Here is a 72,089-nt window from a genome sequence, read left to right on the forward strand (position 1 = left end):
GGTTCAAGGGATAGAGCACCATCCTTGAGCAAAAAAGCTAAGGGATAGTGCCCAGGCCCTGAGTTCAAGCATAGTACCATGCATACACATGCACTAAGTGCCTCCGCCCACGCATACACATGAATAAAGATAAAGTTGAAGTGATCATTATTAGTTATTACAAACAAAAAAAATACACATTCACATGCAGATCAAAATATTCACTAAAGAAACAGAAATGTGGGACTGAGTCAAATATTTGAATACTGGGACACACAATTTGTTCAAAAAGGATGGATACCTTTATCAATTAGTTGCCCAATGAGAATTTATTTTGATGTGTTCATATATGCATACAATATACCTTGATCAGATCCACCACCTCCATTACTCTTATTTCCCCTCCCCACTTCCAAACCAATTTCAACAACCTTCATTATTTTTATGGACTTGTGTTTAATGGTGTTGGGGCTTGACCTCAGGGCCTTGGTGCTATCCCTAAGCCTAAGCCTTTTTTTTTTTTTTTTTGCTCAAGGCTGGATCTCTACCACTTGAGCCACAACTCCACTCTGGTTCTATGGTAGTTAACTGGAGATAAGAGTCTCACAGCCTCTCTGGGGTGAACTGCAATCTTTATATCATACTTCCTGAGTAGCTAAAATTATAAGTATGAGCCACAGGTGCCAGCAGGTTAATAAAGTTTTAAGGTTAACATGGAGCAAATATGAAGCATAAGCTGTATATATGTCATAATTCTGAAATTCAGTATGAAACTTCCAAAAAGTGAAGTACTAGGCTAGGGATAAAGCTCAGTGGTACAGACTTAGCCTGATATAGGCCCTGGATTATACCACCAGCGCTTCAAAACCAGCAAGCAGGCAAACAAACAAAACACTACAAGGGTTAGTCCATTTATTATCACTATGTCAATTTAACATGACTCCTCTAGAGGGAATAGAATGATCTATATAATACAACTACTTCAACTCATGAAAAATAAGACAAATTATTTTTCATGGTATTAAGGTTTGAATTTAGTCTTGTACTTGCTAGACCAGAGCTTTAAGTTTAATATTTAGCCAGTGCCCAGCAACACATTGGCTAGCAAGCATGAGACCTTGAGTTTAAACCCCAGTAACTAAAGAAAAGCAACATAGGTCTATTTCTCAGTTTGTTAAGGAATTTCCATACCCATCTTGGTCATATATATGAAGAACCATAAGTCAATACAGAAAAAGATGCCTACATACCATTTATTGTACTTCTGTTCACAATAGAAAGGCTGTGGGTATAATGAAAAATGAAATTATGTCATTTATAGGAAAATGAATTGATGAAGCCAAGTATATGTTTTCTCCCATTTATGGAAGCTAGACCTAATCATTACATATGCAAAGATCTATACATAACACACACACACACACACACACACACACACACACACACACACACACACACACACACACACACACACACACACACCATGATTTTAATTGTGGGTCTGTGTAGGAGGAACAAGGGAAAATTAGAGAGGAAAAATTTCAAAGAATATGAATAATACCAAAATACAACTTGTAGCTAGACATTGGTGACTCATACCTGTAATCCTAGCAAATCAGGCAGTTGAGATCTGAATATATAGCTAGGATGCCAGCCTAGGCAGGAAAATACATGAGACTTTTATCTCCAATTCATCAGTAAAAGGAAGTAGAGACATGGCTCAAGTGGTAGAGTACCTGCCATGTGCAGAAAAAGTGGCAAAAGCTCACTGAAATTAGAACAATAGGGGGGAGAGGGGATTAAAAAAAGATAGCAATAGAGGGGGAAATTTGCTTAAAATCAAATCTATGCTCATTTGATTTTCATGAAATGCCATGGCAAAATCCCTTTGTACAATTTAACATGCACTAAAAAATAGAATGGAGAAAAATTAAACAGGTTCTGGTGGTAATGGGAACTGTGGATATGGGGAAGGAAAATGGAGAAGGTGCATGACGGACAGCATAATTTATATGCAGATATGAGAACAGAACAATGAAACCGGTTGAAATTATTTTTAACATGTAGGTAGAGGAGGGAGAATAGAGAAGATGGATATGATTGTGGTACATGATTGCATGGAAATGTCACAATGAAATCCTCTTGTACAACCAATATAAGCTAATAAAAATGCCCCCCAAAATGGTTGGAAATGACTCAAGAAGCAGAGTGCCTGCTTAGCAATTGTAAGTCCCTGTGCTCCAATCCCAGTACAAAGAAAGAAAAAAAGAAGAGGGAGAGAGAGAGAGAGAGAGAGAGAGAGAGAGAGAGAGAGAGAGAGAGAGAGAGAGAGAGAGAGAGAGAGAAAGGAAAGAAAGAAAGAAGGAAGGAAGGAAAGAAAGAAAGAAAGAAAGAAAGAAAGAAAGAAAGAAAGAAAGAAAGAAAGAAAGAAAGAAAGAAAGAAAGAAAGGAAGGAAGGAAGGAAGGAAGGAAGGAAAGGAAAGGAAAGGAAAGGAAAGGAAAGGAAAGGAAAGAAAAGAAAAGAAAAAGAAAAGGAAAGGAAAAAGAAAGAAATGGGAGGAGGGAAGAAGGAGATACTCTATCACTTGAGCCACACCTCCAGTTCTAGCTTTTTGCTGGTTAATTAAAAATAAGAGTCTCTTAGATTGTTGACTCCAGTTGGCTTCAAATCGGAATTCTCAGATCTCAGCCTTCTCAGTAGCAGGATTATAGGCAGAAATCACTAATGGTTGGCGTAGGTATTCCTTGAATCAGTGTGAACACACGAGTATCTTACAAATGCTACAACTTCGGAGATGTAAACTCCTAAGGCACAATAGGCCTTCCTTCAACTTTCTCCTGAATGGCTTTGATTGAAGCACTGACTTTCATTCTAATATTTTGTCAATTTGTCAGAAGCAACTCTTTAATGTCCCTCTACATGGAAAATATATCCTCATTAGAATTACTGTCAAGTAAATAACTGTAATGTCTGTTCAGCAGCATTGGAAAGACATTTAGCATTAACAAATAGGAGTCACTTAAAAATAAAGATTACTTGCTTCCTTTCTTCCAGTGAAAATTTATAGTGGCAATTACTTCAATTTGAAATTTTATACACTCTGTGTGTGTGTGTGTGTGTGTGTGTGTGTGTGTCTGTGTGTCTGTGTGTTTGTGTGTGTGCAGGTCCTGGGACTTGAGTGCTAATCCTGATGTTCTTTGCTCAAGTCTAGCCACTTGAGCAATAGCTCCACTTGTGTCATTTTTTGGTAGATAATTGGAGATAACAGTCTCATGGACTTTCGTGCTTGGGTGGCTTTGAACCATGAGCATCAGATCTGTTTGAATAGTAAGGCATGAGCCACTGTTGTTGGGTCTTAAAATTTTATATGTATGCTTCATATTTTTAGTATTTTAAATGTACAAAATCCAGCTAATGACAAAAAATGTTTACCTAACAATCTCAAAGGCAAGGTTTAATTTCTTCATGAGGAAACATTTCCAAAGGTTATTTTTTAACATGTCTAACTGGAAGACGTATTTCGAGGGAATAATGTTGTGCCACTTTATGTAAAATAGAAAAGTACTCCATTTACAAAGTACTCTAAAGGCACAAAAGTAATGTAGCCAGTGAGCCTTCTGAATAAATTTGACTAGAAGATAAAGACAAAGAATAGCTTAATGGCATATGTGTGCTCATGTTTGCTCATACCCACTGTCTAAGTTAGGACAAAAAGAGCACACTGGCTCTCAGTCTTTGTTCAGAGTTTGACCTCTATTACAGTGTAACTACCATCAGATATAGCAACTTAAAATTGGGTTGGATTCAGCTTGTACATTACTGGCAGGCTACCAATAGCGACATTAATTCTCACACCATGTGTTATTTATGTAGTTTAAACAAGGTCAATTTTAGAAAATTCAGTCTATTCAGTTCCCCATCCTCAAGATAAACAAAAACATACAAAATAACTAAAGTGAAAAGGCAAAAATCAGATACTAAAACCATATAGATCACTTCCTTTGTGACAAAACCTGGAATACAAATTATCCAATCTAATTTTTTCCTAACATTTCATAGTATGCAAAGTAAAAATGTTTCCTGATGAAATGAGAGTTTGTATTCCACATGCCAGGTCTGGACATTCACCATATAGGCCAAATAAAGAGACATGATGAAAGGCAGAGAAAGGAAGATTTATTACATGTCACTTGACTTAGTATATATCTTCAGCTGTCTTTGGGATATAGACATGAGGTTCACACTTTAAGAGGGAACTCGGGATAAAAGAAAAGAGATACAAATAATATTACACTGTCCTAGTAAAAATATGGTGTAGTTGATAATTATTTCAGTCTATATGTGGGAAGGATTCTGGAGAAACTATAATGACTGTCATCATTGGTCAGGTTAAATAAGTCATCACTCTCCAATTTGTAGTTTGTCCTGAGAAAGTCTATTGTACCTTTGAGGTAGTTTAGGTCTCCATAAACTTGTCATTGATCAGCCCTGATCTTCCCAGATTCTAAGGTAGTTGCTGTAAGGTCTGTCCCGGGCCACACAGGCCCAATGAAGACACCTCCCTCCCTCTTGGCTAAGTTTCCACCCAGTATCTGTTACCTACGTAACTGGCAGACCTGGAAGCAGTCACCTCCCCCTCCTGCTAGGTCACATCCTGGGCCACCTCTGGTCTCATGCCTCCCATCTGACCTTAGGAGGGTCTCAGACCCTGATGTCACATCCAGATCCAGGGTGGCCATACCTTTCCCCCACCTGGCCACACCTCTTCCCATCCTTGGCCTAGATAAGTCCTGGCCCACAGTCGGTCGTCCCTTTTCGGCCATGCCTCTCCACCATGTATGGTGGGGGCAGCAGTTCAGTAAATAAACTTCTTTTCCTGCCTGAAAACTGCGTGGTGTTCTCTTCATCGGCTACCTAATGAAACCTATTTAATATGCCTTACAATTGCAAAATGACTAAACAAGAATGACCTACACCAGAGCTCTTCTCCTGTTTTTAGTTACTTTGTGGGAACAAGTACAGACTCTATTTCTCAGCATACAGCAGTTTTTAAGTACCTCTTACCTTTACTTCTGTTAGCATGCCCTCCATCTCAGGTCCTGAGCCCCTCCACTTCACTTTCCAGAGCACCTGAAATCCACCCTATCTCTCCCGGGGCTCCCACCAGTTTTTCTGGGCTAGGTCAGCATTCACACTCTCCACCCAGACCTAGCTGCACACGGAGAGTACCTCCCACCTCTAGCCCCCAATATTATTCCCCTGGATAGGGGCAGATGCCATATTGCTCCCTCTCCCAGGAGGAAGATAGCCTTGTCAGCCCCTCTGATAAACCTCATTATAAACCTTCTCCTTTATGTGACTGTGCCCATGTGGTCTTCTGGGATGTCTGCTTTCCTTTGGTGCCAAACTCAGATCAAGGATCCCCCAGTGAGTTTGCTCTTCCCCTCTGGGAATATGAGCTGCTTAGGGACCTTGTGCCAGTCCCGGGCCCACCCAGAGTACCACCGAGGTAACTTTCTCCTGACTTTTTCCTCGGTGGATACTTACAGTGCTCTCTTTTCCAAACAGGTATGACATTCTTATAAACGCATCTGAATTTTATGTCTTGAACTGACTGAGACAGCTATTCTAATATATTTTGTATTTGGATTATTTTGGAATTCAAATAGGAACAAGGATAAACAAATAAGACTGTATCAAGATAAAAAGATTTTGCATAACAAAGACATAACCATTAGGCTCAAAACACAGTCTACAGAATGGGAGGAAATCCTCTGCCGGTTATATATCTAAAGAGGGTTAATAAACAATATAAAGGTAGCTCAAAAACTAAACTCGCAATTAATAAATGGGCAAATGAACTGAGCAGATACTTCTCACAAGAAGTACAAATGGCCAACAAATATATGAAGAGATGCTCAACATCTCAGGCCATAAAGAAATGCAAATCAAAATGGCCATCATTAAGAATATGAATAACAAATGCTGGATAGAATGATGACAAAGGGAAAAGGGAACAATTAGGACACTGTCGGTAGGAATGAAAACCAGTGAAGCTACTGTGGAAATCAGTATGAGTTTCCTCAAAACAAACAAACAAACAAACCTAAAGATAAACCTACCATACAGTCTGTTGAGACCACTCTTGGACATTTATCTAAAGGAATGTATGCCACCATACAATAGAGGCACCTGCACACCTATGTTCATTGCAGCCAAGTCCAGATGCCCTCAAACTTAGGTAATTCAAAATATTGCTATCTTTGGCTTGACTAGTCTGAGTTGAGCAGTTCTCATTCAGATTCTCTCCTGGAGAGAATTTTTCCCCTCCCTCTCTCCCTTCCTTCCTCCCCCAACTCCCCTCCCATTTCAAGCTCATTTTCTTCAAAGAACATGTATAAGCAAGCACTTCTTCCCAACACATATCAGCACAACCCGTTGTTTACAGGAGATCCCTGAATGTCAGGGCAGGGATCCTGGGCCCCTTTGTTTCTCGTTACATGCCAGAGGAAGAAGGAAAGCATTCAAGCCAGGTAAAAACCAAACCAAGGCTATCCAGAGACCTTCTGGTTTTCTGCACACCAGTTGTTGTAACAAGACTCTATAAGGGTCTATCCAAATACGAAACCAATCATTATGGGGGGCAAAAGGGATATGCATGGCAGTAGACCAAAGGAGACCACTGCTACCTGACTCACCAGCAAGCTCATCACACAACAACTAGAATAGGAACCCAAGCCTGGATCTGATTTCCATGGCCAGCGTTGATGCTCAAGAGCAACTTTGCCCAGCCAGAGTCCCTCACCTCACCAGGAGAGCAGCTATGGAGTCACCAGCCATTCTCTTCATTGAGCATGTCTTGATCTCTCTCCTGAGTACTCAGGGTTCTCTCTAGTGCTTCCCCCACCCCAATTAAGCTCCCCTTGTTGAGCACCGGTTAAGTAAAAGCTTGCTTACCTGACAGGAAATCCTGAGGACCAATGGGAAGAAAGCACTAAGTTCTCACAGAAGTGACAGGGACTCCGGAGGCAAATCTGTACTGTGTCAAAAGCAGAAAGGTGACCTCACCCTGGGGCTATGGAGTTTCAAAAGAGTGTTGAGTGCTCTCACTGAGCCAACTCTGCTTGGGCAGTGATGCCCCCATCCAAACCACGCAGCTGGTGCCCACACATGCTCGGTCTCAAGAAGGTGGATGGCTGGAACCTGACTCGCTCTGTTGTTTTCAGAGATTACCAGGTATGAATGCACCAATTGTCTGGACTGGCAGCAAAGAGAGGAGTACCACACACCTCGTCCCTTGAGTTATAGCATCTCCAAGAGGCCCACTCTGAAAACATCCCTCTAGGGCAGGGAGAAGGTATTTAGACTTCTGATCGACAGCAAAGTTTCAAAAGATGGCAAAGAGGGAGAGGCAGCAAAGCTATTCCAGTTGGGAGGAAGAGCTGTCAGAAGCTGTGAAACATTTTCGGAACTGGTGAATTTGTAAATGCACGAAGGTGGCAGATGGGTGACTGTTGGGATTTTGAAAAGGGAAAAATACTCATTTAAGAAGAGGAGTGAGTGATTTTTTGGAAAGAAAGCATGACAAACTCACCAACTAAAGGAGATTGATTTTTTTTAAATTTTATATTCTTTTGTTGGTCATGGGGCTTGAACTTGGGGCATGGGCACTGCCCTGAGCTTCTTTTACTCAAGCCAAGCATTCTACTACTTGAGCTACAACTCCACTTCTGGATTTTTTGAGTAGTTTGTTAGAGATAAGAGTCTCATGGAGTTTCCTGCCTGGGCTGGCTTCAAACTGCGATCCTCTGATCTCAGCCTCCTTGGTAGCTAGGATTACAGGCGTGAGCCACGGGTGCCTAGCATAATGTGCCTACTTTTGACCAGGAAAGCTTTAGAAAAGAGACATCTCCATAAGGATTTTTTTCTATATGTTAAAGGTTGAGGATACACCAGTAGGATTTCTAACCTGAGATTCAAGGCCATGCAAACAACTCAGTGGGCCAGGTCCCTCCACCAAGGTGTTTTTTGGTCAGTCATGGGTCTTGAACTCTGGGCCTGGGCACTGTCCCACTGTCCCTCAGCTCTTCAGCTCAAGGCTAGCGCTCTACCACTTGAGCCACAGCGCCACTTCCGGCTTTTTCTGCTTATGTGGTGCTCAGGAATCGAACCCAGGGCCTCATGCATGCAAGGCAAGCACTCTACCACTGAGCCACCTTCCCAGCCCCAGACGCCAAGTCTTTAGACTGAACTTAGAAAAAGATTTTTAGCTTGGTCTTGAGCAAAAAAGCTCAGAGAAAGTGCCCACACTCTTAGTTCAAGACCCAGGATGGGCACACAAATAAAGGATTTCAGTCTGGGAAAGAAATAGCAATGCAGTAGAACACAGGACTCATTCTCAGAGCCAGCTGCCCTTTCTCCCATACTTCTACTTCAGGAGTCTATAGGTGATTTTAGGTCATTGAACATGTATTAAATTTCTTGCTGAGCTATTTTGAGCTTCTGAGATCTTCTTGTGTCAAGATTCATTCCAGAAAGAACATGACAATAAAGTATCTCTATTCAGATAGCAGAAATCAGACACAACATTAGAAAGGGTGTTTTGCACTTGAGCATTTAAGAAATGTCAAAATGGCCAACAGAAAGAAAATTGCAAGACTTCTGTTGAGTGATTAAAACAGCAGAGGGAAGAACAATGTCCTCAAATGTGAAGTCTATGTAGGCAGAAGTCACTTTTATACAATTCACCACGGTATTCCCCATGCCTAAGGAAGTGAGAGCCCCACGGGCAGAGGGCAAGTGTGTCAAGACAGTCCATTTCCCTCTAGTTTCAAGAATAGATATGCAGACAATATGTGAAATCACCATCTTGTCGACCCCCTTTTTGTGGGAATGCTGTTTTAATTCTTGGTTTGAGAATTTTAAAAGACCACTTTTGACCAGAGTAGCTTTATGGAAATGTACCATTGCTGACCAGGTGTCTTGACTCTCTGGTGTGGAACCCGGGTGAATTGGGCATAACCTTCTCTGGCCACCCTACCTCTGCCTGCCCAGGGGAGCTGGCAGGCTCTAAACACACAGCATGGTTCATGACAACACTGTGCAATAAGTCCTCAGGGAGATTGTGAAACACCCATACTTACTGCCATCTCGGGGACAATTTACTTAGAACTTCTTGATGAGAAGGCTTGAGCAATAGTAAGATGTTTTTTTTTTAATGGATACCCAAATAATCATTAGGATATGCTCCCAGGTGATTAGAAGGGTAAGATTTGAGATCCATTCATGTGGGTCTCAAGTAAAGTTGAAATTCACCTTCCTGCTTCTCCTGAAGCAGCCTAGAGGAAAGTGCTCTGAGTTTATGTTAAATATGCTAAGGTTTGATCCCTGCTTTATGGCTATGACATTTGGTAAGGTGCTCAACATTTCTGATCTTCCATTGAATAACCATAAAAGTAACAAAACTCTAGAAGCTACCAATGAGATACCACATGGAAAGCAGTGGACACACAGTATAACCCTCATAAAAATCAGAGCCCTTCCCTCTCTGCTCCTCCCTACATTGCAATAACAGCCATGGGAAATCTGGCCTGGTTCTGACCTGCTTCTTTTGATTGACAGTGGCCACAGTATCAGCCTGGATTTGCAGTCCTCATTCCTGGGTCAGCTTCTGAATTTGATCTGGCTCTTCTTTCTGGACCTCGTTTCCATCACCGGTTTCTGTTGCTCAGAACTATGGCCCAAGGAGATGGTTTTCTAAAAGTAGCTGGCTCCCATGCTGTTACTGCTCCAGCTGAGTTTCAGCACAGGGAAAGAGAATTACTAAGTTTACATTTGTCTAGGACTTACATCTGATTCAAGGCAAGGCCAGGCAAGCCCAACCTACCTTCCCAGTCTCTTGGAACTGGACTTTGCAGAAGGTTGGGAGTTATTGATTCAGAGTTGTGTGTCTACATCATACCAACCTCCTTATATGGAAGTTATTATTATTATTATTATTATTGCCAGTCCTGAGCTTAAACTCTGAGTCTGGGCTTCTTTTTTGCTCAAGGAAAGTGCTCTATCACTTGAGTCACAGTACCACTTCCAGTAGCTTATTGGAGATAAGAGTCTCACTGACTTTCCTGTCAAGGTTGGCTTCGAACTGTGATCCTGAGATCTCAGCCTCCTGGGTAGCTAGGATTATAGGCACGCATCACTGACACTTGGCCTTATATGGAATTTCAGTGCATAAAATCATTTACTTTGTTGGGTACCAGTGGCTTAGGCCTATATTCCTATCTACCCCAGAGGCTGAGATCTGAGAATCTCAGTTTAGAGCCAGCCCCACAGACAAGTCCAAAGGACTTTTATCACCCAAAACCAGCAAAAAAACTGGAAGTGGAGACATGGTTCTAGTGGTATAGCATCAGCTGTAAGGGAAAAGGCCAAGTGAGAGCTTGAGGCCCTGAGTTCAAGCTTCAGTACCAGGAAAACAAAATTGCTCCAAGGTCTGCTCAGATTTGAGCCCCCAGTGCTGTGCTGAGTGAGAGTAATGACAGAGGGCCTAGAGAAAATGCACTGGGATATGAGAAAGGTGTGGGAACACATGGGGCTGCTTATAAAAATCAAGAGTGGCTCTGAAGCGTCTTGAGGTGGTTTATGTTTACAGCACTTCTAGAAGAGCTGACCTGCTTCCTCCAAGTCTAGGTAGAGGGAATATGCAAAGGGAGAGCGTAACTTGCCCAGCCAACAGCAAATAATTTGATTAGATTGATGTGTGAAGGTCTACATGCAGAGAGACAGAAACAGATGGGCCTCTGACGGGCACTGAGGCGATCCTCAAGCCCTGCTCCACTACTGCAGCAGGGCATTTTTGTCACACCTCTAGAACCATTTCATTCTGCTTTTTTTAGAAACATGGGTAATCTCCTTTGATGATCCCATTGTCAGGTGTACAGATTTTAATGAATAAACTGATTCATAAAGAGGCTAACATTGCAATACAGGTTGCATATGATAATGGTCTGATTTGATAAACTTTGGAAAAGGAACAGATAGGAAAGATAACTGAGATTACATGTAATACGTGGCAAATGAATGAAAGGTAGAGTAGAGTGAAGAATAACTCTTAGGTTTCAATTGGACTAATTTCCTCATGACAAATAATTAATCTTCCTTCCAGAATGCAAACTTCTTAGGTGAAGCAATTCAGAACGACAAGAACATCTTGAATACCTTCTACAGGTCAGGCGCACTAATTCCTCACAAAAACTAAAGAAGTCTTTTCCCTTCCCTTCTTCCTTCCCCTCCCCCTTTCCTTTTCAGCCATACTTCTCCACCATGCATGGCAGGGGGCAGCAGTTCAGTAAATAAACTTTTCCTGCCTTGAAACACACACACACACACACAAAACTAAAGAAGTGGCCAGGCTCTAGTGGCTCATGCCTATAATCCTAGCTTCTCAGGATGCTGACAGCTGAGGATCATGGTTCAAAGCCAGCCAGGGCAGGAAAGTCTGTGAGACTCTTATCTACAATTAACTACCAGAAAACCTGAAGTGGTGCTGTGGCTCAAACTGGTAGAGCACTAGCCTTGAGCAAAAGTGCTCAGAGACAGCGCCCAGGCCCTGAGTTTATACCCTATGACCAACAACAAAACAACAACAACAACAAAACACACACACACACACACACACACACACACACACACACACAAATACACACACACACAAACACACACACACACACACACACATACACAAGGAATGAGTACATTTAGTGAATGAATCCCACAACTAGCAAATGGATAAATAATGGATAACTCACAAATGGTAATGGGTAATTTGAGTACAGTGTATACAGTTCAGCTTCTTTAGGAAATCGCTTGGATTTCAACAGAAAGCCATGTTTGAATTGGCTTTCAAACTTACTCAAGAATGGTAGGGCTCATAAAGATGCTCTCACAAGGGGCTGGGAAGGTGGCTCAGTGGTAGAGCTCTTGCCTTGCATGCATGAGGCCCTGGGTTCGATTCCTCAGCACCACATAAGCAAAAAGAAAAAAGCCGGAAGTGGCGCTGTGGCTCAAGTGGTAGAGGGCTAGCCTTGAGCTGAAGAGCTGAGGGACAGCGCCCAGGCCCAGAGTTCAGGCCCCATGACCGGACCCAAAAAAAAAAAAAAAAAAAGATGCTCTCACAAGCTATGGCATTGATATTTCTGGGTCCCCTTTTACTGAGTGCTTACATACATGCTTCCGTGGTTAAGGTGGGCCTTGCTCTGGGAGGAAGGGGCTATTTAGCTTCTTCCCCTTTGATCCACGTTCTATAAAGTTGAGAAACGTGCTTTTCTAGCCAGATAGGACTTCTTCTGAGCCATCAGACTTATGCCAAGAACCAATTAATGTCAGCAGGAAGGCAGATATTCGTTCAAAGGTAAACCAGATATCTGATTTAACATTTCTATTTGATGTTATCTGAATGGGGTAAGGAAATCTTTAAAGTGAAGGTTCCATTCCATCTCCATTCCATCAGGCATTCTATATTGTATTCTTCCTTGGGAGTAAAGCAACCCACTTCACTCTACAGCTGAAATGTCTGTCTTTTTTAATTAAAGTTATTATTATTATTATTTTATGTTAATTCTGAGGAATCAAACCCAGGGCCTCATGCATGCTAGGCAAGCACTCTACCACTAAGCCACATTCCCAGCCTGTCAGGGACATTTTTATCAGCACATACTCTATACTCTTGTGGGTTAATTCCTGAAAACTGTATTGTTACCTTCCCTGTGTCACATGGCCCAAACTAGCAAACCAATGTATTAATACGAGGGAAGTATTAACATTCCTTTATTTTATAGAAGATGAAACTAAAATGGAGGAATGAAGATAGTGGCTATTCCAAGGCCACAGCTGATTTCTCCAGAGCCTTTCATTATGCACAAAACAGGTCATACTGATGGCACCTCAAGCCCAGGGACCAGACAATGAGTGGAGTGATACTCAGAGGACTTCAAGGAGTTGCATATATGGGAAAGAGCTTGGGGTGAGAGACAGTGTGTGTGGGGGGGGGAGCAGGAGTATATATTTGGAAAGGAAGAATTCTGGGTCTCCCTCCTTTTGATGCCTGGGGCTCATTTTAAGAGATGTCTAAGGCCTTGTTGAGTCTGTCTGCACACAAATACTTCCATCTCTTCTGGGAGGTAGAGGGACAAAAATCTTTGCCTGCAGCTGCCAGAACAGGTCTGGATACCTCTCAGTTAACCTGAAAGAGGAATGCCAGTTACCTTTCAATACCAGGATGGCAGGCCTCTCTTCAAAACAGCCTCTGGAAATAGGTGCCTCCCCAGAAAGGACACCTCCTTGTTCTCCATATTGAGGTGAAGCAGAATCTAATTCAAGTAGGTAAACTGAAGCCAGCTCTCCCTTTCAGATTATGATTGTTCCCCTCCCCTGATCACAAAGCATTTGTACTAAATGTTATGAGTATTTGTATTTGCTGTACATCCTTTTGAAAAATGCACAGTTCTACCTCTCAGCTCCATGTCCTGGGCCCCCAAAGTTCGTTGCAGGATCTACATTACTATCAAAGCTAACTGTCATTATCTTGGATTAAGCTCCACACCCCGAAGATCGTCACTTTGTGTTCCTACCTCCCAAATGAAAAAAAAAAAGGCAGGAAGGTAAGGAAGGAGTGAAGGAACAAAGGCTCCTTGTCATATATTACCTTGGTCTACAAAGGATAGGAGTACGGTTTCAAGTTAGAAAAACTGGGAATTGAAGCCAGTTGTGTGCTCATGAACAAGTATTTCCACCTTGGTTTAGCTTGCTTTTCTGAGCTATGGAACAGGGGTGTTAACACCTGTCCTGAGTGAATCATCAAGACGTTGTGAAGATCACAGGTGAAGCCAAGCAAAGTACCTAGTGTAAGCCTGGGACAGCTTTGCAGCTGGAACTTACCCTGTCAGAAGCACAAGTCAGGATGGTGGCACTACCAGTCCAGATTTTGACATGGGCATTGGGAGTGCAGAAATGAAGCAGTGGGCTGGTGGTCTTCAGTTCCAAAAGACAGGCAGATGTGGGGCTTCATGATACCAGAAGGACTTGCTTAGAAATGTGTCTCCCACATTTTTAGCTGTTCTCAAATTCTTTTTTTTCCTATTATTTTTTTCATTGTAAAGATTCTGTAGAGAGGAGTTACAGTTACATGAGTAATGAGTCCATTTCCTATCGAGCATTGTTACCTCCTCCTTTGATTTTTCCCTATCACTTCCCTCCCCACCTCCCCAAACTCCTCCTTTCCCCCAACATTGTAAAGTTCGATTTCAGAAGTGTTCTGTACATCTCATCGTCACAATGGGTCAACCTGCATCCCCATTTAAGCATTCTGCTACACTCCTTCCCCTCCCCAAATTACCAAAATATATATATACAAGATGCAGAACACCAGAATCAAATATGGTGAAAACAGCGGTTATACCATGGAGGAAGAACTTACAAAAAATGTACATATGACCATATGAGATAATGTTAAGCAAAATGTACCCCAAGATAGGGACACAAGGGTTTTTTTTCTTGCTTGCTATTTAACGTACTTATACTGTTCTCAAATTCTTGAGATGTCAGATATGCAGTCTTGGTGGGCTACACAGCACTTCTGAGAAGAGAAACTTTTCAATGCTGGGCTACGTGGAAACTGAACCCCATGCTGTGAGGTCCCACATGAACCCAGTCTCCATATCCCCAGGCTCCATATCAGCTACTGGTAGGGAGGGAAATTTTGATCCGTGGGTAGATTTACAAAAGGTAGAATTCTTTAGAGAACAGACCACTTCACAGAGGCAAAGAGTACAGTGAGGGGAGCTTCGGGAGGACAAGTTTAGTAGCTACAGAATGCAGTAAGGACCCTGGGTCCCAAATCAGGAAGTAGGAGAGAAGGAACAGAAAACTGTCCACTTATTCAGTGGTTTATTCTGATAGCTCTTTCACACAAAATGCCAAACTGATCAGATGTACACAGGCTTGTCCATAGGCAGTTCTAGTCTGCCCCCTGGTGGGTGAAGAGCGTAAGGAGCCATTATCTTAGGCATTATCAATCAGTATGTAGTCTTACACAAGTCAAAATGTAGTCTTATACAAGAGGTCTGATTAGGTAGTCTTGCTCTACTTGACCCTGTGCTTTGAAGGAAGAAAATAGCAACAGAAGAATAAACACATAAGAACATAAGAAGAGCTGGGAGCACTGGTGGCTCATGCCTGTAATCCTCCTCAGGAGGCTGAGATCTGAAGATCAAGCTTTGAAGTCAGCCCTGGCAAGAAAGTCCATGAAACTCCTTTCTCTATTTAATAAGCTACTCAGAAAAAGCTGGAAGTGGAGCTGTGGCTCAAGAGGTGGAATGCGAGCCTTGAGCTCAGAGAAAAAACCAAACCCAAACAAAACAAACCATGAAAACAAAGACAACAACTTGTATCAGTACAGTACCTTGGTTTCAAAGGCATGGTATATAAGTGCCCTTCCTTAAGAAGAGCTCTGGGAGAAAAACTTAAACTCTTGCAGGTATTTTTTAAATAAGGTAGCAGAGTCCTGTGGCTTATTGTACAGGTTTTGCTGTCAAACAAAAACAAACATGAGGACAAATTACCACTCTAAGCATTGTTAATCTCATCATCACCTTTGAATTGTATGACATCTTTTATTTTTGTCAGTTGTTGGGCTTGAACTCTGGGCCTGGGCACTGTCCCTGAGCTCTTCAGCTCAAGGCGAGCGCTCTACCGCTTGAGCCACAGGGCCACTTCCGGTTTTCTGGTGGTTGATTAGAGATAAGAGTCTTACGGACTTTCCTGCCAGGGCTGGCTTTGAATCATAATCCTCAGATCTCAGCCTCCTGAGTAGCTAGGATTACAGGTGTGAGCCACCAGAGCCCAGCTCTTTGTGATATTTCTATGCATGTCTATAATGTGTTTAATCTTCTTCACTTGAAAACAATGTGTCAGTGCAATGTAGAATGACTGCTACACTAGTGCCTCTGGCTACTGGCTATGACTTGTCCCATAAAGAGAACGTGCCATTCTCCTAATTGGGGCCTTCCATGTCACCTTTCTTCTTGCAAGCAGAATTTGATATCAGAAATTTCCCTTCATGAAAATATCTTCTGCATATAGACATGCTCTCATCATCAGGTGTGGAAGGGTTAAGAAGAAAATATGCTAACAAGGGAGAGTAAGACTAACTGACCCAGCTAGGAGATCACATTATCCCAGAGGCGAGGTGAAGCCTGCCTCTGATGACATGGGAAACACTGACCACTGACTGTCAAACTTAGCAAAGTGGAGGTTATTGGTGCCTTGGCCAACACCATGTTGACCCAGTGATGTGGTGAAATTTTGATAGCAACTGGATGTATCAGGTACAGATTATTCTTTTTACACGTTTCTATAAAGAATAGCAAAGACATGGAGTGGTAACTAGACATATAAATGGTTTATTGTTTATACTTAAATGGGCATAATTTTATTTTTTATTGTAAAGATGAGGTACAGAGAGGTTACAGTTACATGAGTAAGGCAATGAGTACATTTCTTGGTTTATGTTTTAAGATGGAAGAAATAATTATAATAACAGTGGAAAGGGATTGTTAAGGGGAAAATGGCAATGCAAAAAAGAGAGGAAAGAATCAGAACAAAGAATCATGTACAACACCCAGAATGGCTGATATTAACTGAAATAAAGGTACATCACAAGAGAAGGTGGGTTGGGTTTTGCTAAAACTAGATAGTGAGGGGTTCACTTAAATGCCAACTTAAAATTCCAGTAACAAGCTGGGTGCTCATGGCTCACACCTGTAATCCTAGCTACTCAGGAGGCTGAGATCTGAGGATCGAGGTTCAAAGACAGCCTGGGCACAAAAGTCCATGAGACTCTTATCTCCAATAAACCACTAGAAAACCAGAAGTGGTGCTGTGGCTCAAGTTGTAGAGTGCTTGCCTTGAGCTGAAGAGCTGAGGGACAGTGCCCAGGCCCAGAGTTCAAGCCCTTATGACTGACAAAAAATCCAGTAACAATAAACATATGTGATGTTCTAAATTTCCTTACTTTCAAATAATTATTTAAACTATTTCAAAAGATGGTCTATAATATTATTTAAGAATGCCTCTGGGTCTGGGAACCCAGCTCAAGTGGCAGATCACTTGCCTTGCAAGCATAGGCCCAGGTTCAGAGAGGGAAATCAGACCTCACTCACCTACCATCACCCATGCACACAACAGGCAATATTTAAGTTGGTGAGATTATTTTACGTGATGGGATATTTTAATTGCATGCTACATTAAGAATTTACTCCAAGCATGCCAGGCACCTGTGGCTCACACCTGAAATCCTAGCTACTCAGGAGGCTAAGCTCTGAGGATCACAGTTTAAAGCCAGCCCGGACAAGGAAAGTCTGTGAGACTCTTATCTCCAGCAAACCACTAGAAAACCAGAAGTGGTGCTGTGGCCCAAGTGGTAGAGCGCTCGCCTTGAGCTAAAGAGCTGAGGGATAGCGCCCAAGCCCAGAGTTCAAGTCCCACAACTGACCAAAAAAAAAAAAAAAAAGAATTTACTCCAAACATAAAACTTAAAATATTGTAGAGTGTGTGAGTGTGTGTGTGTGTGTGTGTGTGTGTGTGTGTGTGTGTGTGTGTGTGTGTGTATGTGTGCTGGTCCTGTATCAGGGCCTGGGCACTGTCCCTGAGCTTTCTACCACTTGAGTCACATATGTACTTCTGGCTTTTTGGTGGTTAGAGAAAAAGAATTTTAAGGACTTTCCTCCTGGAACTGACTTCAAACTACAATCCTCAGATCTCAGCCTCTTGGGTAGCCAGGATTACAGGTATGAGCCCACAGCTTGTTTGTCTTTATAACTTTTTCAAACTAAGGCATTTGTAGTTTTTTTCCCCTCAGTTAAGTAAAAAAAGTAAGTTTGAGCCTTCCCCACCTCCACCCGCCCCCCCGCCCCGCCCCATGAGCTTTTGGCAGATTTGTATGAAGCATTTCAACTATCAACTACTTGCTGCATTTTCATGAAATGATGCTAATGACGAAGTCATCAGATGTAGAAGAGACAATCAGCCAGGCCCAAGCTTGGCTCCTTGTGGATGCTTTCTGCCACCAGAAAGGTCAGCTTGTGTGCGTACTGGCATGGTGCTGGGACACTGATCAGACCCTGAGGAAGGAAAAGCAAGATGATCATCAAGAAATAACCTTGTTATTTGAAGCACTTGTCTTCTTTCCTAGTTTTGTCCAGTTAGATGGGATTCTTGAGCACCATCAGTAAATAGTCTTACTTACCTGCCGGTTGTAGTACAGATGGCAGAGTTTGAATGTCAGTCTCTGAATGTGGTCAGGGTTCAAGCCATTGTCATCATAGATGATATTATAGTAGGTGGGGTTAATGGTTCCATTATGGGCAGTCTGACTGACCAAATAAAAGTCATACCTGAAGATCATAAAATGAAATTAAATAGAGTAAGTCCAAACCTAAAGAACACATAATGAATGATCACTAATTTTTTTTCCAAGATCTCTTACCACTCAGGATGTGTTGCTTCTGAATCCACGACAGTGCCCAGAATAGGGTTCTTAAGGGTGTAACCCACTTTTGTCAAGAACCAGGTCATGCACCTCTTCCTGACCACGACCATGGACAGCCTGTAGGCAGGTCAGAAACAGAAAAGCAATCCAAGTAGTTTTGTAATTTTAAATATTAAATAAATAAAATTCACTAGAAAACACCACAAAATAAAGAGTTCCTTCCTTAGAGAAATATACAACTCTCCAAATAGATTGCTCTCAGTAGTTGTAAAAAGTATTATGGCAAATCATTTGCTAATTTATACTGTTTAAAGGGCAGGAAGAATGGTCAGTAGAACAATGAACTTCCATTGCAAGTGTGCACATGCACACACATGCTAGCCAGTACCATGGCTTGAACTTGAGGCCTTGTGTTTTCTGGGTTTGCTTGCTCATGGCCAGGTCTCTGACACTTGAGTCACGCCTCCATTCCAGCATTTTGCTTCTAGCTGTCTTTGAACCACAATTCTCTGATCTCAGACTTATGAATAGCTAGGATTCTAGGCATGAGCCACCAGTACATGGCTTTGATTGAATTTTGAGGAAAATATTTTCCAGAATTATTCATGGAGACATTTTGTCCCATTAGCAGGAGTCACCTTATTTTTCCCTTTACTCTTCCTCTTGAGTGTATTTCTGAGTAGCAAGAAAGAATCATGAGTTCCTGTTACTCCTAAAATCCTCTCTTATGGATCATACAAAACCAACATTCCTCAGGTGAATGGATTTGACCAACGTATGTGTGGGTAAATGCTGATTGCCAAGTGCTAAAATACTTCATAAAGTCAAGGACAAATCTCAGTATTCACCATCATATAAGGACTTCTGAGATGCAGGAATCAATGTGAAGTTTCAGCTTGAACGTTGTAATTAATTTGAAATTAATTCTGAATGTTTTCTCTCTCTCTTTCTGTGTGTGTGTGTGTGTGTGTGTGTGTGTGTGTGTGTGTGTGTGTAGGTCCTAGGGCTTGAACTCAGAGCCTGAGCCCAAGGCTAATGCTCTATCACTTGAGCCACAGCTGAAGCCACTTTGGCTTTTTGCTAGTTCATCAGAGAATGTCTCATGGACATTACTTCCTGGGCTATAGCATTGAACCACGATCCTCCTATCTCAGCCTCCTGAGTAGCTCAGATTACAGGTGTGAGTCACAATTGTCCCACTTGAATGTTTTCAATATTGATGTTTTTAATAGTTGATGTCACAGGTCAAGAAAAGTAATGTCTAACTCCTTCAGTTGCAGAACTTACTTCTGCCTCTTTTAATTGCATATTGAAGTTCTTATTTTTAATCATTCATTTGAGATACATTCACCTGAAATCAGGGGGAGAAATCTGGGTGTAGCTTCAGTGACCTTGCACAGGGAGTAGTTAGGATTTTCCTAACAATAACTGGCTGAGGTCAAGATGCAAGTCTTGTGTGACTTTGGTTGATGGCAGTTACAGAGTACAGTGTATCACTGAACCCGAGATTATTGTCCTTCCTAATTTTGCTTTTTCTTTGTTAAAGTCTTGGGGCTTGAACTCCGGGTCCCTGAGCAATTTTGCGCAATGCTAGCTCTCTACCACTTTGAGCCATGGCACCACTTCCAGTTTTCTGGTGGTTATTTTTGGAGATAATATTCTCGCAGACTTTTCTGCCTGAGCTGGCTTCAAACTGCGATCCTCATTTCTCAGCTTCCTGAGTAGCTAGGATTACAAGCATGAGCCACTGGCACCCAGACCTAATTTTGCATTTTTTTTGGTCGATCGTGGGGCTTGAACTCTGGGCTTGGGCACTGTCCCTCAGCTCTTCAGCTCAAGGCGAGTGCTCTACCGCTTGAGCCAAAGCGCCACTTCCAGTTTTCTAGTGGTTTTTATTGGAGATAAGAGTCTCCAGACTTTCCTTGCCTGGGCTGGCTTTGAACTATGATCCTCAGATCTCAGCCTCCTCAGCAGCTAGGATTACAGGCTTAATCTTGCATTGTTATATCTAATTTTGCGTTGTTATATCTTTCTTGCCTTTGACACGACATTCTCACCAAGAAAAAAATCTGTACTGAAATGCTGAATGTACAAATGCAACAAGGGAGCCAGTGCTTTGTGTTCAAGATGGTCTGATTTGCACCCACCGCTTGGATTTCTTTCATGGTTCCCACACCTTCCAGCACTTTTCAGCACCATAACTAACTCAGCACACTAGAGTCTACAATTTATTCTCGTGTGTTACTTGTGCCTTCAATCTGAAATCGCAGGTTGTTTTCTAGGCACATTAATATACGTTCTCATACATATTAAAATAAGCAAAATAATCATCTTTATTTGCCAGCAGCCCTGAAGACTTTCTGTGAGTCTGTGTCAGCTGCCTCCAAAGTATCTGTCTTTCTCTAGGTGACCCACCTTGGGCCCCCAGAGTTTCTGTTTGCAGTCTATGTGAGGCCATCTTGACTACCCTTGGAACATCCATACAGCCATACTGAAATGGTGCAGAAGCACATTGCATAGAAAGTCATGTTTGTACACTTTGCGTTTAATAGTAGCAGGTGAACATGCTATCATTGGGAGTGGTAGAGAAAGAGCAATAAATACCTGGAACTTGGACTGGATTCTCTGATGCTGCTCAGCAGTTGCGGGACTTCACATTCAAGAATTGTTTTTAGCTGGCCATCCTCGACACCATCTCGATACACGATTATCCATGCTGGCAAATAGTGGTTGTACTTGAACCATTTTTTCAGTGCTCCTGCAATAGTTGGTATAAGAACGATGCCAGCCAAAAAGAGTATTCCCACATCATATTTCAGTGTTTTAAAAACAAACAGGGCAATATCTAATTTGATTTAATATCTAATTTGGGTAATTCAGAATAGAGATATATCTAGTTTGTGTTATAGTGCAGTAAGAGTGAAAGATTTTAGGAGCATCTTTCATCTCTACTTGATGATCTCTATGACATGTTATATTCTTAAATTTAGTATATGTCTTTAGCCCAATTTTAATATTTAAGCAACAAATTCAAATTTCAACTTATTTGACAGACAAGTGCCTAAAACCAGATTATTACTAATTTGCCTTTTTCTTCTAGCCTTTAACTTCTCTCAGTAGATATAGACTATGATATATTTGTACCACTTTCTTCCCCAATGAAAATATAAAAACATATGAAAATGACTTTTCCACCTACTCTCTGTAGAAACTGCCTAGGAGCAGGAATTGTATGATAACTTCTACACAGAGAAACTTTCAATAACAATTGCTAAAAGAAATATTTACCAAGTTTTGAAATGAGGGGCAAAGTAATAGAGTGCAATAATTCCTTTCATGCACATATTATACATTTTATTTTAGAAGAGTTTATTTTAAAAATTTCATTTCAGTTTGAAAGAAGATAATCATACATCCTGGATGATCAACATGCTCACCAAGTTCATTTGAAAAAATTATCACCCCCGTTTACAGATTGGAAAATACAGACTGGAAGAGTGATCTGCACGCAGTTGGAAGCCATGCACTGTGAATTAGGGTCTCCTTTCTACTCTGCCATCTCTCTATCATTTCCCATTTTGCCACAGTTTTCCTTTAAGCATGGCTATCTTAGAGCCAGAGACTTGTCTCCTGTGTCTAGACTTACACAGCTCTGTCATAAGCTTACTTTCTTTTGGCAGTTTTCTTTTGGCCTTCAGACTGCTTTCCAGAGGCCACCAGCAATCACAAACTTTTGTCCCTTTTGGATTTTTGTTTATCACACAAAGATAAGTGCCACACAGTCCTACTTTTTAGCCTGTAGAGTCGGCACAGAAATTTGGGATACCCAACTAGGTGACAGTTGGCAGGTTTAGTGAGTTTGTTTCTGCCTAGCTTGTCTGTTTATAAACACATAAAATTTGGGTCTATTGGACAGTCCTTGGAGCCCACCCTCTGACTGCTGTAATTTTAGTACCAGTCATGAAGATTTTTAAACAGTCCGCAATATTGGTGTTTGTTTTCTGGAGGATGCAGCGGGAAAACCACCTAAAGCAAGCAAAAGACAAGAGTAAAATTCAACTTCAATATTCCCACTCTAAAAATGTAGTAATACTAAATTAAGAAAAAGACATAAAATCGATGTTCATAATTTGGTATGTGCTATGTGATAACATTTTAAAAAGTACCTCATCCAAGAATCAATTTATTGTTATTTGAAACCATAGTGTTGGCATTGGGGTGCAAGTCCTGGCTACTCACTAGTTATATGGCTTGGCTATGTGAACTTCATCTTAATTTCTCCAACTGTACCAAAGAGATTGCCAAGATAGTAAAGTACTTACTACCTTCTAGGTTTAAGATAAACATTTAAGGGGCTGGGAAGGTGGCTCAGTGGTAGAGCGCTTGCCTTGCATGCCTGAGGCCCTGGGTTCTATTCCTCAGCACCACATAAGCAAAAAGAAAAAAGCCGGAAGTGGCGCTGTGTCTCAAGTGGTAGAGTGCTAGCCTTGAGCTGAAGAGCTGAGGGACAGTGCCCAGGCCCAGAGTTCAGGCCCCACGACCAGACCCCCCCCCCAAAAAAAGATAAACATTTAAGGTCAGTGATATATAAAAAATATTTAGGACAGTATTTGGAATATAGTGAACACTAAGAAAGGCTGCTATATAAAATTATTATAATTGGACTCCTATTATGATTATTAGACATATTAGTTTAGCAGTAGCTCTTATGCATGTAAAATCTTCAAGGATTTCTCAGGCATAGCCTTCCATTTGAATTTCACCATCAACCTATCTAAATTTAAAAAGTTCTCATGATAAAGTCATTAATTAAAAGCAACTGTAACCCTAGCTACTCAGGAGGCTGAGATCTGAGGATCTCAGTTCAAAGCTAGCCAAGGCAGGAATGTCCATGAGATTCTATGTCCAATTAACCACCAAAAAACCAGTTCAAGCTCGCCTTGAATTGAAGAGCTGAGAGACAGCTCCCAGACCCAGAGTTCAAGCCCCAAAACCGATGGTTTTTTAAAAAAAAAAAGCACTTGGAAAGTGAATATCATGACAGAATATACTCTATGGTTTGGGTATAAAATGTCCCCTAAAAGGCTTGTGTGTTGAAGAATTATTCCTATTGAAGATGATTGGATTGTGAAAGGACTAACTCTATCAATGAATTAAACCACTGAATTAATAACTGAGTGTGTTAGGAAGTATGGCCTATATTTGAGGAAAGTCACTGGGGGTCACCTTTGCTCTCTGTCTCTCCCGTCTCTCCCCCACTCCCTCATGTACACATACACATATATACACATATACTCACACGTATATACACATATATGCACACACATACACCATACATGTACATACAAACACACACAGATAAAAGCATTCTGAAAACTACCCATGGATCAGAGTGCCTCCATGGAAGTTTAGAATTCTGATGAACAACTTTCAGTGTATTGTTGTAGTAAAAACCAAGGCAACATATATATATATATATATATATATATATATATATATATATATATACACACATATATATACACATATATATATACATATACACACATACACACACACACATATAATACAGATATAATACATACATATGTATATATAGCTTTTTTTCTGTTGGTTGTGGGGTTTGAAATCAGGGCCTGGGCACTGTCCCTGAGCTTTTGGGCTTAAAGCTGGTGCTTTACTACTTGAACCACAGCACCACTTCCATTTTCTGGTAGTTAATTGGAGATTAAACTCTAAAGGACTCTACTGTCCAGGCTGCTTTTGAACGATGATACAAGGCATCATGGTTCATATTGTAGAAAAAAATTGTTGTGCCTGTTCTGAGGTTTGAACTCAGGACACTGTCCTTGAAGTTGCACTCAAGGCTAGCACTCTACCACTTGAGCCACAGCTGCATTGCTAGCTTTTTTGTGGCTAATTGTAGAGAAGAGTCTCACAGATATTCTTATCCAGGCTGGCTTCAAATTGCAATCTACACATCTTAGCCTCCTGAGTAGCAAGGATTACAGGTGTGAGCCACCAGAGCCTAGAGAAAAATAGTTTTATATGTAAGTATTATTTGTAATCATTAAGTGTTAATGTTTAAAATGAGTAAATCATTTGTATTTGTTAGTTGAACTATAATTAAAAGTCTAATTGAAGCCAGGCATGATAACGCATGCCTATAATCCAAGCACTTGGGAGGCTGAGGCAGGAGGATGACAAGTTCAGGCCAGCTTGGGTTACATACTAAATTCAAGGACAGCCTGACATACATAGTGAGATGCTTTCTCAAGCAAAAGAGAACAAAAGGATCTAATTTAAGAATATATTAGAGTAAGTTGCAAAGTACCTGGTGATTCTGGGGTTAACACTGGCCACAAATCCAACCGCCACCACCTCCTTGTTGATGACATCTTTACAGAGATCAATACCAACCACCATCAGGGACTTTAACTGAAAAAGTAAATGTGTCATGAGTTAATTCAAGTATTTACCCAGTGATTAATATGATCAATGTGACTTTATTATGATTAATTTCAATATAATAATGACTTCATTGTGATTAGTGATTAAAATGACTTTATTTTTGTGGCAGTACTAGGGCTTGAACTAAGGGACTTGTGCTTTTGCTTAGCCTTTCTTCTTTTTTTTGGGGGGGGTCCGGTCATGGGGCCTGAACTCTGGGCCTGGGAGCTGTCCCTCAGCTCTTCAGCTCAAGGCTAGTGCTCTACCACTTGAGCCACAGTGCCACTTCCGGCTTTTTTTCTTTTTGCTTATGTGGTGCTGAGGAATGGAACCCAGGGCCTCATGCATGCAAGGCAAGCAATCTACCACTGAGCCACCTTCCCAGCCCCTTAGCCTTTCTTTTTAAGGCTAGCTCTTAAGCCACATCTCCACTTGTGGCTTTTTGCTGGCTAATTGGAGATAATAGGCTCACAGACTTTTTCTGCCCAGGCTAGCTCTGAACTGCAATCCTCAAATGTCAACCTCCAGAGGAGACAGGATTACAGGTATGAGCCATTGCTGCCGGGCTTAATCTGACATTTAAAAAATGTCTCCAGTTACTGAATTTTTTAAGTTAAGGTATGTGTCAAGGAAATCAAGATCCATATTATTAAGCCAGAACCAGGGAATTAAAGGTGGAAAAAAGAGCATGATACATGCTTTGCTTAAGTGACTCACTACGGGCCACTGTAACCATCAGCTTCTGTTGGGCTGAACATGGGGATGCCAGTACCTAGAGTGTTAGGAAAGTGGTGAGTCCATTTTCCCTTACTTCTGGTCTGTGGGAATTGAAGAGAGATTCCATTCTATTCCTTCAGATTACTAGGAATCTTCACGTAGACATGCAACAGCATGTGTATTCACATCTCATATAAGATGGACATGGGGGAAGGGAGGCTGAGGGGACCATATTTGTTCTCATGGTTATGGCAATGTAAGGGAATGGGTAACATTTTTTACTTCTTATTCTTCTAACTTTTTTCCATACCTGCCTCAGTTCAGGAAATAAGAGGCTTTTCTGAATTCCTGCTAGAGTTGAGAGGTATGGGGAGCAGATCATAGGCTCTGCCAATGCTTTAAGAGCTGGGGAACCCCATGCAGGACACAAGGCTACTTGGAAAGTTAGCACTCTGCAGGAAGTAGGTAAAAGTAGAGGCCACGGAATACAGACTTTAAGACAGCAGTCCCCCCACCTCATCCCATCGCCAAGTTGATTAACTAGATTCTTCTGCATGAAAACAAATGTATTTCATTCTTCTTCTATGTTAACAGCTGAATTAAAATTCCTTGAGAAGAGGAGTCACACTTCACCTTCTCTTGGGGTATCTCTACAGTGACTTGTTTTATACCACAACACAGGACCAAGAAAACACAGTTTGTCTTCCATGTCCATAAAGTTGCGTTTACATTGTATTACATATTAGAGGAGATCTAGAGATGATTTAAAGTACGCAAGAGAATGAGTATAGGTTATATGCAAATACCACCTCTGTAAATTTTGGTATCCTCAGGGGGTCCTGGATTCAGTCTCCCAAGGATATTGGGGGACCCGATGCAAAAGGTAACTGCCTGGTTGTTCACTAAAAGGAAACAGGTAATGGAGTCCTTACTGGAATCTCGACGGCCCACAGCTCCCCTCCGAGCTTACAGATCATCTGCATGGCAATCTTGGAGGCAATGCTCATCATTATCTCTGATCTGCTCAAGGTCTCAGCTAGCACACACTGGCTTGGGACTGGGCAGTCACAGCACAGGTATTTTTTAATGTGATCATAATAGTTTTGATTGGAAGGCAGAATGCACATCACCTAAAGGCAAAGAAAGCAACACAAGATGAAATCAGTTTACTTATGTCTGGGAAGAGTTTCTGGGAAAAAGTGAAGCCTCTAAACATCTTTTGCTTCTAAGTTTCCAAGAAGCAAATATTAACATATCTACAGTTGTCTTAAATGGCCTTTAAATGAATCAAGGCAAAGCCCTCCGCCAGCCAGCCCTAGCTATCTCTCTTTGCTTTCCCTTCCTCCTCACTTTTCTCTTGAATGGAATCTGTGTTCTTAAATTCTCTTCCCATTACCTCTTTCTCTTATGGTCAGCTGGTTTTCCATGGCTCTGCAAGACAGTAGTCCCTTTTGCAGGAAATGCACAACAAGTATTCAAGAGTAGCTGCATGTACCCTACCCTCCAATAGTTTAGGAATGGTACTATTAAGCAAATATGGTAATGATAAAGAAATATGGTTACATGTCAGCCAAGATTCTGGGAAAGGTATATGGAAGTTCTTTGTACATTCTCACAATATTTCTGAAATTTTTATTTCATTTAAGTAAAACAAAGAGCACCTCATAGTAAGAATTCTATTCACTTAGTATAACACAGATGTATTTTTTTGTGTGTGTATGACTGAAAGAGAAACAGATGGCTAATACTGTTTTTCATGAGATATGAACAAGCATGTTGTGAGGTGGGCTAAGTGAACTGGGGAGGCTAAAGAGGAAGCAAAATATGAAGTAAAAACAATGTGGTATCCAGTAGGCAGAGGTCTAGTAAGAAGAGTAGAAATATCTAAAATCTCTAAAAACTTGGAGCTTAGGGGTTAGAGGCTTGGCTCAGTTGGTAGTGCACCAGCCAATGGGTGAAAGTGTCAGATACAGAGTTTGAGTTCCAGTTTCAAAAAACAACAAGAGAAAGATGGAGTGTGGTTTAATCACACTTTGGCTCCAGTCTTACACATGCATGTAGTAGGTACAAACACACACATGCTTACACGTACAACTTTGGGAAATGAGGCAACTGCAAGTGTCCAACCTGGTGGTACAGTGCAAGAGGAAATGGCTTTCATAGAAGATGAAACACACAGATGGCAGGGTTTCAGAGGAAGCAGAAACTTGGAGCCACAGGTACCCTAACATTTATGAGAAAAATGGAAGTCAATTTAAGTAAAAGATGACCCTCAACAAGTCAGAAGAAATGCAAGCAACAGAAGTTGACAGAAGGCTAACAAGTATTTTAAACTGTTAGCTAAAACACTGATGAACAATAATACTTTCTTAAGCATTTTAGGGAAATGCACAGTAATTTGCAAGCCTACCATGGAACAAAATGTTCAAAAACATGTAAACTGTACATCAAAAATACAAAAATGTCCTGTACTTACCAATTGAACACTGGGGTCAACATGTAACTGAATAGCTCTAATGAATGCAGCTACATTGTCTTGAACTTTTATGCTATAATAAAGAGATTAAGTTCTTCTTAGAAACACATAATCATATGATATCAAAAGTCACATAAATGAATTTGCAAAAGACTAGTAATTTTAGGGGAAAAGCCATTAGTAAAATATAAAAATCTTTTGAATCTAAAATAGTTTCTCAAGATCTTGTACAAGATATACAATCAACATTTAGTAACCATTTTTATTATCATAAACATTGTTGTGAGGCCAATGACATATTTTCAACTGTACAAAATTCTTTAATGAATATTTATATTCAAAATTGGATTGAAAGTGAACTTTAGAAATTTATCAAATTCTAAAACAAGGCTCACATTAAAGCAGGAATATGATTTCTCTAGTACTGACTCTCTAATACAATTTTAAAATGAAAGTTTCAGAAATCATCAAGTTAGTGAAGCAAAGGTATTCAAGTACATTCCTGCATAAAAGGGGTGGTTTGTTTGGTTTGGTTTGATTTTTTTTTAGCCACAGTGGTAACTTGTTTTGGAGCCTGGTCTAGGCAACCTTAATCAGTCAATTGTGTAACATTATGTTAGGGGCCAAAGGTTACAAAAATAACTTCCATTTAAAGAACTTGTTACCCTTCCAATTAGGAATTTCATACCTTCACAACAAAGAAAAAGAAGTAACCATAGTGTCATAAGCATATCAAGTTCAATATAAAGAGATATCAGCAATGAATGAATTTCTAAAGGAAAACTGCTTAATTTTGAGTATGTGGTCCCTTATTAAGTTAAATGTCTGTGTTTCTTATTCTCAGTCACTACTCATTAAGTGTTCAAAAAATAAGTGGCTTTACCAAAAAAGACCTTTCTAAATAACTAACTTTATGTAACACAATCAACAAAAATTATTTTAGGTAGTGTGTTTGTGTGTGTGTGTGTGTGTGCACGTGCGTGCATGCTTATGTGCACATGCATGCATGCCCTCTTATGGCTTTGTAGTGGTTAATTGGAGATATGAGTCTAAAGGATTTTCCTGCCCAGGTTGGCTTTGAAAACCTTGATTCATGGATCTCAGTCTCCTGAGTAGTTAACATTATAGGTATGAGCCACTAGCACCTAGCTAGATTTGTTTATTTTTAAATAAACTCATTTAAATTTTTATTTATTTTTATTATTATTTATAATTTTTATAATTATATTTAGTTTTAGTTTTTGTCAGTCATGGGGCTTGAATTCGGGGCCTAGGGGCCTAGGCACTGTCCCTGAGCTCTTTTGATCAAGGCTAGTGCTCTGCCACTTTGAGCCACAGCTCCAATTCCAGTTTTCTGGTGGTTAATTGGAGATAGGAGTCTCGTAGACTTTCCTGCCCTGGCTGGCTTCCAACTGTGATCCTCAGATCTCAGCCTCCTGAGTAGCTGGGATTACCAGCATGAACCACCAGTGCCCAGCTTTTATTTGTTCTTGTTAGTATAAAGATGATGTACAGAGAGGTTACTATTTCATAAGTCAGGTAATGAGTACATTTTTTTTGGAGAATGTCGCCTCTTCATGTGCTCTCTCCCAGTTTGGAGTTATTTCTATAATTGAATTTTGAAACATCATAAAAATCTATCAAGTAAATCATGATATATAACATTTAGTTTTTAGTATCCTGTTTGCTGTTAAGGTTCATTAATAACTGATAAGAACAAAAGTATAGATGGCAAAATATGGATAACTAAGGATTTATACACAACTAATCTGTGTGCCAGTAGCTCACTCCTATAAGCCTGGTTATTTAGGAAGCCAAGATCTGAGGATCACTGTTTGAACAGAACCAAGGCAGGAAATTATGATTCAAAGCCAGCTTAGGAAGGCATATCCGTGAGACACATATCTCTAATTAACCACTCAAAAGCCAGAAGTGGAGGTGTGATCCAAGTGGGAGGACACCAGCCTTGAGTGGAAAAGCTAAAGGATAGCTCCTAGGACCTGAGTTCAAGCCCAGGTACTGGCAAAAAAGATTTATTATACCCCAACCAATACTGAAAAGATTTTGAGGTATGAGACTTTCCCAAGGAGAACTGAAAATAAAGTTTTCAAAGATCAAGGTAAAACATGTCTATCTTTATAAAATAATGTTATTAAATCTCTCTTCTTGAAATGAATTTCTTAATGTATTATATTAAAAAAATTATACTAAAACAAAGCTTTTGCAGATAATGCCAGCCATTATTTTCTGCCTTCTAAGCAAACCAAATTGATATATTGAAAGTATTAAGCGTCTTCTCACATTTTAGGGTAGTCCACATTAAATCCCATGGAACTTCCAACTCTTCTCAAACACCTCGGAAAACTCTGGATCACTTTCTCAGTTCTGTTACTACATAAAATCAACCATTTATTCAAAGAAGGTGCATTTAGCATCTTGCAGGTTTGTATATCCTTGGACCAATCAGCAGCAGACACAGGTTGACACTGAGAAAATAAAGATCATAAAAGGATTAGACAGATTTATTTAGACAGCAATTAAATTGAGACATGCTGTTTATTAAAGCAATATGAAGACTAACCTCTGACCATGACCCTAATGGAGGCCTACATTTCAGTGCTTTACAAGGTTTTGGAAATTAGTTTTCCCCTTAGCTTTTCCAATAAGGGTAATTTGGATAGATTATCAAAAATAAATGATGAAAAATTTCCACATGCCAACACAAAACATTTGATGTTCAGTTACATTAGTTTAGAAACATACCACATAAAGACAAGAGAACCTTTAAAAGTGAAATGAAATACAATTGGCCTTAAAGGGAAAAAGTAAAGAATAATGTAATTTTTGCATGCAATATGTTCATTTTGCCAACTGAAACTCACAAGTGGCAGCAGATTGTTTCTTCAGGTTTCAGTATGCCTCTTTTCATAAGTAATGTCTGGAGTGAATTTCTTCACTTTATGCCAAATGGCTATCATTTAATAATTTGAAAGATTAACAGACACAACTGACACAGCAACTGAAAAGCAACTGTGGTAAAAGGAAACATAGTCTATTAGAGTTATCTTTCACCAGGAAATAGAATTTTCTCAAGTAGTGGCCCTTCCTTCCTTTCTTCCTTCTTTCCTTCCTTTCCTTACTAGAATGGCAGGCAATAATAGGTCTTTTTTTAATTTGAATGGTTAAATACATCATTTTCTAACAAACCTAAACTATGTCTCCTGGGTGCTTGTAAGTCCAATAAAGGAAGTCTGGTAAAGTCCTGAAAAGGAAATCATGGAGTACCTTAAGTCGTAAGAAAAAAGGGAAGGCAGGGCAGGAATATGACCATGGAGAAACCTAACAAATATTACAAGCCCTCTGTCACTCTGGCTAATGATCAAACATACATATTTCCAAATGAAAATAAAATCACAGCACTTACTATGTGGTCTTGCATTAATATTTTTTCTGAAGGCAGAATCCGGCCTGTCAGAGATACTTGGCTTCCAAAGTTTAGTCCCCAGGTCTCTAGCATAAATCGAGCAGATTCATTTCTGTGGGCAGAATTATTTTAAACCATTAGAGTGTTTACTTCCTTTAACTTTGTTTTAACCACTAGAGAGATAATTACAGATTATTGGATTATTTGGGTACCAACTTTCTGTCTTTAGTATTCCTAGCTCCTATTTCTTGTCATTTTTTTTTCCTGCTAAAAGGAATAGCGAAAAGTTGTGCTTGTTGGGGTTACTCAGGGATGAGAACAAGTTCCTCTGTGAGCACTGGCTGGAAAAAATAGCTTTTGAGCCTGGGAGGCCTGGGTTTAATGCCTAGATCTATGCTGAATAACATGTGACCTTGAACCACTATTACTGGTTTTCTTACCAGTAAAAAGGAAAGTGGCTACTTCATAGACTTGATGTGAATAGGCCAATACCTAAGAAGTGCTTATCATACTGGCTGGCACATGTTGTAAGTGCAATAGGTGTGAGATAATATTCTTAATAAATTCTTAACAAGGCAATACCACAGATTTTCTGAATGTGAAACTCTTGCCTAGGAGAGAATAGATGGAGGATGAGAAAGGAAGGGAACATAAGGATTTAAGTTTGAGAAGATTCACAGACTTGACAGGGAAGAATATGAGGAGATTAGCGTTGGCAACTTTGATTTTGTAACTTACTTAGCTTCAATCAGAGTTTGGTGTCATGGTCTAGGACAGAGAGCAATTTCTACTAAGCTGTAGCTCCTTGAGAGCAACCTGTCCCTAGAATGCTGTAGGCATGCACTCACAGGACACAGATGAGGTCTACACTTTGATTTCCTGGTAAAGGTCCATGTCTTCCTTAGGGAAGTTAAACCTCACCACTGTCACACCATAATTGCCCATAATTTCTTCCATCTACTAACTTTATCTCTGAATCCTTTGAATTAATAATTTTCTTCAGAAGTATCTGCCAAAGATGAGATGGGGATGGCCATCAGCAGCCGGGAAACCAAGTGAGATAAATGGTGTTAGTGAGATTTAGCAGGTGGATGAATCAGGAAGACTAATCTATAGACTCATATAAGAAAAATGCACCAAAATCTTTTCTTGGCTATGTGTAAATCAAGGGGATGTCCAAAATAAATGGCAAATGTGTATCAATAGAATGGAACCTATGAATCCACTAGGATGATAATAGAGATGCACATTCATAATATATAAATACTTAAGAAAAATCTTTAAATGAGAAAGATGGGAAGGAAAGGGAAGGGAAGGGAAATAAAAGTAATTTATTCAACAATGATTCAATGTTTTATTAAACAAATAATTACTGAGTTCTCTCTCCTTCTTTCCTCCCTCATCATTAGTTTATGTAAATTTCCAAATTCTTCCATGAGCTACTAAAAAAAATGAAGCTGGGCACTGGTGGTTCACACTTAAAATTTTAGCTACTTGAGAGGCTGAGATCAGGAGGACTGTAATCTGAGGCTGGTTTACATAAAAAAATTCACAAGACCCCTTTTCCACTGAGAACTGGGTACAACAGTGTGCATCTGTCATCCTGGTTATGTGGAAAGCTGGCAATGGGAGATAGCAACTCTAAACAAGACTAAGCAGAAAAGTCTACAATGCTCGCTCCCTCCTCAGGGTGTGAGGCTCCCTCCTCAGTGAGAGAAGTGGGGAGTGGGGGAACAGGAACCTCAGTAGCAACAGGAAGCCTGGAATATGTGGCGTGCAAACCAACTATGTGCCCATGCAGGAAGCAAGGCCTGATTTCATAAATAAACAGTACAACTTTATCTTTCATTGGGAGGTCAAGTGGGGAACAGAAATAGAGGGACAAGGGGTGACCAAATGCAGCAGTGGTACTCACTGGACATTTTGCTAAAAATAAACTATACAACTTGTGGGTGGAGACAGGAGGGAAAAACTGGGAGAGAGCAAGGGAAGGGGTGATACTGTCCAAAAAGAAATGTACTCTTCACTTGACTTACAAAACTGTAACCCCTCTGTACATCACCTTTATAATAACAATAAAAAATTAAAATAAAAAAATAACCAGCAGCACAGCAAAGGGCTGAAGGCATGGCTCAGCCAGTAGAATTCCTGGCTATCTGAACTGAGACCTTCCATTCAAGCCTTAGTGCTACCAAAAAGGACAAAAACAAAACAATTTAAAATTTCCTACTACACTTTAACAAAAACAAATGAAGTCATATAAACATGCTATCTGACCTAATATATCCAAAATATTGTCACCTAAAGATGTCACTGACCACATTTTAAGTGCCCAGATCTAATGTATTAAACATGAAAGCTTAGCTGTACAGTTGAAGCAGAGTTCAAAGCTTACCGGCACAGGTTCTCACTGCTGCACTTCAACCTGAGACTGCTCAGTATCTGGGCTGACCTGCTAGACTCCAGACATCAATATCAGGAGCCATCAAGATGAGCCATTTTCATCAAGGAAGAAATGTAAGAGCAACCCAATACCTCTGGATGTTGTCAGCCAGCCTGTCCAAGTGCTGCTGCCTGCCCAAAGGACTAAGTCTCATTTCTGCAGCCATGGTCTCCATCAGTTCAAAGTCAAAGACTTCTTGGGCAGTCAGGCCTGCAAAATACAGCAGCATTTGTAAACACAAAAATCAACTAAGGGTCATTTTGGTGTCATTGTAATAATATACGTAATGAAAAGCAAAATTATATTGGTCTCCCTGCTACCAAATCCAAACAATTGCTGGGTGCTGATAGCTTACTCCTGCAATCCTAGTGATTCAGGAGGCTGGGATTTGAGGATCACGGTTCAAAGCCAGCCTGGGCAGGAAAGTCCATGAGACTCTTACCTCCAATTACCCACCAGAAAACTGGAAGTGGAGCTGTGGTGCAAAGTGACAGCGTGCTTGCCTTGAGCCAAAGAGCTCAGGAACATTACCCAGGCCCCAAGTTCAAGTCCCACAACCAACAGGAAAAAGAAAAAAATCTTGCAAAAAGCAGGTTGATTTTAGAAAAATATCTAGAGGCCTATTTTATACCAAAGTAACAAGCGGAATACATGGGATAGAGGAAATAGATTTCAATTGGCACTATGTCCATTCCCTTGTCTTTACTATTGAGTACAATACTTTAAAATAGCCATTCTCCAGGATTTAATTAGTTGCCCTGCCACTCATCTACCATAAAGAAGTATGTTCTCACTGCTAAGATTCAGGAGCCTGTGGTGTGCAGCCCAGCAGTTTTAAAACATAAACATTACCTGTTAGAAAGCAAAGCTCAGGTATCAGGTGGACAATCTGAGGTTCAGTGTTGTCATTTCTCTTGCTTTTCAGCAGACTAACAAGCACTGGCTGATTCAGGTCAGATAAAGTAATACCGTATCTCTATAAAATGCAAGATTGAGGGGAAAGTTAATATGGAAACACTGCAAGAAAGAAGCAAATCCCAAAATGTATACATAAATGAGCCTTTTTAGTAGTAGGATAAAATATCTCTCAGTTTCTTGAACTTTACAACTTTCTCTTAAGGACCTGTTCTTTTAAATATAAGGTTCAGCTTTAAGATTTTAATTATCTTTTATAATGTCACAAGACTTAAAAAAGCCATTAGCATGCTCCTCTGGGTTGCATCCATATTCAGAATAGCCTCCAGCTGATTTGTACATAGTCCAGTGACTTTCCCCAGGGCTGACTCAACGCCAGTGTCTAGAGCTTCTAGAGGCACTCAGAGACCATCAATAAATATCTTTTGAGAATCTGCTACATGCAAGGAACTGTGCTAACTGTGGGTGTCCAGAAACAAGGAGCTTAAGTCACACTTTAGAGAGACTAAAGTTTAAGAGAGATCAGACTATTCGTATCTTGCTTAAGATGATCTAATGTAGCTAAATTTATTAAACCCTCAGAAGAGAATCATAGAGCCTCCCTGAGAGGCGATTGCTGAGCTAAATAGCGAAGAATATTTGTTGTCTTGTTTAAAACAGTAGGGGGAAAAAGAAAGCTATTTTTGTGAAAATACACAGGAGAGAAACAGCCAAGAAACAGGGAAAGGGCAGAATACAAGATATGAGGCTTAAAGGCAGAGGGTGACCAAATAAATGATAAAGGATTTTGAAAGGCCTGTAAGGCATTGTTGGTTCACACCTGTAATCCTAGCTACTCAGGATGATCATGGTTTGAAGCCAGGCCAAGCAGAAAAGTCTATGAGACTCTTATCTCCAATAACCACGCCTTCAGCCAAAAAAAAAAAAGAAGCTCACAGACAGGGCCCAGACCCTGAGTTCAAGTCCAATTACTGACAAAAAAAAGGAAAAAAAGAAAGGTGTGCAGAGCCCATATTTAACTACCAAAGCAATAACAAAAATCATGGATTGTTTCAAGATTGTAAGTGACATTATCAGGAGAATTCTGAGACTACCAACAAGAAGCAGGAAGCAGAATGAGAACCTCAGCCCAACAAGGGACAGGGGATGGAGAAGAAGGGTCAAGATGTAATGTTACGGAAGGCAGACTCAGCCTGGCAATTTGGGGACTTTCCTGCATTGGGAAGGAATATGAGAAGCTCTCTAAGCTAAGAGGAAAGGAAGTATACATATTTTTACCTGCACGTAATAATCCACATAGGAGATCTCTGAGCCGTCTCGCCTCCGGAAGGTGTGCACCGGCTTCAGCGACCAGTTGATGTTTTCAATGCGGTAGGTTCTGTTATTGTATCTGGTAAACACAGGACACTTTTTAAAAAGGTTTCCAGATCACTCAGATAAGCAGTTGTTTCACCACACTTGTACCTCAAAGTGTAAGAAAGACTCCAGAATGTCAGAAATTATGAGACAGTAACATAAGATAGTTGCTTTTTGGGGGGGGGGGCATGATCAAGTCTTACCTAACAAGAGTATTACCATTTTGGCATAGAAGATCTTGTATTCCAACAAATCCAGTGAAAAAGTTGGTAGAATACAATGTGTGTTTCTCACTGACAGACACTCTAACTTCTGTTAAATTGTGGTTAAATGTTCAATTGAGGAAGCATTAGTTTAAATTTTCCCATCTGCTCTGATGTCATTCAAAGTGTTCTGAGACCAGGAATCCTTTCTGATAAAAAATACCAAGTAGGTTAACCAACCACAGAATTTTGCCATCTTGTTTAATCAATGTGGGACCACTCTGATTACCTTTTTCCCATCAGAACTGTGTAGCCTGCAACATTCTGTCATGTGCCTCAGCCTGCAGGAATCTCCAAGGCAAGTTTCTCCAGAGAGCTAGATATCCTGAAAGGCTGTTTATTCAAAGAGTGTGGTATGCTAACCCATCAAAATCTTGATAAAAGCACTGAGGAAGGTCTTCTTGGCTCAGGTAGTATGGAATTCAACTAGTTCTACCCCTCCCCTATATGACCCAGAAAGTAACTTTAAGTGAAAATTCCAAACCAGGATAGGCCAAGACTACCACGGTTACTAAAAGATGCCTCTTTGGATCAGCAAAACTATATGCTGTGTGGGCAGGGAGAGGAGGGGAAACTGGGGAAAGCAAAGGAAGGGATGACAATGTCCAAAAGAAGAAATGTACTCATTACCTGACTTATGAAATTGTAGGCCCTCTGTACTACACCTTAAAAGTAATAAAATTATTCCTTACAAGATATATGCTGATACTCAGGAGGCTGAGCTCTGAGGATCACAGTTTGAAGCCAGCCTGGGCAGAAAAGTCTGTGAGACTCCAATAAATAACCCAGGAAAAGCCCAAAGTAGTGCTGTGGCTTAAGTGGTAGAGTGTTAGCCTTGAGTGAAAGAAGCTCAGAGACTGCGCCCAGGTCCTGAGTTCAAGGCTCAGGATCAGAAAAAAAAAGTATATGCTGTGGGTTTTTTTTAATTCAGGAGGTCATTTAACCCACCAATTTTTAATCCAGTTCAATGTGCATGGAGGGAAAATTATATATAGACAAATGTAGAGGTTTACAAAAAGTGGTGTGCTCTTGATCTAAAAGACCTTGAATCTTATAGAAAAGGTGAGCTATGGATTTCCTGTTCAGTACTGTAATAAAATGCAATATAATGACCATCAAAAGTTGGCTGAGAGCAAAGTGTTTATGGGAGTAGGCAGGTGAGAAACAGACTTACTTCATCTGTGGAGGTGAAGATTTGAAACACACAACTTGGGGTAGAGAACCCAGGCAGGAGCACTAAAGTAACAAAGTTCAGGCTGCTGAGGATCAGAACAGAAAAAGGGGATACAGCAGGTAATAACATGCCAGTTTGGGACAGCCTGAACTTTAGACAACAGAGAGTAGCCACACCTTCTGCACAGGTGGCCAAACTGATCAGACTTGTGCCATGGCCAGTGCTCTAGTGAAATTCCTATTCACAGAGAACTAAGTAATTCATTCTATAGAAAACATTGAGTAGATTTTTTTACCTTGTAAGGACAACACGCCCTATAAGTTGTTTCTCACATATCTGGGTGAATTCAGACATGCCAGCGCTGTGCTCAAGATCAGTCAAAAGCTCCAGAACACTTTTATTCCGGAGGATTTTATAATTCACATCAGCACTAAACAGGAGGCTGCTTTCATAATGTGACACAGAAATGGCAAACCCAGGCCAAAGGGATAATCTTTAAAAACATAAAAGAAGAAAAAATATCATATTTAAAATGTTATACCAGAAAAACAATAAAGATACTTTTGTATGTGTGTGTGTGTTTTTTGTAGAGCTGTAACTCCGGGCTTAGGCACTGTTCCTTAACTCTTTCGCTCAAGGTTAGCGCTCTATCACTTGGAGCCACAGCTCCACGTCTGGTTTTCTGGTGGTAAATTGAAGATAAGTCTCCGGGACTTTTCCTGCCCAGACTGGTATTGAACTGCGATCCTCTGATCTCAGACTCCTGATTAGCTAAGATTACAGAGATTTTTATGTAATGATTTTTCACTCTAATTCTCTACAGATAACTTTTTCTTTAGTGTGATTTCTTCCAGTTGCTAACTAAAACTTTTATTTTCTGTTGGAGTGTCTAGCATACATGTAGGACAAATCTATTCCTGATAAGGCCATTTCTCACTTTGGCACTAATGGTATTTAGACTGCATAATTCTTTGGTAGGAGCTGTTCTTTGCATTGTAGGATGGTGGGCAGCATTCCTTGTCTCTACCCACTGGATTTCAGTAGCATGCTCCCAGCAGCGAGAACCATTTTTGTCTCTGTATAATGCAAGTGGCAGGTGTGGGGAGAGGATAGCAGCATGTAGAGAGGCAAAGATGCTGTAGAAACAATGTGTTAATAAAGCCATCTGTCCACACATGTGGTTCAGCAAAATGCACCCCTTCCAGCTGAAGGCAGTGGGTAGATTTAATCGTGAGATTAAGACATACAAAAGTGAAATGAGATACTGGTCTATGAGACATTCATCTCCAGTTAACTGCCCCAAAAGCTCAAGTGGAGGTATGGCTCAGTGGTAGAGTGCTAGCCTCGAGTGAAAAGCCAAGGGAGAGCTTGAGGTCCTGAGTGATTTCATTTGCAGATATACGGAAGAAACCAAAGTCCAGGATATAGTTCCTTTCTATATGGACTGAAAAATCTTGACTAAGAAGTTATAGAAATGACATGAACAATAGACAATGCTTGTTTAAAAAGAATTCTAGTTTATCTTTTGTGTGTAGTTTGCTGTGATACTAGGCCAATCTGCAGGACAAGCATATGTACTGGGCACTTGTAACTTAGCTCAACACTGAACCTATGGATATTCCTATCCACACAGATTTTCAATCCTTTATGCATTTTGTTTATGTATCTGTCGTCTGTAGGCTAGTTGCTTATTTTTAACTTGATCACAAAATTTTGGAGACAGCCAGGCACTGGTAGCTCACACCTATAACCAGAGCTACTCAGGAGACAGACGTGAGGATTGCATTTTGAAGCCAGTGGGAAAGACAAATCTGAGTTGTTCTTATCGCCAATTAATTAACAAAAAATGGAATTGTTGGCATGGCTTGAGTGGTAGATCACCAACATAAGAAACAAACAGAAGAAATAAAGTGAGAGTGAGGCCTTGAGTTAAAGCCCCAGTACCAGCATATCAATATACACAAATATATATAAACACATATTTAACATTTGTTATTCACATAGTATATATGAGAATAGAGAATATCCATATCTGTTATACATCTATGTAAATATATACATATGTACTTTTTTTTCCTAGAGTGCTATGTATCAACCAGTTTAATGTAATACAGAACAATCATATGTTATAAATATACATATAATATATATTAAATATACATTGTATATATGTGTGTATGTGTTTTTTCTAGAGCTATGTACCAACCAGTTTAAGGTAATAAAGAGTAACAGAGAACAACCATATGTATTGTATGTATATATGTATATATACACATGCACACACAAATCTACATTAAATGCACATTATATATGGGTGTATATATACATATATATGTATTATATTTGTTTCTGGAGAGCTATGCACCAACAAGTGTAAGGCAGGATTGACACTTTCCCTGCAGCACCAACTTTCCAGTTTAGGAATAATATTACACAAGTATTCAGAATTATTTTGCCTTCACTAAAGTAGCTCTGTTGATTTCTTTGTCTGACCTCTATTTACCCAATGACGTCATGTCAACCACCGTGAATGTTTAACTTCAGACCACAGAAAACCAGCTATATGTTACAACACAGTTCAGCTTATTCTTTTTCATTTCATTTTTTTATTCAGAAAATTCAGTTTCTGGATTCCTTCTAGAATTCATGATAATGTCCTTGTACAGAACAATGTAAGGCTTCAAATTTCACTCTACTATTCTATAAAAAATATTCAAAAATTATAAAAGTCCATTATGTTCCAAATTACAGAGACTCTCACAGGAGGCATAATGTTATACTGCATTACACATGATCCTACTCACATTATGAGCATTTCAGAGGAACAGAAAATATAAACTTACCTGTGCTGGGGAATTTCCACTGCCTCTGAGAGCTTATAGAAGTTCCGTCCAATCCGGCATGTGAACAACTGTTTTAATATCCTGCAAGGGTATTTTTTGAATCTTTGGTAAATATCAGTCAATAAAGTGTAATACTAAATTGGTACTCAAACTCAACACAAAATACTTAGAATGCGTAGAATTTTCCTACTAGAATATTTTGAGACTAAATATCCATCTATATTTGGACTGTCACTTCATATTTGAGAATGACATAGTGAAGTTACTTTAACTGAGAGCCTAACTGCAATGATCAATTTGTGATCAATTATAAACTACAACTGTGATTACTGTAACATTTTAGTTAGCTGGAAAGGGTGAAGCAACCCACTTCTTCCCCATTTTGAGAAGAGGCAAGTATTTCTGATAAAGATGTTCAAGCTGCCCATGGGTCTCACATCTCTGGGGTGACCCCTTTGCCACTGGTCTGGTCACCTCCAGTAATTCAGATCACAAAAAGGAGGTGAGCACATTGGGGGGTATAGGAGAGTTTGAGTCCAAGTCAGAATGCAAGGGTTCTACCTCTGTGATGTGGGCTACCAAATATCACAAGCTAAAGTCTCACTTATTTATTATTTCTTTATTATCTTTATTGTGGGGGTACCGTGGCTTGAACTCAAGGCCAGAGCACTCTCCCTGGCACTCTACCACTTGAGCAACATCACCACTTCCTGCTTTTTGCTACAGATAAGAGTCTCATGGACTCTTCTTCCCAGGCTGGATTTGAACCACAATCCTCCTATATCAGCCTTCTAAATAGTTAGGACTATGGGTTTCAGCCACTAACCTGAATATTATAGTCTACCTATTTATAAAGTAGGATTCCTATAACAAGTACCTTCCTCAGGTTGTTTATGTAAGAACATTGTAAGATAAAACAACTGAAAATGCTTTGCCATTAGAAGGCATCTTACAAGTGTCAACTGATTTAAAGTAATTCCCCTCAGAGGGGTATGAGCCAGAATGGCATCTGAAAAGGTAAATGTCAGACATGATCAACAGAGACTGGACAAATTTAGTGTTAGAATTAGGAAAAAAGTGGATTTGTATGTGGTGTTTCATTATGTGCATCCACTACTGGCCAAAAGCTAAAACTTCCCTGAGTCCATCCTCTCTGGAGGCTGGACTGGGCAAATGGGTGGTTAGCTAAGGTTTCTGAGCAGCTCATCAGAATGACTCACATAAGCTACACAGAACTGCTCATATGCTTTAGAGTATACATTAGTCAATTTGTCATCTGGGAAGTACTTTGATTCCCAGGCTCCACTCATGATAGTCTATGTATTAGATCCAGTGATTAGCTAGAGAATTTGCACTTGATCAAATCCTATCCAAGATGATTTTGGAACAAATGATCCTTAAGTTACACCTGAAGAACATGAATAGTTTAGTTCCTTCCTTCTACCCCAGGTGTGTATATGACCAAGGGAAGGAGAAAGAGGGTATTGCCCAGACATATGGCAATTGACTTTTATATTCTAGTCAACCAGCTAGGACAAAAATAAATCCTTCAGTTGATTAAGGCAAACACAGTGAACTCTAGGGGTCAAGATGTAATGGAGTACTAGAAATGAAGTAAAGCAAAAAGGCACCCTCCTTCTACCAATGGGATGGCAATAACCATTGAATGCCTTGTCTCAGTTCTGATAATACTCAGTTCTGATAATGATGATTTGTGTTAACAAGAGACTGTGACAGATTTTTGAAAATTACTGTCAAGTACATAAAAGTAGGTTAAAAAAAACTGCCCTAATGATGATGTTGTTGCTGGAGCACAGCCTAAAAATTGTTAGATTAAAAAGGTACATAGTAAACGGGCTCACTCCTGTAATCTTAGTTACTCAGGAGCCTGAGATCTGAGGAACAGAGTTCAAATCCATCCTGGGCACTCAAAAACCACAAGTGGAGCTGAGGTTCAAAGTGGTAGAGCACTAGCCTTGAGCAAAAAATGCTCAGGGATAGCACTCAGGCTCTGAGTTCAAGTACAAGCCCCATGAGTGACCAAAAAAGTGGGGAGAGATAGTAGACAATCAGATGGCTCAACACCAGCATAGGTTTACTCAGAAAAAGCCAGACAAGGGGAGTGGTAAAGCAACCGTACTTATAACTCAAAGCACTGGTCTGAAGCTCATTATAAGGACTTGGCATTCAGATCTAACACAAACAACTGAACATTTTAATTCCCAGGCTCCATGCTGAGAGGTATCGATAGTCCAAATTAAATTTACATTTAAAATGTCTTACTTTTTGAAGATGATATTGAAGAAGTGGATGCATACAGGAGAGCGTAAGGGCAGTTCACACATTAAAGTGATAGTCATCTTTATGGTCTCATCTCTGTGAGTTTTACTTGACAGTTCTGTGACCTGGGAAAACAGGCATTTTAAATGTACTCTGTTGGGCATCCTCAAATATTCATGTTTAATATACATGAGTGAAAACAGAACTCCAGATGTTATTATATAATTAATAACTTAATGCTTATATTATGTTGGGAGGGCTTTTATTTCCTTGGTGTCTCATTATATATATATACATATACATATACATATATATACATATATATATATATACATATATACATATCTATCTATTTGATCTATCGCTCTATTCTCTAACATAATGAGAGAACATTAAAGCCAGATTCATAGCGAAAAGATTTGATACAAGAAGATTCCAGAACAGTAGACTGTAACCATTTTGGTGAGCAAGGAGGAGATATACCATAAATTACTTTAAGAGTCTGATAAAGATTGAAAGATATCCACTATAAAGCTTCACATATGTACATACCACAAGAGTATACATGTGCCCGTTTTCAGGGACTGCTTGGAGGGTCAGAAGCCTCTTAGCTGCTGTCAAGTTTGTGAATTACAGAGGGCACACTCTCAAAAGCATATTCATAAAACAGAAAAGCAGAGAAGAGAAAAAAGCAAAAGAGAGGATATAGTCAAGAGGAAAAGTAAAAATGAGGAGTGGAGGAATAATGGTAGAAGTTAGAATAAATTCCAGAAATTTCATTCTAAAAATTTGAGAAGGAATCTTTGAAACCATGTGACAAAACTCATCTTTTCCTCATTAAAAAAGGAAAAGAAGAAAAGATGAGGTACTGGGGAAATCCTTAGGATTTTTCTAACCTAGAACCATGTTTTAACAATGTAAAAAGACATGCATTTGTTTCTATAACAGCTCCTGGCACGGTATATGTTTTTTAATGTAAGAATTCAGAAAACCATCAAGTATCAATCTATCATCAGAGATTTTTCTCAAGGATAACAAATTAGAAACTGGCTAATTATAAAGGCCTCAAGAATGCTTGCATATGCATTTCTTGAGTAAATTTCCAAATATGTACTTTTAATCTGGAAATTTAAACCTACATTATACCATGCTACTTAAAATGTTGAGTTTAAGGATTCACATTCTAAGGGTGAGAAGTATAAATATTTAATTCTGTGTTTTAACTTTTCATACAGAAACTGGTTCTTTTTTTTCCTTGCAGTAATCTTAACATCATTTTGAACATCAATATCTTTATTTTAAAAACAAAGATATTAAAATAAAAAAGAATGAAGATATTAAAACCCTAACAATAGATAATAACAAAATATCAATTTCCATTTCCAGTGGTCATACTTTAAAAATACTTTCAGAAAACATCATTATATAGTTCATATGATGGAACAAGTCCTAAAAGAAATGTCAGTTCTGTATTCAGAGACTGATGCTGTTTGGACACATAGGCATGACTGTACAGAAGCAAATGCAATAGAACAAATTAAAAGCTCTGAAGCCATAGGTAAATGCTGTTTTTTAAGGTCTTGCCCATTTATGGAAAAGTTTTAAAAAATGATGCCTATTTTTAGGACACTTGTAGTTATTTTTAAAGTGCCAGAACATCGGGGGCTTAATCACGTAATCAAATACTGATAACTTAGGAAGTCTTTGAGCTTTCCAGCTGGGAACAGGAGAAAGTGAAGAGTTTTTTCATGAGAAAAGGGAAAACCCTAACTTTTTAATTTTGTTAGTCAGTAGTGGGGCTTGAACTCAGGGCTAGGCATTGTCCCTGAGCACTTCCACTTTGAGCCACTACACCACTTCCGGTTTTCTTATGGTTAATTGGAGGTAAGTCTCACTGACTTTCTTGCCTGGGCTGACTTTGAACTGTGATCTTCAGTTCTCAGCCTCCTGAGCAGCTAGGATTTCAGGTGTGAGCCATCAGCGCCTGGCCCCTATCTTTGAAATACACCTGTCTAAGCATATATCTGCATGCATATACATATGCATATACATATGCACACTCAAACACACACACATATAGTGAAAATTAACCGTTTTCTACCTTTTTTTCTAGCTTTTCTGAGAGAAAAAGGATAGCTCCATCAAATGCTTTTGCTTTGTTAGCAAGGACACTGTGATTATAAAGCAAAGCATTCCTCAGCCTTCTAGATTTGATATCTGGATTGTATGTCACATAGTACTGGTATAGCTGCCAGTCTTGGGGAATATCTAAATTGAAGAGATTTGTAACCAGAGTCACAGGTACTCCACTCGAACCTACGGAAACAAACAAAAATAACAATACTTTTTCAATAAAAATTACACCAAGTTAACATTAATCATACTTAAAATTTTAATTTACATCTGCATAATAGTTGCTATAAAGCAAGCATTTTTAGTCAGTGGTACAAGTTAATGTCTAAAACTTGAAGCTTTGCCATACCATATTGTGAATTAAAGTACTTTCATTTGTGAAGCAAGGCAACAGAGAAACACAGAAGCAGAAGCTAATGTTCTTAACTTTGGGAGAAGTTAATGAACCCAAACTCCTCCCAAGCCTGCTTCCAGCTCTAATCCACTGCCATTCAAATCTGCTGCAGTAATGTTCTCATATGCTGTCATAAAGTCATGCTGTTCTCAGATTACAAAGAAACTGATAGGTCCTTAAAATGAACAGTATAACTCCCCAACCTCTGAGAAATCCAAAATAATCAAAAAGTAATCATACTACTGGAAATTCTGGAAAGGTTCTATCAGAGATAAAATCATTAGGCAAATAGCGAAGGAGACCCTGAAATATGGAGGGATGGGATAGGCGTTAGGAAGGAATTATATCTTTTCGGTGTAAAAGTCAACAGGGCCTGGAGCTTCTGGTCTGTGTAGAGAGACCATATGAGTGTTTAGAAGTTCCTTCCTCCTCCAGAAATTTTTATTTACACCTAATGTGTATAGGATAAAATCAGAGATAAACATGGCATAGTCAGGACTTAAGATGACATAAGCTCCACTCTGTCTCAGGACAAAATCTAGGAGTTTACTAAGGAGTTTCCTATTATCACAATCTTCTTTCTTCATGAGGACACACAGTCTGTATTATAGAATGCATGATTCGTACACTCTGACTTCCACAAAAGAATGACATCAAATAAGCATGACTTTTCTTTTCTCATGGAGGAAGTGGAAGCATGAGCCTCCAAAGTGGTGAAGAAGAAAAAGGTGTTGTGTGTACATCAGTGTTTTCTCAGTCTCAGTACAGAACTGTTAGGAGCCAAAAGTCATGGTACTTTTTTAATTAAAGAAAAATCTTTTGTTCTTCCTGAGGAAATGCAACATAGCAGCTCCTATAAATGGACAAAGAAAAGTCAACCTAGAAAATGTCAGATGAGATCTTTTAAGATTTTCTGAATCCGTGTTTTCAAACTATAGCCAACCCCTACACTTAGGAAGAGACAAATACATTGCAGAATTGATCAAAATACCTGACATGTGGTAAGGTAAGGACTATTTTACAAAACATCTTCTTTTCTCTCTCTCTCTCTCTCTCTCTCTCTCTGTGTGTGTGTGTATGTGTGTGTGTGTGCACAAGTAAGTTTGCTAGATGATGAGGTAACATCTAAAGTGTCCAGACAGTGCTTCACATACAGCAAATATTCTGCAAGCATATGAACTTATTTATCTTAGATCTAGGAATGGAAATTTCTTAAGCAAAACTTGGTACCATTAAAAAATAAGTACTATAAGCCGAGTGCTGGTGGCTTATGCCTGTAATCCTAGCTACTCAGGACACTGAGATCTGAGTATTGTGGTTCAAAGCCATCCCAGGCAGGTAAGTCTGTGAGACTCTTACCTCCAATTAACCACCAAAAAACCAGAATTGGCGCTGTGGCTCAAGTGGCAGAGCACTCACTTTGAGCTGAAGAGCTCAGGGACAGCACCCAAGCCCAGAGTTAGGGCCCCATGACCAACCAAGAAAAAAAAAAGTACTGTGAATATTGCATACCTGTTTTACAGTCTTTCACATGTGCCAGTTTCTCTCGGATACAGATACCCAGGTCCATGACGTCCGGTGTCATCTTCACACTTCTTTCTGCAACAGTACTTTCAACATCATCCAAAGATACACCATCTTTATCTAAAATATGAAGAGAACACAATAACAACCCACATATCATTCTAATGATCAATAACGAATCTAAAAACTCAGATGCTTGTGAATTTTAAAACATTTTTGACTATACAAGTTTTTCACGTAAGAATCAGACTGTGAATGGAGCATTTTGTTAGAAATGAAATATGCTGAGTTAGTGCTCTTAATATATTCTTAATTGTTTGTTATCTTTAAGTAGTTATACAAAGTGATTTCAATTTAACATGTAAGTGTATGAGTACCATGTATTTTGATCAGTGTCATCCTTTCCATCATTTCTCCCCATCTGTCCCAATCCCACCAATGCCCTTTTCATTATATTTTAAACTTTTACTTTTTTGTCAAGGAGAGAAATTGGTCTCTATATATCTAACTCTATATGTCTAACTCCTTCTTGACAGCATGCTGAAGCTCTATACCAATGTCTGCACAGAGTAGGGCTAAACCCGTTCTTTCCCAGTGAAAAGGAACTATCTAGAACACATAAAATTAAAATTTCTTCCTTCCTTCCTTTTCATTTTTTTTTCATGAGTTGTGGGGCTCAGGGCCTAGGTGCTGTCCCTGAGCTTTTTTGCTCAAGGCTAGTGCTCTACTGCTTTGAGCCACAGCTCTACTTCCAGCTTCCTGATGGTTCATTGGAAATAGGTGTCTCACAGAGTTTCCTGCCCAGGTTGGCTTTGAAGTGCAATTCTCTGATCTCAGCCTCCTGAGTAGCCAGGATTACAGGTGTGACCACCAGCACCTGGCTTAAAATTTATTTCAAAATGAATGTTCTTTATTTAAGTAGTATTAAGAGGTGCTTGGGTTTTGGATGTACCTTTGACACTTTGAAGACAACAGAATGCCAAAAATCAAAATATTAAAGTATATTACTTCAAAATGATATGAGTAATGCATCTCTAGAACTCTGGCTTGGACTGTCCTATGGTACAAATATTACATGCAATTTCCCCCATGTTGTCACTTTCACCTGCTCAGAACAACTGACCTTCTCTTTCTCAATGGAGTCTGAGTTTTCCAAGAAAATAATAAAATTTAATTTAAAAATCTATTAAAAATCTTTCAGTAAAATGCTATCCTGCTAATTCTGTTCTATTCTCATATTCTATCAACCTCAGTAGATTGTCTATATCATCCAATGCTCCTGATTTCAAAAGATGTTGGATATTTTCTAAAATTTCAAGCTACTGTAGGATGGCAAATATTAAGGACTGAGGGCAAAGGAGAATTTATCATGTAAAGGGGAATCGATTTTCAGTTGAGCAAGGCTGAGGAAACTTGCAAAGGATAGATTTAACAGTTAAAATGGTAATTATATATGCATATACATTGTATAAATTAAATAAACAAACAAATTGAATCTGTTTTCCAAAGATGAAGGATTTCCATCACTTGCTGTTCGTAAGAATGTATAGGCAACATGGACATAGTCTGGAAGGTGGAATGATGTCTGAATGGTGCCGGGTCTGGTATACTCCCCTTTCATTGTACAAATCCAGATTACACAGGGGATGTGAAAGTGGGACTGGACAATCTCCTGCCAGAACAAGAAGGGGTGTCTAAGTGGGACCAGCGAATCTCCCACCAGGAATAGTGAAGCCGAGCATGGGATAGGTGAGAGCTTCAGACTCTCAGTTTGGGAGGTCCTAAGTGCCTAGAGCATTCATATTTATTAGAAATTGGAAAATTGATTTGGTTGCCAGAACAGGGCCACCTAAGGTTATGGGGTGAACTGTGTCCCTACTACATGCATATGTAGAAATCCTAACCCATGGTACTTCAAAATCTTATTGTTACTTGAAGACAGGGTCTTTAAAAAGCTAAGTGAAAGTTATGTCATTTGAACACAGAAATGTTCAGAAGAAACATGTGAAACCAGGGAGAAACAAGCCATCTACAAGCCATGGAGAGAAGCTTCAAAAGATACTAACCCTGCCAACATCTTGATCTCAGACTTAATACCTCCAGAATTATGAGAAAATAAATTTCTATTATTTGAGCCACCTATTCTGCTATCTTGTTATGGAAACTCATAATTAATGTGCTGGGCATGCCAACTGCTATTGTGGCAGTGGAACTTGAAGTGGCATGTTGACAAAGATCCCAAGACCACATCAGGGTTTTAGGGAAGAGAGCTACCATCAAACAGGGTGCTTGTCCCAGGGGAAGAGAGAAAGTCAGCAGCAGCATTTTTCCATGCTTCTACCATCCCAGCAGGTAATGACAGCATTGCATTTGGATGTCATAGATCCCTAGAGGGTTTTTTTACTCCCTTCAAAATTCTTCACTGAATAGACAGAATCAGAAAACTGACTTCCTCATGACAGTGAATATCCACTTACTAAGCGTTAGCAGCTGACTCCCTGTTAGGGAACTTCTAAGTACATGACTACAGGCATCCAAAAAAAGAAAGATGTTCAAGAAGCAAGCCTAGGTCTCTAAGGTTGGGTGAAGTCCCTCTTGCTCCATTCAGGTTGAACAAAGCTAAGGGAAACAGCCTCAGTTGAGCTTACTTTGCTGTGAAGTGCTGCTGGTTTCCATGAAGTCACTGCTTGAGGCCATTTCATGGTCACTAGGATCAACAGATGTGGCCTATCAAAAGGGAAAACATTTTGTTCAGATACGAGTCACAAGTCAAAACATCACAAGAACAGATCAGCCATTGTCATGTCCTAAGTCATTAGATAACCATGAATGAGGAAAATAAAATATGAATGGGTAAAATTCTTGAGATGAGAAACCATGCCCATTCTAGACAAAAGGAAGAGCTATGGACATTCCAATTTATTTATTTATTTATTCTGTCTGTCTCTCTCTCTCTCTTGTGAAAATACCATATACAGGGGTTACAATTACATGGGCAAGATAATGAGTACATTTCTTCTTCTTCTTCTTCTTCTTCTTCTTCTTCTTATTGTTGCCTCCTCCTTTGTTTCCCCTTCCCATCTCTCAACCCCCCCCCCACTTTCCCCTCGTCCCCCCCCCCCCTCCCCGACCAAAGTTGTAAAGTTGTTTTTTGGACATAACGACTTGTACATCTCATTGTTGCAATGGGTCCACCTGCATCCATATTTAAACAATTTATTTTTTCCCTTCCCGTCCACAAATTATACCAACATCAAATACAGTGAAAGCAGGGGTTATACCGTGGGAGAAGGACATAGAAAGCAATAAAGAAATCATCTTATAAATATGTTAGAAACAATCGCATGAAAGAAAAAACATTTGAATACTTATCTTGGGGTTCACTGCATGTAACATCAAGTTATCTGACCTTTTTTGCTTGTCTCAGACATATATTAGTTATTGCAAATAAGGGAAACCATGGGACCTATATTTCTTTGGGCCTGGCTTACTTCACTAAATATATTTTTTTCCAAGTCATTCCAATTTATTAAACTGCTTTTTAGTACTATCAAGAAAATACAGTGTGAGACCCAAGTGTAAGGATATGATCTTTGTGTTCAGGAAACCGATAAGAACAAAGGGGCACAAGTGTGCATGGACCTCATGCCTCTGTGACCGTGAGACATGAAAATAAATCAAACCCAGACAGGGACCTGTAGGTACAGGTCTAGAAGATGACTCCCTCTGAATAAAGTGGCCCAATCTGTTTAAAAATGAGTGGAGAGAGAGCCATTAATATTTTCTCTTTTCATGGGAAATGTTTGTCTTTGTTCAAGAAATTACTACAATCTTGGTCAGCTGCAAAAATGAGAAGACTGCTTTCATGAAAATAAAAGTAAAATGACCACAGACAACTCAATTGAGTACTTTTACTCTCAGTCTAAAAGGTAGCTGAAGCCCAGCACGGGTGGCTCACGCCTGTAATTGTAGGTACAGTTCAAAGCCAGCCCGTTTAGGAAAATCCCGGAGACTCTGATCTCCAATTAACCACCAGAAAACCAGAAGTGGTACTGTGGCTCAAGTGGTAGAGTGTTCGCCTGGAGCTGAAGAGCACACAGGCCCAAAGTTCAATCCCCACCACCGACAAAAGAAAAATAAATAAATAAATAGATAAATAAATAAATAAAAGGTGGCTCAAAATACTGGAAATGTAGTTGAAATGTACTTACTCATGGGTCCATTCAATGTAGTCACCTAAGACTAACAACCAGCCAAACACACAGTGGTTAATGAAGCAACGGCAGCTGAATCAAACTAGATGTACGTTAGAGATTTATGTTCCAGTTAAACAAGATTAAGTTGTATTAGTATTTGCGCTATATAATGATCTGAATATGGTCCATTTTCTCCCAAAAAATGTATAGCCAAATTATTTAAAACTTAGAAAGTAAGCTGGGCGCTGGTGGCTCACGCCTGTAATCCTAGCTACTCAGGAGGCTGAGATCTGAGGATCGCAGTTCAAAGCCAGCCTGGGCAGGAGAGACCGTGAGACTCCTATCTCCAATAAACCACCAGAAAACCCAAAGTGGCGCTGTGGCTCAAATGGTAGAGCGCTGGCCTTGAGCTGAAGAGCGCACGGACAGAGCCCAGGCCCAGAGTTTAAGCCCCACGACCCACCAAAAAAAAAAAAACTCAAAAAATAGAAAGGAAAGACACCCTTTCTTCCAAAGCTCTTCACTGGCTAATGTACGTACATTCCTATCTTACTCACCTGATATTCCTTCCAAGAAAAAGGTGAGAAACTTCAGGAAGCCTCAACGTTGGGAGAAAGTGCCTTCTTTCAGAGAAAGGAGATACACAGAGAACAAGGCTCCATCCAGGTTGAAGACAGAGGTAGGAAAAGAAGGAAAGGGAGCGATTCACCACGCTACTTACCAGTGGCGTGGCTAGGGAGTGCTCGTCGTTGGGGGTGGTGGAGTTTTGAGGGGACCTTGCAGCACTGGCACCGGCCGGTTCACTCATGTTCCCACGCACTCGAAGGGCTTCTAGAGCAGTGAAGTTTGAACACCGGCTGTAGAGGAGATGCGATTAGGGCTGGGGTGGGGTTCAGTCTCTCGAAAGACAAGAGGACACCAGGGAGGGGCGGGGGAGGCCACCGGGCCCGGAGGCCGTCCATCCTTTTAAGGCCGGGGGACCTAGGCGTTGGACCGCATAGCAGCATCCTCCGCGAAGGGCGGCTCTGGAGGAGGGCCAGGTTCCCAGGCTTCGATGGGCGCCTGGCGGTGGCCAGATGTGACTCGCGGGCACCAAGACCAGGGGCGGGGGGAGGTGCGGGCCCCGGCAGCCAGGAAAGGCCCTGCCCGGCCCCGCCCGAAACCCGATGCCCGGTGCGGGGTCCCACACCTCAGCCCTAGCAGCTCAGTCCGAGTCCGCCCAACGGCGTCCTGTTTGTCCAGCCACACGACGCCCGCGCCTGCCAGGCCCGGCCCAGTCACGCGACCGTAAAGCCGGCCGCTGCTGCGGCAGCGCCCCCCCCCCCCCCCCCCCCGCTCCCGTCCTGCACGGCCCGGGTCGGGTTGGGCCGCGCCGGAGTGCGCTCAGACCGTTGGCGGCTTCCTCCCTCTTCCCCGCCAAGGTCGCGGCTGGGACTTGCTCGAAGGGCGAACCCCAGGCAGGGCTCCAGCCCGTGCCCCGGGGGCTGGCGGAGGGTGGTAGTGTCCGGTCCCCCACTCCTCGACGGACCCTCCCGGGCTCCCACACCGGGTTGGTAGCCCAAGCCTCTGGAAAGGCGGAAGAAAGCCACGCGCACCAGAGCGCGGGCTCTCCGGGAGGGCATCTCGAGACCGCGGGAAAGCTCACCTTCCTCCACCGGTGCCGCTACTGCTACTGCTACAGCTCCTTCAGAAGTGGCCAGAGGCAACTCGCGGCGTGAGGGGCGGGGCGGGGCTGGGCGGGACGAGGCGGCACGTGAGCGGCTCCTGAGGAGCCTCAAGGCCACGCGGGAAGCCTGGAATGACCAGGCCCCGCCCCCGCCTGAAACCGACGCTCTCTGTGGGGTCCCTTGCCTCAGCCCCTGGGCTTCGCTCGCGCCGCCGCCGCCGCCCACACGGTTTTACCCGCGCCCGCCCTAGGGTGACTAGGGCCCGGCTGTCCTAAGCCCACCGGTCTTGCCAGACCACGCGGTCCTGAAACCCACCCGCCGCTGCTGCAGACCCCCCGGGGCCCTCGGGGGGGGGGGGACAATTACGAAGTACAAACGCCCAACCCGGCCAGTTTCCGGGGAGCGCGAGAGGGGGAAAGGGGACACAAGGAACCTTGGGAACGGGCACATGGATGCCCATTCCTGTTGCCTCCACTCTGAAGGGGAGCGGCAGAATTCTTCCCATAGGGGAAGAAAGGGTTCAGCAGACACAGGGGACATGGGAACCAACACTTCGCTCTTTCCACTGAACTCGGCTTCCTGAGCAAAACGAGAGAGCCACAGCGTTGCTTGGGTCTGACCTCCCAATCAGGGGACACGGGAGCTATTCCTGGGGCCTCAGCAGATGGAGACCTGGCCCGAGATCATTGTGGATGACTGTCTTCTGTACGGAATCCGGGCCCGCAATGTAGAGAAAAAAGGAAGATCTATCCTCAAGGAGAATGCCCATAGTGAACACAGGAAAGAGGAGGCTGGGAACGTGGACAAGAATTGGGGAAAGGCAAAGGAAGTGTTGGGAAGTTGATCTTGACCCCTAGACTTCTGAGGAAGTGCTTGGCACTGCTCGTGAGCTCAAAAAGCTTCTAAGTTATCCAATGTGCTCCCCCTTCTCTTGCCCAACCTCTTCATCTCTAAACAGTTTTTACAAAATAGAGACGGAAAGTGGATGCGACTGTGCTACCAGCTGAACGGTGAAGTGGCCTCTGTGTCTGTGGGGTCAGTGTTCCCAGGCTAAGTCCAGCACCCTTCACAAACTGACCACGTGGCTACCTGCTAATTCCTACAAAATTTAACAAGGCTATGGGCTCATCTAAGCTTTCTTTTCAACAGCCATAGAGCGGTCCCTTATTCCAAAACAGAATATTAGGATATTCCTGATAAGGGTAAAGGCTGTGAAAAGGGGGGTGTTGGTGGAGAAGTATTGGACATATCTAGATAGATCTAAGTTCCCATCCAGGTTCTCATTACCCACTAAGCAAATTTAAAGTCCTTACCAACTACCAATTTACTGGGTGGATCCTAAGGAAATGTCATAACTTGCTAGGAGCAAGCAGCTAATGGCAAAGGCAAGAGGGTGGACATGACCACAAAAGAAACAGCTACTGCCCAACCTCCCTTCGCACAGTTACGTAAATGAACTTAAATGAACAAACGGTTGAATATAATAACTTTTTTCCCACACACATAGATTGCTGTTTATGGGCTTGAACTCAGGGCCTGGGTTCTGTCCCTCAGCTCTTTTGCTCAAAGCTAGGGCTCTACCACTTAAGCCACAGCACCACTTCCAGTCTTTTGAGTGGTTAATTTGAAGGTGAGTCTCACAGGGACTTTTCTACCTGGGCTGGCTTTGAAACTCCATTCTCAGATCTCAGCCTCCTGGGTAGCTAGGATTATAGGCATGAGTCACCAGCACCCAGATTAAGGTAGGATATTGAAAAAGGCCAAGTTCCCCAGGGCTGTCCAAAATGTGCTTTATGAACCAAAGCACGTCAAAATTTAAATGCTTCCTATCTCACCTCCAGATTTTGGAATGCCTAAGGGTAAGGTCCCAAAACCCACACAAGTCAATTCAGCATGCTGACTCACTGAGGTCCTGGTGATCTTGCTATTCTCTTTCAGAAACACTGACTGCATCAGAACTTAACCCGCTAGAAGCAAAGGATGAGGCAGCTTATTAAATGTTAAAAAAAACAAAGCATAGAAGGTCATAGATATAAAAGGATAGGTTCCAAGAAATCCAAGTGCTGAAAGAGTATATTTCTAGCAAAGCCATAGACCCACAAAAAGAAGCATACACTGCCATGCATACACAATGTGCTTTCTTTACAGAAAAAAGGGGGGGCATATATTACATTTTACAGTCAATACTTTTTTCTTTTACCCTCTTCATAAACATAAAATTGTCAGACCCAAACCTGATTTGGTAAACCACTGTTCATGTCCTCACAGATAATAAGTCCTCCTTTATCTGTATTTTCTTTTTCTGTGTGGCAGTTAACTCAGTCAGCTGCAGTCCAGAAATTCTAAATGTAATATTTTAAGATAAAAAAGTCCTAAGATGTGCATACCTCTGTGAACAATGTGGCAGGCTCTGATGTGCCTGAACTCCTTTGTCCAGGGTGTGAGTTCAGAATGTGCTATCCACCCACTCGGATGACTGGTGCAAGACATCCCAAGACACAGAACAATGCACACACTTCTATTACAGTAACTTGTGATAATTATTTCATTTCATTACTTATTACTTTTTTTATTGGCTTAGTTATACAGGAGACTTTGTTCTCTCTCCACACACTTACATTGTATTCCAATCAATTTCACCTAGTCTGTCACATTCTGTTACTCTTCTCTTAAAAAATAGCACTCCCAACAGGTTTTCTTGTTCTGTTTTTCATAGTTTACTCAATCTATTACCATGCCTGTTTTGTAAGTTCAACTTTATCATGTGTATGTGTAGGAAAAAAGATGGCACCTGTTTGACGATAAAATTCCAGGCCATCTTGGAACATATCTATCCTACATAAGGGCGTACAACTGTGTTATCATCAGGAAAAATACTTTTTCCAAGCTTTTCTTTCAATCCTCTGTTTCAAGAAGATAACAGTTGTTCAGCCCTCTGTACTCCCCAGCTTGTTTCCAAAGATAAAATCATATTCTTGAATAGGCTTTTCACATAGTGCATGCCTCCTCTGGAGACTCTTGACACATTCCCTGTCCTCAATGTACCAACAGTTGACAATGGCATAATTCAGGGGACACTAAGAGTGCCCTTGGGTGCTGGGTGTACATCAGTACCACGAGAAATGGGATGAGCCCTTGCCAGGACCAGATGGACTAAGAATGAAAGAATTAAGAAAAAGAAAAGGCAAGATATCCTGTAGTTCTGGAAATAGCAGGTGCCTATGGTTTAAGAAGCAGCTCCTAGGAAGAATTAAACATTATATAACGGAATGGATCCTTCTGAAATTCTCCTCCAAGGATCCTGCTTCAATTATGGGAAAAACATCCCAATAAATATTAAGTATCCCAAGCTGGGCGCCGGTGGTTCACACCTAGCTACTCAGGAGGCTGAGATCTGAGGATCATAGTTCAAAGCCAGCCAGGGCAGGAAAGTCCGTGAGACTCTAATCCCCAATTAGCCACCAGAAAATCCGTAGTGGCACTGTGGCTCAAGTAATAGAGCCCTCGCCTTGAGCTGAAGAACTCAGGGACAGCACCCATCCTGCTCCAATGTATGCTCTGCTAAAATTTGGTTTCCTACATAAGTGGTTCAGGAGCCAGGAATGCTGGCCAGCACCCGTAATCCTAGCACTTAGGAGGTAGAAGCAGGAAGACCACAAATTCTAGGCCAGCGAAGTCTACAAACTATCAGGACCCAGTGTCAAAAAGAAAAAGAAAAAAGTGGGTCAGCACATACCATCAAGAACCATGATAAATTTTATGTTCATCTAGGCACTGCTGCTGTTCAGAGCAAGAATTCATTGAATGAACTAAGAAGTGTTTGTGTGAATGCCGCGGTAGACTCCATTATGGAAAATTCCTTTGGAGCATACTGAATACTTGAGTACAATAAAATTCATGCATATCTGAACAACAACTATCCATTAATTAATTGACAAGCATGTCCTAAATAGCCATTTTCTCCAAGTTCTCTGCTGCATACTATCAACCCTCTATACCCCTAAGGACCTGGCTCCCTGACCACTCCTAGAGTAGCAAAATCCATGCAACCTCTAGTTCTCCATATAAGATGGCTCAGTGTTTGCATATAGCCTATGCACAGCCTCCTACACACTCTATCTCTTGATTACTTATACCTTATGCAATGTGAACACTGCAATTACACAGTACTATTCAGGGAATAATAACAAGAGTGTGCACATATCCAATGAAAGCAAGTTTTAAAAAAATAGAGTTGGTTGAATCTGCAGATGTAGAAACCATAGGTACAGGTACGTTGTATTTCTACAAATATTATTTTATTCTGCCCACAACAGAATCTCCCTGGAAAAAGAGGAACTTGTGTATTCTTCACTGCAGGATACTGAGGTTGGCTCTAGAGATATATTCAATCTAAATCTCTAAGTAACTGTGTGTCACTGGGAAGATAATTTAACTGCTCTGAGAAATGCTTCACTGAGTTGTTCTGAAGATGAAATGACTTGATATGCCCTAAAAGTCATGGAAGAGCCCATGCTGCTCAGAGGTGGGGAACTACAGTGAGGCTGAAATCTGTGATTGTTTTGTTGGAGCCTAGAGGCTGGACTCACTGTGTGGTAGGGTGAGCTTTCCTGTGAAGGCCATAGAATTTTCCACCCCCAATCATTCTGAGAAAAAGTTAAAATGGAGTGAGAACTCCCTCCCTTCCAGCTCTGTCTGGGGCCCATAGAAAGATGACAGGACAGACAGGCTTGTAAAAAGAAGGAGAGATCTGAGATGGACCGGGCAGTTCAGAGTTGGGCGGATGGCCAAGTGGGTCCTACACTCCTGGGTGAGTCTGCTGATGCAGTAATTCAAAGGTCCTGGGCCCACTCTGGGGCTGTCAGAGGACCCAGAAGATAGCTTCCCTCATTTCTTCAGCTGGCAGAAGACAGGACAGCAGGAAACAAGCTCTCAGTATGTCAGCACCAACAGTCCAGGTTATAATGAGAGCAGAGACAGCAACAGCAATGGCAGTGTTATGCAGCACTGTATTCTGAAGAGAAGACATGGAACATTTACCATGGTGTTCATCGGCTCATTAAGGTACACTGAATTCTTGTCCCTTGATAAGAAGCCAGAATAGCCAGGACTTACTGTACATGCAGATGAGCACTCCAAGGGCAAGACATAAAACTGGAAAGTAGCCTTAAAGAAAGCCTTCATTTCTTAGTAATATGGGCAAGTGAACACTTGGAAATTATATTTGGAAGTACTAATGGGATAAGAGGATTTAAATCCCACACTGGTGAGCTAGCATGCTGTTTACACTGTCTAAAGGACCTGGCACAGTATAGAGATGTATTTGACTCAGCCGGGTTTGTTCACAATGCCTGAGTCCTGACACAGAGTATCACAGAGAGTGTCATGAGAGGCAATGAGGAGAAATGTTATTTGACACCTGTAAAATGTATGCAAATAAATATATACATATGTATATGTGTATACATACAAGGGTTTGGCTGTGCCTGAAGGTGTCAGAGCATCTGCCTAGGGATAGGAAGATATTTAATGATGTTTAATGATAGTTACTATATTCAAGCATTTCTCAACATTAGGGTCTGACTAACACCAGTGTTTTCTTTATATCAGTCAACATTCTTATCAGGAAATGGACAGTCCATTAAAAGACAGTAACTGATCAGCCCAGTGAAGAAACGACTTAATCAGTGTGATGGGTATGGTTGAGGGAAAACAACAACAGTCATAGCAGGGTGAAAATGTCCCAGAACATTAAAAAGTGAGCCAGGTGTCAGTGGCTCATGCCTGTAATCCTAGCTACTCAGGAGACTGAGATCTGAGGATCGCAGTTCAAAGCCAGCCCAGGCAGGAAAGTCTGTGAGACTCTTATCTCAAGTTAACCACTAGAAAATGGGAAGTGGCGCTGTGGTTCAGTAGTAGAGCACAAGCCTTGAACTGAAGAGCTCAGGGATAGTGCTCAGACCCAGAGTTCAAGCCCCACAACCGACCAAAAAAGTGAGTGGATAGAAAAATCTGTAGTCCCATTGCCTTAGGGGATTGCTTGAACAAAAAAGGGTAGAGGAAGGGCAAATTCTTGCTCTCATATGGAGCTAAAAACCTTTGAATTTCAGAATGCTGGATTCAGGTCCATGTTCAGACTGAAAGAGCACTAACATCTTGCCAGGTATAGTGATACATACCCATAATCCCAGCTATGCACAAGGAAGAAGAGGAATTGCAGTCCAAGACTGGCTCAGGCAAAATTGAGAGCCTTCCTGAAAAATGAGTAAAATGGGCTGGAAGTGTATCTCAACTGGTAGAGCACTTGTCTAGCAAAGATATAGCCTAGGGACTGGGAATGTAGCTTAGGTGTAGAGTGCTTGCCTAGCATGCATGTAGCCCTGGATTTGATTCCTCAGTACCACATACACAGAGCTGGAAGTGGTACAGTGATTCAAGTGGTAGAGTGCTAGCCTTGAGCAAAAAGAAACTCAGGGACAGTGCCCAGGCCCTGAGTTCAAGCCCCAGGACTGTCAAAAAAAGAAAAGAAAAGAAAAGAAAAAGGAAATAAAAATAGAATATCAGCTTTCGGTTGTGACTACTATGTTTTTTTTTACTATAAATTGGAATATGGATGTAATAGTATGTTAAAACCAGCTACTGAGGACCACTGCATTGACAGTATACCAAAAACATGTCCATTTCAGCTCTGGACAACTTATGTTCCAAGACATAGGGTTGGGAAGTGTCCATCCCCCTAGCCATATAAGACCCATGAAATCATTGCAGACAGACATAGGTTCTTCTCATAGGCTTCCTGCTGCTAGTCTACCTGTACTGATAATTTTGTATGGCCTGCTAATGGTGTTATGAATATTCAAATGGCCATTAGCAGAAAAATATTCTCCAACCCTACAAGTGAAAGAAAAACTAGTTGGTATCTTCTTTAGGTAATTGTCATTTTGACTTTTGTTATAGCAGCCCAATGTATTGTAAATAAATAAATACATACATAAATAAATTAAATAAAAGAATAAGCACCCATGGCCAAAATGAGGCTCAGTCATGGTAGTTGGAGTAATAAAAAAAATATGGCATACAGACCATTTGGACCACTCTTTTGACCTGCTGAGCATCCTCAACTGTTTTTGGAGACTAGATAAGATAATGAGACACTTCTAGAAATAAAGATAGTTTGGTACTATGTGGGACAATAAATTCTTTTCTTTTCTTTTTTTTTTGTCAGTCATGGGGCTTGAATTCTGGGCCTGGACGCTGTCCCTCAGCTCTTCAGCTCAAGGCAAGCGCTCTACCACTTGAGCCACAGCTCCACTTCTGGTTTTCTGAGTGGTTTATTGGAGCTAAGAGTCGCATGGACTTTCCTGCCTAAGCTGGCTTTGAACTGTGATCCTCAGATCTCAGTCTCCTGAGAAGCTAGGATTATAGGCATGAGCCACTGGCACCTGGATTGACAATTCCATTCTTTTAGCAAGAGAAATAAGTCTTTTAAATGAATAACAGCAATAAAATAAAATTGTAACTCCATTTTTAGGACTTCTGTAATGTGACACAATAAGAAACACATTTGATCTTTATCCTCAGTTGCAGGCAAAGCACTCCTAAAACCCTTGTGACTTCTTTGGTGATGGAAACCATAGCCACATCTTTTGTTAAGAGTATTTGGAGCTGGGCACTGGTGGCTCACACCTGTGATCCTAACTGAGATCTGAGGACGGAGTTTTGAAGACAACTCAGGCAGAAAAGTCAGTGAGACTCTTATCTCTGATCAATCATCAGAAAACGGAAAGTGGAGATGTGGCTCAAAGTGGTACAGCACTAGCCTTAAGCAAAAAATCTCAGGGACAGTGCCCAGGCCCTGACTTCACATGACTAACAACAACAAAAAGAGTATTTGGTTTTTATCATTGATTTCTGGCATAGAGCCGCTCAAACCGTTGAAATTTCACAAGTGAGGAAGGTGACAGGAGTATTTTTTTTTTTTAATTTATAGCCATTTCCTTTCACCATATCTGAGTTTATGCTCATGAGATGACTGGCAGCTCAAAGTCCCTACTTAGATTCAGAATTGAGGCTGGTTGCCAGCAGAATCAACTTGAGACATTTGGAACCTTCAGCTTGATGCAACTCTTTCACACCCAACCCAACTTCTAGGGAAAGAGAAAGGCTAGGAATCCAGTTCATCTAAAGGGGGAGGGGCAGCTAAGCCCTCAACGTGTGTGAGCTGCACTAACTCTGAGCACTGTCAGGATTTAATTAAATTGTGGGGTTCAGTTGGCATCTGCTTAGACGTCGACAGGCTAAGCAGATTTGGTTTGGAAACTCACACATTGCTTATTGTCAAGATGTGAGTACAAAACTAGTTTTCCTTTCTTTCTTTTTTAGCTTTTCTCTTTTGAATTTTGAGACAAAGTTTTGCAATGTAGCTCAAGCTGCCCTGGCACCCACGACATGACCCAGATAACCTCAAATCCAACATGTTCCTGCCTCCACCTCCCAAGAGCTAGGGTTATAGACAGTTTTCCTTCAACTTCCTTCTACCACTTATATTCTAACCAGAGCTGAACTTGCACTTGTCCTGTAGAAAGAATAGCTGATAAGCTCACCAATATTTACAGTAGTAAGTGATACCTTGCTCTCTTTCTTGTATTCTCAGGGTGTGGCATATAATAGGTGCTCAGCAATAGTCTCAAGCAGATGAATAAATGACAAGTGGGAGGTGTATTTTTCCCATTAGTGTAAATCTCCATCAGGTTTGGGGGATGGACCTAACAAAGGACCACAGTTCCTTGTCAGGGTTATTACATTGCATTTTCCACTCTAGGAAAGCAGCAATCTCACTACCTTTTAAGGCTATATTGTATTGATAAGATAATTAAATAAAGAAAAAGAAGCAAAGGGGAGCTGACCTACTGTTTGCAATGGTTGGTCCCTCATTTGATGTTTGCATGGATGTTCAGAGGAGATGAACACAACGAAAACATAGTCAACACATGGTAGGTGATGAAGATGTTGACTGACATCCTGGTGAGGGACAGAACTCAAGAAAATGAAAGTCTACATTAACGGATGATCCTAGCAGAAACAGGAATTCTTACTGTCATGTTAGAGCCCAGGAAACCATAGGGTTTCTTAAGGCCACATAGCTTATATGAAGGAAATTCAGAATCTGAACCTAGGTTCATCTAACTTCAAAGCCTATGCCTTTCCTATCTATCCAGCTGCTTTTGAAAAGTGCAAGCACACTGGGCATATCCTAGGAGCACCTCGGCTGGCATAATGAACTGCATGCGTTGAAGAGCTCCATGTATATTAGGGACATCAAAGATGACCATACCCCATCCAGTGTTTGGAAAATGATGACTTCCAGCTTGGGACAACCAGCTTCCTTCCTCTAAAGCCCATGTTTCATCAAGGTCCATATTTCCACCAAGCCCCTCGTGTGTGCGGCTCTCACATCCATGGGATCTCCTAAAATATATAATAAGCACAATAGTGGCATAAATTACCACTGATGCTGTCCTGAAGACAGAAAGACTGAAGGAAAATAGCCAATTTCTAGTTCATTCTCTTAGTTATTTCAAGGAAGCATACAATGGGATCTTAATTTCTATAATACCAAACTAATGAAAACAAAAAGAGAAAAGAAGTATATAATCTTAAATGTGCTTAAAATGAAGATTTAAAAAAGTGGCCAATTTTCAATTAAAAAGGTGTGAACTGGCTGAATGCTGGTAGTTCATACCTGGAATCCTAGCTACTCAAGAGGCTGAGATCTGAAGAACAAGTTTCAAAGTCAGCCTAGGCAAGAAAGTCTACAAGTCTTTTATCTCCAATTAACCACCAGAAAACCACAAGTGGCACGGTGGTAGAACATTAACCTTGAATAAAAAATGCTCAGGGGCAGCACCCAGGCCTGGAGTTCAAGCCCCACTACCACCAACAAAGAAAGTTGTGAAGTAGCGTAGCTATCATTGTATTGAAATTATAACTCACTTTGATTTTCTTTGTAATATTCTGCATTTTTTACAGAAAACATATACTTTTATAATCAGACACATGCAATGAATATTATTTAAAAACCCCAGGGCCAAGGACAGTGGAGACCAATTTTCAACTTCCTTTTGAAAATCATAATAAAAAGGTGGTTGTCACAAAGATTCCTAACGTCCATGGAAAAGTTATCCTTCCATGATAGCTGCCTCTGAGAAGGATGTCCTGGAGAATATGTTCATATAAATGATATCTGGACTGATGGTAACTCATGGCCAAACTTCTGTTCACCTTAAAAATAAATTTTAACAAAACTGTGCTTGTCGCATGTCCTCAGAATGAAACTGGTTAAATAATTGAACGTGACTGAGTCACATACCTATGAATGCAGAAAGTAGAACATCTACTGTGGCAGGAATCCCACCCGCCTGTCATCAGATCAGCTTTGTTTAGTCTCAATAGTACTGATCAGAGTTACTCTGTAGGTTCCCCTGATGCCTGCTTCATTGCAAACACAGCAGATGGACTTGTTACATTTGGAATGTCTGTCTATAAAAGGATAGTACTCTGTGGGAGTTGCACTAAACAAACAAAAATCTGAATAAAGTAACAAAGGATTGTTATGCTACCCACCTTCTACACCTTGCTCACCGTAGTTTATCCTTCAGATTTCATTTTGGACACGGTCACATGTTTCCCACAACTCCCATAGGCTGTTTGTGCTTACCTTGTTTTATCTTTTATCACACTGTATTTTGTTTGTAGAACTTGGTTCATTGTTTATATGCTTAAGAACAAACTTTGTTCTTATTGCACTGATACCCTTAACATCTGTGCAGTGACTATCACAAGGTGAGCATTCAATGTGGCTATGTTGAATGAATGAATTAATGAATGAGGACAAATGAAATGGTTGTGTTTGGCATAGTGTACCTCAGGTTGACATGTCAGATTAAAAGTATTCTGTTTGCAACTTCACCCACCGACTCTGCTTCTTTGGTCATCTCTCTACCTCCAAACCACACCTTGTTTGCTCCTGCAAACCTTATCCAGTCTAACTGGCTGACATTCCCCCACCCAAATTTCAGCTCATATATGTCTACCAGCCCCTAAGCCCAATATGCCTCCAGAACACCTCTTATGCATTGATTCTCTCTCCAAGCTTGAGATGAAACGGTGCTTCCCATTAACCATGGGAGACATCTGCTACCTGGTGTACTGAGTCACCCCAGGGGCTCTACCTACCACTTCCAGGGCTATTTCTAGCACTAGAAATATAAATTCAGAAATCCTTGCCCATACTTACAGGCCATTTTCAGGTTCCATCTATAGAGAAGAAATTAGTTACATTTACTAAGTGCCATGCTTGAAGAATCAAGTAACAGAGTTCATCATCCAAATAGCTAAGGAATCATTGGTTCTAAGGAATACAAACATGATCACAGCAAGCAAGGCAACTTGCTGATAGCTTAAACTATAAATTGAGATATACATGTGCATATACATACTGATATTCAACTTAAGTGCATTCGTTTGTCTGATATTTACTATGTCTCCTATGGGCTAGTTATTCTACTAAACACAAGATACAGAAGAATATATATTGTTCTTCAGCAGTTTTCAGACATGGCAGGGAGGCAAACAGAACACTGTACACAGAGTACAGAAAACTGTACACAGAGTAAACCAGGATGACTCCCTGGCATATGACTAACTCACTTTATTATTAAATAGCACCAGTGAAAAGGAGCTCACTTCCTCCCCAAGTAGCCCATCATGAACACCTCTGCCATAAATTAATTTTTAATTCTCAACAAGGTATTTTAAAATTCATTTATTTTTATTTTTTGTTGATCCTGGGCTTAGCCTTTGGGTGTGTGTGCTGGTCTGTTCTGTATTTGCTTAAGGCTAATGCTCTATCACTTTGAGCCAGAGTGCCACTTCCAATTTTTGAGTGGTTAATTAGAGATAGGAGTCTCATGGGGATTTGGGGACTTTCTCACCCAGGATGGTTTCAAACTGTGATCCTCAGATCTCAGCTTCCTGAGTAGCTAAGAGTACAGGTTTGAGCCCATAATTCTGTGACCAGCAGAATTCATTTATTTTATTTTTTAAAGTAGTTGAACAGGGGAGTTTCAACATGTCAATTCATGAGCACAGGGCCCCTTGCTTGTGTCAGCACATCCACCATTCTTCCCCATTGTCTATCCCAGCTACAGCCCTCCCCTTGTTATTGTGTTCCATTTTCACATGTGTACATGAGTATATGACTGTATTCACCCGCTATCCCTCTCTCCATTGCCGACCACGTCCATTCTCTTAAACCTTAACTTCTTAGACAATATGACATTCATTCTGTTCTGACAACTATTTGTCTATCCCAACAAGATTACATTGTTTATTTTTAGCTTTATGGTTTGTTCTTTCATATGTTTACATATACACATTTTACATAGGCATAGACAATTTTGAGAAAGGAGCACTTGAATAGAATGGTGTCTGATCTTCTCTGTCAGAAATCCAAGCTCATAAGAGAGCATATTTTGAATATCTGTTTTCTCAATGGATACACTATGTAAGAATCACTTGGGGAGCTTCTAGAAAGATGGGTGCTCAGGGACCTGCCCCAGTGGCTGACTTCATAGTCTGGAGCAGGGCCGGAGACACCAGTATATTAGAAGTTCTCAAGTGATTTGAATGTGCAACTCCAGCTGAGAGTCACGGCTGTAAACAATGTGTAGCTTAAAGGGTCCCCAGAAGGCCACTATGATGAAGTAGTTTCAAAATATAATTACTTGGGAATGTAATACAGAATAATCCATAACTTCTCTGGCAGGCTAGAAGGTATTGGCATGAGAATAAGTAAAAACAATCCAAGGGAGACACAGAAAGTGACTTTCACTGTGTAATGGTAGGCCTTTTTTATTTTAAATCAAAGGAAGAGTACTTCCAGCTTCCCCGACATGTAAGGACATATTTTGTAAACTAGCTGTAACCCTGAAAGACACAAGAATCTCACAGAAATCCAGGCACTTCAGCCAAGAACTTCACTCACGCTGTGAATGGTACTGAAGATCGCCAAAGAGCCCCAGGATTAAAAACTATTAAACCCTATCTAAAAAATAACCTCAAGCAAAAATGGCTAGAGGCATGCTTTAAATGGCAGAGGAACTTCCTAGCAAGCCCAAAGCCCTAAGTTTAAACCAAATACCACCACAAAAGGAAAAAAAAAGATAAAAATAGAGCAGAGAGAGTGGAAGAGGAGGAGGGAAAGAGGGAAGAAGGACAGAGGGAGAAAGGAGGGGAAGGAAGAGAGAGAGAGAGAGGGAGAAGGGAAGAGAAGGAGGGAAAGATGGAAGGAGAGGCTGGAGTACATGCTTGCTCTTACTTTCTCTATTCCATGAGCACAGGGAAAAGGTTACCACCCACAGCCCAGGAAAAGGTGCTTTCATAGAATCGGTGGCACTTGACCTTGGATTTCTCAGTCTCCACGACTGTGAGCCGTAAGTGTCTGTGGTTTAAACCACACACCTTGTAGTATTTTGTTATACTATTTTGAGCTGGCTAAAATGTAGTATTAGAGAATTTGAAACACTATATGTGGTTCACGTCTTTCAAATGGCTTGCATTGAGTTGGATGGTAACCCCAATGTTTCTCCTGCCCAGATGTGGCTGCAAGATGTGTGTATGCACTACAGCCCTCATGGCGGGGCTCATCAACATGCTATTCTTGGTTGGTAACTAGAGATGTGGAGAGTTTATCTCATTTGGGCTGTTTGACTCCCAGGCTTCAGTCTAATGCCTTCTCTCAGCGCCACTTAATCCTTTCAAGCAGTATCCTTGCCTCTAGTGCCGCTGCCTCAGCAAGGACTTTCAGAATTTCCCTCTGCCTCTTCACGTCTATTGCCCTGTCCCGGCTTTCTCCTCCCTCCCCTACTTCAAGGACTGGCACACAGTAGTGGATTCACATGTGTATCTAATCTAGGTACCTGCTCTGCCCTTCCCAGCCTGCCTGTGGGTGGAGTCTCAATTAATGGCCTTGAGGCAGGCCAAAGGAAAACAATGGGCAGTTTTAAACTCAAACCACAAAGAAGCTCATCAGATTTGGGTGCAAGCAAATGTGTCTAAAATTTGTCTTACAAACCCCAAAGGTTTGAATGTATAGCAGATGGTATAGGTATATGGTAAAAGACAGAGATTGGGAGGAAAGTTGGTATGTGCTCCTAATGACAGCCGATCCTGGCAACTCCTTGGTAAGGTTTTAGGTCCCTGGCGAGGCAGGGTCCGCATCCCTGAGTCAGCTTGAAAAAGTCACAGAAGATGGATCTTAGGCCATCAACTCCCCTTAAGACCAAGGGACTAGAGTCATTTTTTGAAAAATTAGGCAGGATAAATTAAAGGCAAAAGCATGGGAAACAGTGGTAACGAGTGTGCCAGTGTGGAGACTGCTCAAGCCTCTTATATCTGCCTAGAAAATCGTAGCCTTGTTGGAAGAATATCTGGTTAACAAAGTTGTCACCTTGGTAAATTACCCAGGGGCCACTGCCTCAACCAGTGGGGCACCAATCCGCAAAAGCCAGTGTAAAGTCAGGTTCTTGCCTTAGGTTGAATGTTTTTCTTGAACCAGTCGGTGAAGAAATTTGCAGGCAAAACCAGCAGGACCACTGCACCTAGGCCAGCCCTGCCCAGGAATTCCAACCTCGATGGCCTGACAGTCATCTGGAGGGAACTCTACTTCATCATCTGGACCATCTCCACCGTGGTAAAAGTAGATGAGACTCATGCCTGACTCCATCACATGCAGTTGACTCCTGGTGAGAGACTGGTTTGGATTTGCAAAAACTAAGACTCTTGTGGGACACTGTAATACATAGATTTGTAAATCTTACCCAGCCTGACCTGGAAAAAGCTGGCTCTATTGTTATGCTAGTGAAAAAGGTGTAGGCCAAGATAGCTTCTTGTGAGCTTTGGTTAAAGTAACTTGGTTAACTTAGGCATTGTTAGGGTCACCAGAAATCAGGTTCCCCAGACAGCCAGGAAAGTGCTAAACAGGCTATACTATAGCCCAAGGAATCCTGAAGGGCTTATTCAGTTAATCAGTTGCTGTTTGAAAATTCATCACATCCTATTGAGTTTTGTTATTGCAGAACTCTGGCAAGTATTTGTTGGTCAATTCTTAACAAGTTACAGGTAAGCTCTAATTATTTCTATTTGTCTCCTTGTTGCTTTAATTAGAAATTTAAAAAGAGTTTTTGTGGCAAACACTCCTTTGATCTAAAGATTGCAGTTCAAAGCCAAGCCTGGGCAGAAAAATCCCTCTGAGACTCCATCTCTCAACTAACCAGCAAAGAGCCAGTCTGGAATCATGGCTCAAGTGACTCTTATTTCAAATTAACCCACCAAATGCTGGAAGCTGCACTGTGACTCAAAGTGGTAGAGTACCAGCCTCAAGCAGGAGTGCTCAGGGATAGTTGCCCAGGTCTTGAGTTCAAACCCAGTGACTGGGATGAGCCATTCCAGCAACCAGTACCTAGACCCCCAGGACGAGGCCAATCTTAACAAGGAGGAACTGTGGAGAGGAGTAAAAGGAGATGATGCCACATTCTAAATGGAGTCACTTTTCACTCCCCCTTTCAAAATTAATCAGAGCCGGGAGATCAAGAGAAATAGTTAATAAGTTTTCCCATCTAATGTGCATCTCTGTCTACTTTCTAACTGGATAGGAACTTACATTTTTGCCTTTGTTATATGCTGTTTGTTAAGTCTTCGACTCAGGACAGTTAGCCTTGGCCACTTCCTGGGTCTCCCATACATAGTCTATAATCCAGGCATCTATCAAGGCCTCTTTTTGGACCCTGAACCACTGTAATCCAGCCCTAGTCTCTGAATGGTTATTCTCAATTACTCCACTATGCTCTCCCCTACTGAGTTTTCAAAAACCTCAGTAGTCTCTAACAGGATAATAACCCTCATTCAGGACACCACCTGGGAACAAGTCAAGGCCATCCTATTACTACAGGCAACTGGAAGCTTCACTTACACTGCCCTGCCTTGCCCAGTGCAGACCTGGACCCTAAAAACTCCAGCCCCAGTGACTCCTCGATGCTCTCATACCAGCAAGAAGTATGCAGAAAAGACCACAATGCTCACTGGCACTGGTACCTTTAAATACTTCTGCTACCTCCTCCTCAAGCTCCTGTGATCCTAAGATAAAGCTGGAAAAGTCTTACTTCCCTATCCAGGATATGGAGAATCAGATACCATGCAATATGTCTCCAAGATGGAGAAGGCAATTTCAGGTCTTTGATAGCCCTTTCTGGGAATCAATCCCTCCCTGGCTTATTCCTCTCTTGGGTCCACTAGCAGCCATTTTTTTGCCTTCTACTAATTGTGCCTTGCATTTTAGATAACTATTTTCACAGAAAAGATGAGGATCTTTACCAATCCATTTGGCAAGCAAATACTTCTTGGACAGGACCTGGTTGAATGACAAATCAGGGACCCATGACTTCTTTACCCCTTGACATCAGGAAGTAGCTCCAGAAGAAATGACCTCAATCCAAATTCCTAGCCTGGTACCCATACTTATTAAAGAACAAAGGGGAAATGTTAGCATTCCCTCCATCTCAGGTCCTGAGCCCCTCCCACTTCACTTCCCAGAGCACCTGAATCCACCCTACCTCTCCCGGGGCTCCCACCAGTTTTTTCTGGGATAGGTCAGCATTCACACTCTCCACCCAGACCTAGCTACACATGCAGAGTACCTCCTATCTCTAGCCCTGATGTGTCTCCCTGGATAAGGGCAGGTGCCATATTGCTCCTCTTCCATGAGGGAAATGGCCTTGTTAGCCCCTCTGAAAAACCTAATAAACCTCCTTCTCCTGTATGTGACTGGGTCCTCATGGTCTTCTGGGATGGCTGCTTTCAACTTCACCATTTTAAGTCCTTCAGATGAACAATAGGTCAAACCAAGTGGGGTAGTTAAGGACTGAAGTCCAAGTACTAGGAAGACTGAGGAAGGATGGGCACATGTTTCAGGACAGCCTGTGTTACATGCCAAGACACTACCATAAAAAAAAGGCGCTTAGGGAGGGTCTTCTTCAAATGCTGATGAAAAAAGCCAGTTTGTACTCCCCTTTTTACAAACAATTTGAAAGAGCAAAGGGTACTAGAGAGTAGGATGGACCTCAACATCCCTTCTGTATAGGCTGGATTTCCACTCTTTTCATAGCATGAGGCCCAAGGATGAGACACTCGAGAACATGTAGGAAAACCAGTAGTGAACTGGTAATCCTAGCTACTCAGGACCCTGAGATCTGAGGACTGCAGTTTGAAGCCAGCCTAGATGGGAATGTCCATGAGATTCTTATCTCTAACTAACAACTAAAATGCTTGAAGTAGAGCTGTGGCTTAAATAGTAGTATGCTAGCCTTGAGAAATAAAAGTTCAGGGAGAATGCTCAGGCCCTGAGTTCAAGCTGCAAAACTGCACACACACACACACACACACACACACACACACACACACACACACACACACACACACACACACACACACCTCATCTGTGGCAGGGGGTAAATGTCCCTAGGATCTTTGACTTTTCCCCATACATGCTCTCCACTTTTCATATCCACACTGGTGCATTTCACTTCTGGATTAGTCATGCCCTACGATAGGTAACATGAAGATTAGACCTCAGAAATTAAAAGGAACTCAGTGGCATTTCTATGGGGATCTACACATAAACGAGATTTGGAAACAAGCAGAGGTCAGTTAGGGTCTCAAAGCACAGTCAAGGCTGTGGTCCTTCCATTGTACTCCAGATCTTGGTATAACACTATCCCAGAAGAACAAGAATTTCCCTGTCTGCCCATGCATAGGCATTCTACTACCATGGGTACACTCCGACCAACTGTCAGCAAAATACACCCCTGCCTTGGACCCATGTAATCAGACCAAAGCAACCAGCAAGAGTATTTGGAAGAAACCAAACAAAGACTATATGGGAGGTGTTACCAATCAATTTCAGACCAAGATATCTTAGAGGGCTGCATACTAAGAAACCAACCTGTCCTAGGTAGTCTAAATAATATCCTGACTTGGACTCTCTACGGGCTGTTTCTTGATCAAAGCATTGCAGGCAGAAACAGGCCTCCCCTTATCATCAGGAGTGGTAGGGGCAATGGAAACTTGGGTTCTCAACTCAGGTAGGACCAGGCCCTCTGACCCTGGTGTGCTAGACACTGGACAAGAGACTTCTCTGTACCCTTTGAGATAATACATGACCTTGAGCCTGCACCCGTTCCCTGTTCCCCATATTTGAACAGGGTACCATGTCCGGATTGGCTGACTCCTGTTTATGACACAGAAAAAGAATGCTGATGTCAGCAGATGGTTTCCCTAGTGACTAGATTCTACAACTTGGTAGACAGTCTTTTGTGGGCAAGCTACTAAAACTAAAGACATTTTTGTCTTATAAAGACAGTGATTAATAGGATATTTAGGGACAAAATGCTCTTGGTGCTCGTGTAGTACCATGGAGAATGAGTATATACAAGAGGAATGTGAAATTGAGTTGAGCCCACCTTTTGATGATGAGCCAGCATGGGAAATCCCTGATCTTCGTATGGATTCAATAGACACTATGGCTGGATATGGTGGCCAAGCCTTGGTTGGTGATCTAGTTTTCCAAGAGGATCTACATTGGGACGATGAAGACCATTGTTTTGTTAGCAGTCGTGAAAGAAGGGTGAATGATTTGAAAATAACGAAGCATAACGAAGATGTGGTCAACTCTATTTGGTGGAATCCAGTGACAAACTGTGAGATCAACGAGGACGAACTTTTCGAGCGAGAGATCAATGACCCAGAAGGTGATACTACACTTCCTGACACTCATCCCTTGAAGATACTGATTCGTCGACTTAACCTCCATAGGTTCCGAGAGACACCCTCAGATGACTCTGCAGTTCAGTCTTCAAGGAAGAACACAATGGTATGCTAGACAATTATTCTGTTTCTTGCTTTCTCTGTGATAACACCATGTGCATAGGGCCCCAGCTTAATGAGGTAGTGTAAGGGCTTGCTTCCAAAACCAATCCTTTTTTAAAATTTTATTTTATTGCAAAGGTGCTGTATGGAAGGGTTACTGTTACATGGGTAGGGTAATGAGTACATTTCTTTTTTTTTTGAGGGTCCGGTCGTGGGGCCTGAACTCTGGGCCTGACTGGGCACTGCCCTTCAGCTCTTCAGCTCAAGGCTAGCACTCTACCACTTGAGCCACAGTGACACTTCCAGCGTTTTTCTTTTTGCTTATGTGG

General features: G+C 41.1%; 1 protein-coding gene across 1 annotated transcript; it reads right to left on the reverse strand.

Annotated features, from left to right (window-relative positions):
- Positions 1-18,039: 18,039 nt before the first annotated feature.
- Positions 18,040-46,962, reverse strand: LOC122108469 (piwi-like protein 4). The gene is made up of 18 exons (XM_042680393.1): positions 46,905-46,962; positions 44,967-45,181; positions 42,869-42,990; positions 40,586-40,666; positions 38,038-38,235; positions 36,228-36,339; positions 34,887-35,010; positions 34,127-34,244; positions 31,592-31,703; positions 30,469-30,653; positions 28,168-28,240; positions 26,624-26,821; positions 24,859-24,962; positions 22,480-22,550; positions 21,120-21,282; positions 18,522-18,641; positions 18,282-18,429; positions 18,040-18,156 (listed from the first exon to the last, which is right to left on the reverse strand). The coding sequence occupies exons 1-18, from the start codon at positions 46,960-46,962 to the stop codon at positions 18,040-18,042; spliced, it is 2,319 nt and encodes a 772-aa protein (XP_042536327.1).
- Positions 46,963-72,089: the final 25,127 nt, after the last annotated feature.

The sequence above is a fragment of the Dipodomys spectabilis genome, unplaced genomic scaffold, assembly GCF_019054845.1.
Source record: "Dipodomys spectabilis isolate Male_0828 unplaced genomic scaffold, ASM1905484v1 ptg000060l, whole genome shotgun sequence".
NCBI lineage: Eukaryota > Metazoa > Chordata > Mammalia > Rodentia > Heteromyidae > Dipodomys > Dipodomys spectabilis.

Coding starts and splice junctions, on each gene's coding strand:
- LOC122108469 (XM_042680393.1), bottom strand. CDS start 46,962: ATGGACCTGGGTATCTGTATCCGAGAGAAACTGGCACATGTGAAAGAC. Junction 45,182..46,904: donor TGTGAAAGACTGTAAAACAG/GTATGCAATATT, acceptor TTGTTTCCGTAG/GTTCGAGTGGAGTACCTGTG. Junction 40,667..42,868: donor TTCAATATCATCTTCAAAAA/GTAAGACATTTT, acceptor ATACCCTTGCAG/GATATTAAAACAGTTGTTCA.